This window comes from Prionailurus bengalensis, chromosome E4 (genome assembly GCF_016509475.1).
Source record: "Prionailurus bengalensis isolate Pbe53 chromosome E4, Fcat_Pben_1.1_paternal_pri, whole genome shotgun sequence".
In the NCBI taxonomy this organism is placed as follows: Eukaryota; Metazoa; Chordata; class Mammalia; order Carnivora; family Felidae; genus Prionailurus; species Prionailurus bengalensis.
Genome location: NC_057360.1, coordinates 39,910,692 through 39,980,640, shown reverse-complemented (window position 1 = coordinate 39,980,640; position 69,949 = coordinate 39,910,692). Strand labels below are relative to the sequence as shown.

The following is a 69,949-nucleotide window of genomic DNA, read 5'->3' as shown; positions in this document are numbered from 1 at the left end:
CAAATTTAAATAAACATTTATGATAAACTTCAGACTTCAGAGACCTGGGAGTGGGCTGATGTTGCCACTCTCCTGAGTTCCTCCAGAGGGACACGGCCACCCCTCTGCTCTCAGGGGAGTCCAGGGGGAACTTCGGAGAGCGTGGGGGTAGTCTGCCCTCTCATGTCACGGAGGAAGAAAACAGATCTAGATTATAGCGACAGCCTCTTAACTTAGTTGCTGCTAAGTGGTTACCTCACATGCAAAAGAGGGGGTAAAAATAGTCCTTACGGGGGGGCACCTGGGAGGCTCGGTCGGTTGAGCATCTGACGCTTGAATTCAGCTCAGGTCGTGACCCCAGGGTCTTGGGCTGGAGCCTGCATCAGGCTCCGCACTGAGTGTGGAGCCTGCTTAAGATTCTCCCTCTCCCCCTCTGCTCCTTTTCCCCGCTCTTGTGCACACTCTCTTTCTAAAGTAAAAATGAATGTTAAAAAAACAGTCCTTACATCTTCAGTTACCGTGAAGATTAATGGAGACGATGGTGTAAAGTGTCTGACGTGCAGTCCGTGCTCAATAATTAGGTGTGATTATTATTAACGTTCACCTATTTTTGAGAGAGAGAGACAGAGACAGAGCATGAGCATGAGCAGGGGAGGGGCAGAGAGCGAGGGAGACACAGAATCGGAAGCAGCCTCCAGGCTCCGAGCTGTCAGCACAGAGCCCGACGCAGGGCTCGAACTCACAAACCGAGAGATCATGACCTGAGCTGAAGTCAGACGCTTAACTGACCGAGCCACCCAGGCGCCCCTCAGAACTGCATTCCTATCTCACTTGCGCTAAGAAAACTTTCTCGGGGCACGTGGGTGGCTCAGTTGGCTGAGTGCCCAGCTCCTGATTTTGGCTCAGGTCATGACCTCACGGTCGTAGGATTGAGTCCCACGTTGGGTGCACACTGGGCATGGAGCCTGCTTGGGATTCTCCTTCCCTCTCCCTCTGTCCCTGACCCACTAGTGCCCTCTCTCTCTCAAAAAAAAGGAAGAAAGAAAGAAAGAAAAGAAAAAACTTTCTTGCCCCAGTGCCCTTCTTCACAAAAAGAGAATTAAGCATTCATCCTTTGTCTACACACTGTCCTCTACACCCCTTCCCTTGTGCCTCTGAAAGACAAGGGCCCTGATATTAGTTTACCCACGAGATTACGAACGGTTTGAGGTCAGGATCCAAGTAATACTCTTACCCATATTCCCAGCACCTACAGTACATGACCAGCACAGAGTTGGACTTTAATAAATGTCTGCCGGGTGGATGGATAGCTGGAAGGGCAAACAGATGGCTGGATGGAGGGATGGATGGACAAACGAGAAATCTGTGGCCCAGCCTGGATCTCTAAGCTCTCCGGGGTGATGGGGAGAGCTAAGCCAACCACATTCCTTCACTGTCAGTCTCTGTCCTACACTCATGTCCTCCCCACCTGGGATCAATGAGAAGAAGGAATACTTTGTAGCAAGAAGGGTGTGAGATGTGACCTCAGGACGCAGATGAGAGAGGAAGGAGAAGAAGTCGTCAGAGAAGGCAGCAGAGGAGTTTGGAAGTTGGAGAAGCCTCTTGCCTGCCTGTATAATGCCCTACTTTCTCTCCGGTAGCCAGCTGTCCAGTCCAGAGGCACTGGGGGGTAGAGTGCCTAGCGAGGATACTGAAGAGTTGAGACATTTTTGAGAGTTCAGAGAAGAAACCAAGCCCCACTGTGCGTGCCCAATCTCCTTCTAGAACCCCCAGCAGAGAATCTCTTGGCGATGAACTCTGACTGTATTATCTCTGCAGATTTGGGTGCCATTGGCTGGGCAGAGCCGATCAGGGCACAGTTACATAACTGAGGTCAGCCAGAATGAGTATCTCTGCCCTAACAATTTCAGCACGTGTGATGTCCCAAGTGTCGATGGTGTTTACTGGCCTTTTGTATGATTTCAACGTTGGGCTCATGCCTGTTTGCATGGTTGGTGACCCCCAGCACACCTTTGATTCACCTCGATCCCAAAGTCCTGCCTGATTCCCTGAGTCTTCTTTACCTGCAAATGAGCTACCCAAGCCCAAGCCCAAATGGTTGGCAACAGGGAGGGTGACAACCAAAAGGTGCGAGGTTCTGCAGAAACAGTAGACGAGGCAGGGCCTCCTTGGCTTCCTTTACCTCCAGCTCTGCCTAAACAGCTCTAAGACATGTGCGCTGACACGGTCTTTGGGTGAACATGCAGGGCGACCACATATCCTGGTTTGCCTGGGACAGTCCTGTTGCCTTCGTGTAATTATGAATATCATCACTATACTGGTCACTGTTAAAAGCATTTCACTTTGGATGACACATGACATAGCCACTCTATTTACAAGGTGCTTTAAAATCCTCTGGAAGAATCCCAAGTGTGCCTGCGGTTACCACTGTCTTTCTCTACAGACACTGCACAGCACAGGCTGGCATGTCATTACTGGAGAAATCCACCAACAGGCCCACGACTCCAGAGAGGACAAATCCAGGCCAAAGAAGGACATGCAGGCGTTTGCCCTTTTGCAAAATCTTGGGCAAGACTCCAAAGCTTCTCTCTCCAGGATCTTGGGAGCTAAAGGGAAAGAGGATAATCCCATGAGACCACCACCTTTGGGCAGCAAGCCCATGGTCCCTGACACTGTAGTTCTGCTATTTAATGTGCCTGCTGATCTCTTCCTTGCTCAGTGCAGGGATGGCCAGGAATTCTCCTGGTTTTTCCTCCTACATCTTGGTTGGGTCAGATGGGGATGGCCCAATCTGCAAGAAACACTGGTTGGGTGCTTGTAGATTTCCCAATCCTGGAGGGCCCTGTTTGTTCTTGTTGTTGTTGTTATTGTCGTTTTTAATGTTTATTTATTTTTGAGAGAGAGACAGAGCATGAGTGGGGGAGGGGCAGAGAGAGGGAGACACAGAATCCGAAACAGGCTCCAGGCTCTGAGCTGTCAGCACAAAGCCCGACACGGGGCTCAAACCCATGAACCGTGAGATCATGACCTGAGCCGAAGTCAGATGCTTAACCAACTGAGCCACCCAGGTGCCCCGAGGAGGGCCCTGTTTATATGAAGGGGCTGGCCAGGGGAAAAATGTTTCTTCTGGATTATAAGATGCTTGATTTTATTCCTAGATGAGAGTTGATTCAGCCATCCTGGAACTTTAAATGAAGCCTTTGAGGGTCTGAGCCCCTGCCACCAGTCCAGGCTGGCAGCTGCATCTGTAGGTGACTTGGGGTGAAGGGTGACCAGCTGCCTCCAGGACCTGCCCCCGCCCCCATTAACTGCTATGGGCAGAAGGAGGCTGTAGTACTTCCTTCTCAGAGAACACTCTAGAGCCCAAGAGAGCTGTAGAAAGTTACACAGGGTCACACCCACAGAACATACACAATCACAGTGAAATGTATACCCAAGACCTGAGTGTAGTTCATTCGGTCTGCACTCAGTGCAAATAATGTCACCGAGCCCTGGAGAATGGGAGATAGCAACAGCCCTCGGTTTCCCTCTGACTTAGAAATATAGTGAACAAGCTACAAGAAACTGCAAACTAGAAGATCTTGTCTCCTGGAGACTCTCACTTCTTTGTCACTCTTCCCTTCCTGGGAACATCAGCCTCTTAGATTCTTCCTGTTCCTCCAAACCCAGGTCCACAGGTTCCCAAACAGAGGGCAGTGCTCTGTGCCCCCCCCCCCCCCCCCCGGGAGGGCAGGGCTGTGGGGGATGGAACCAGCTTGAGGGCCTAGGGCCCCTGGGGACTTCCTTCTCTGTTCAGGGCATTGGGTTTCTGGGCTATCCCTGAGTCCAAGAAAGAGGTGAAGGCTCTCCTCTGGTGGAAGAGGCAGCTCTGCAGGGAGTGAGCCTCTCTGCCCTTTGCAATGCCTGTAGCAGGCACTCAGGGAGGGCTGGGAACTGGGTGAAGGTGCCATACCCAGTAGTAACTGCTCCAGGGGCGGCTCTGAGTGGCCTGAGCCTGTACCTGTCATCCTGAAGCCTGGAGGCCCAGAGAAAAGTCCCAGAGGAGGCACCCACTTTTCAGAACTGCTGCTTTTGGGGGTGGGGTGGGGTGTTCTCCTTTGGGGAGCCGGGAAGGTGGGAGAAAGCTGAAGGGACAAGAGCCCTTGGACGAAGGAGTTAACAGTTGAATATCTGTCATATGGTGGCCACTGCTGAGGGCTTACGGGTCCTATAGGATCTCATTTTAACCCCCACAACATCCCTGTGGATTATACCCCTTTAACAGATGCAGAGCCTGAGACCCAGAAGGGCTAGGTGTCTAGACCAGGGGCTCAGCCAGTAAGTGGAAGGGGCAAGATCAGAGCTCAGGCCTGTCTTACTCTGGCGCCCCAATGTGTCCCTTACCCCTTGCCACCGGAACATGCGAATGTAAGACTTCCCCTGCCTCTCCTCCATTTACTCGGGGCACAAGTTTACCGGGAGTCTGATCTCTCGGCTCACATCTGCAACCTCTCATCTGGCCGACAGGAAAACCCCTCCGACAGGTCCGGGCACGTGCTCTCAGTAGCAGCAGCAGCAGCAGCGGAGAGGCGCACAGTGGGTCCGCAGAGGCAGAACTGGCGTCTCCCGCCTGCGCCGTCCGGCCGCCCCGGGTCTGGGGCTCGGGCGGGGTGGGGGCGGTGGGAGGGCAGCTCCGCGGGGCTTCGCGCCGTGACATCAGCCCTGCTGTGGTGCAGTGTGCAAAGCCCACTGGTTGGCGTGGCCCGGGACACGCCTTCCCCCGAGCGGAACAAAACGGGGCGCGGGCCGGGCGCACCCAGCCGCCACTTCCGAGAACGTTCCCACCCGCGCGCCGCGCAGCCAGCTGCCAGGTGAGTGCGCCCCGCCCGGTCCCTCCGCGCGCTCCCGGCCACGCGCTGCACCCCCGCGGCGCCGGCCCGACCTCCCGGCCGCCGCGGCCCCACCACTTTGCTGGAAAGCAAAGTGGTGCGGCCGGCGGGGGGGGCCGTCGCGGGCCGCGGAGTGGGAGAAGCGGCCACACTTAGCCGGAGCGGCGCTTCCCTTTCCAGGAGGCGCTGGGTGCCTCCCGGCTCGGTGCTTCCTGGCACAAACGGCTCCTGCGTGCGCCTGACCCGGGGTGGCCGGGCTCCCCCACCGCCCGCAGGTCTGGCAGCAGAACAATCAGCGATTCTGCGCGCCACTGACGCTCATTGTACGGCAGGGGGATGAGGGCATCCGTGCCACCCCTTCCCTCACCCTCCTGCTCCGGGAGGAGAACGTGCCGGGGGTGGGGTGGAGGAACCATCTGGCTTCAGGGCCCAGCCTGGGGCATCTGTGCCCTGAGCGCAGGTGCGAGTTTTCACTCTTCTTAAGGAGCCAGATGGAAACGGCAACATTTCGCCTGCCCCCACCCCAAGTCTGGGTGCCAGGTGGGGACGATTTATGCCCACCGTCAGTGTTTTGTGGCCTCAGTCCTTGAAGGCTGGGGAGCAAGAAAGGAGCTGGTGTTGGGCATATTTAAAGCAAGTTGCAAGATGTTACCCCACAAGCAACCTCTGAAGCAGGTGTTGTGTCCACACTCACAGGCGGGGTGGGGTGGGGGTAGATATCCTGCATGCTCTTGATCCCTGTGCTGTTGTAAGCTAACCAGGACCTGGGTCTAGGCTGGGAGGAGTAGCTTGGGCTTGGCCCCTCCCTAGAGGCCTGGGGTCCAGCCATCCACCCCGCTGCTCCCGTTGGTGGGGGGCAGGGGGGTGGGGTGAATGAATGGGCAGGCCCTTCCCTCCCTGACAGGGCTCAGCATTGGGATCCAGTGGCAGTGACACTAAGGAGACCCACTGGGCTCTGGGTAGAAAGTGAGTCATGAAGAGGCAGCCTGGAATCTCCGTAAGAGATTGCTTGGAAGGCAGACTGGCTCAGCCTTGACAGATCTGCCACTCAATATACTGGTGACCTTGGACAAGTGACTTAACTTCTCAATGCCTAGTTTCTTTTGGGAAGGGTACTTTGGGAGGTATTGCGCAGACCTGGAATACGGTGAGGCTCCATTACTGTCTTCTGTCTTGTCTTCCCCTTTCCTTCCCAGAAGCTAAGGAGGCTGGAAGTGCTGGCCGTGTCTGTCGTCTCAGAGGGCAGGTTGGGGATTTCTCCTGGGGTTCGGGGACAAGGGTCCCCTAGCTTTCGCTCAACAGGTGCCTCCTGACTCTCCAGCCGGGCTCTGACTCAGGAGCCCAGGGTCTCCTCTTCAAAGAGAGACTGTCCTCAGTCCTCAGCTGCTTTCAGGCAGCTTCTATCCCATCCCAGCCGAATGCAGCCCTGCACTGCTCACAGCTTCCCAGGGAATGACCCTTTGCCTCGGGGAGGATATCCGGGGTGGGGACAGTCAGACCGGGCAGGAAGTTTATCCCGCTGAGGGTGTGGTGTGGGCTACACAAGGGGGAGGGGGACACTGCCCAGGCCAAAGGGTCTGGGGGGACGGGATGCAGGAGAGAAGCTGAAGAGCAGGCCCACCGGTTAATAAGGTGTGGGAAATGGGGGTGCCACAAGTTTTGCCTCTGGTCTGCCCTGGCCCCGGGGGTTTCCTTTCTCAATTGTAAACATCTGCATCTGGACCCTAGCGTCCTCACTGGAGTAGAGTGGTAGCCTGGGAGTGTGGTGTGGATACTCGGTTGGTGGTCAGCAAACATTTGGTGAACCAACGGGGTAGATACAGGCTATTAGTTGCCCTACTGGACAAACAGTTAGCAGCCAGTTTTTCCCTGTGAGCATTACTGAGGATCAGGCGAGGGGAAAAAAAGATAGTTTTTATTTTCCTGTGGCTCTCCTGGTGGTGAAAACAAATTGAGAAGGCTTTTAAAAAAACAAACAAACAATTTTTTTAATGTTTATTTTTGAGAGAGAAAAAGAGAGAGAGAGAGCATGAGCAAGAGAGGGCAGAGAGAGAGGGAGACACAGAATCCAAAGTAGGCTCCAGGCTCTGAGCTGTCAGCACAGAGCCTGACACGGGGCTGGAACTCACAAACCATGAATTTGTGACCTGAGCCGAAGTCGGATGCTTAACCGACAGAGCCTCCCAAGCGCCCCTGGGAAGGCTGTGTTGATAGGCTGCCAAGGTTTTAAATAGCTTTGTAAGCCCAGCTTATTGTGAAAAGTAGGTTTGCTTGAGGACTGAAGAGTCCTGCATTATACATTTTTACATATTTATTTATTTTCGAGAGAGGCAGGGGAGGGACAGAAAGAGGGAGAGAGAATCTCAAGCAGGCTCTGCGCTGTCAGCATAGAGCCCAACATGAGCCTCGAGCTCACAAACTGTGAGATCATCACCTGAGCTGAAATCGAGAGTCAGACCCTTAACCCACTGAGCCACCCAAGTGCCCCCTGCATTTTACATTTTGAGGTGTAGTAAGAACTTCTAAACAAAGAATTGCCAGGGAGAACAAAAGGACCTTTCCTCCAAGTCAACCATCTGCCATTACTTGGGCATCTTGCTAAATATCTAAAATTGAGTCATAAAATTGAACAAGAAGTATTAGCGTTGACCTTCCTTTAAGGTAATAGTAAGCAGATATCTGCACTTACCGTGCACCAGAGACTGGCCTAAATCCTTCCTGTGTATTATCTTGAGCAATCTATGAACAATCCGATGCTCCCCATTTTAGAGATGAAGAAACTGAGGCTCAGGAGTGATAAGTAACTTGCCCAGTACTACAGCTGGTCAGCTATGGAGTTACCATTCAAAGATAGGCCAACTCTTTCCATGCTCAGTCACTTTATTATTCCTCTTTGCTCCCGTTACATTCCCAATTTCTAAATCAGTTTACTAGGGCGATCGATATCTGCCATTTGTGAAACACACGCGCTTTATACAAAGTGCTTTGCTGTGGCTTATAAAGTACTTAAGGAAGATATGGCTTTGCCATTATGAACGCGAATGGAGGCAGGGTTAGAACTCATGACCTCTAGGTTTCTGCTGCACGGCCAGGGAGGAGAGGGCGCCCCTGGATGTTAGGTGTCAGATCTGGTGGATATGCTTTTACCAGGTCTGATGTGTGTTTGAATTTCCAGGCCAGGTTTCCAGGAAAGAAAGGAAGCCTGGAAAAGAGACTGCTTGAGAAAAAGGCACACACACATACACACACACAGAGTAACTAGCTGTGGGTAGGGAGAGCAGGGAGGGGGTTGCTGGGTACCAGAGGCTTTGCCTGTGGTTTCCAGTCGTCAGGAATTTCTATGGAAATGACGTGGCTGTACTACGCAGCTCCCCAGGAATTCGTCTGACGTGGGCATTGAGTAATTCCCATGTATGGTAAAGTGTGTAAATACTGAGGCGGCTAGCATTTCCAGACGCTGGTATTTCCAGTGCTTCCCCAGGGCCAGAAAGGCAGCGTCTGACTCCTCAACAGTAACAAAGGAGGAAGAAATAGAAGGTTTGCAGCTGGAGCACAGGCTCGGCCCCAACCAGGCGACAGGACCCTCCTCCCTCCTCTCCAGTGTGCCTGGTGCTCTTTATGCAGGGCTGGGGGTGGGGGGGTGGGGGATGGAGCCTCCTGCGAAGTCAGCTGCAGACAACCTGTTTTTATAAGGTCCAAGTGCTAATTTGTCTTTGCTTTTTAAAATTCAATCCAAGAAAAATCAGTCAGACCTTTCAGCGTGGGACGACCAGTTGTTACCACTCTGCATTGACATCATTCCAGAAAAGAACCAGAGAAACTTGATCCGTTGACTAGTCTGTGAGACCTTATTATAATATAAGATTTCTTGTAGTAGTTTTGAAATATTAAAAAAAAAAATCATAGACCTCCCCCTCCTTCTTTTATTGACCTTCAGGTTTCTAAACTCCGCAGGGGGAAGACATCTACTCTAAGAGGCATTAAGAGACAAGCAGGAAGAGACATAACACTGTACTTGTCAGCTCAGTCACACAAGGGCCATGGGAAGGGAACACTCCTAGCACAGGGAGAGAGCTGAGCTGGAATGACGGTCAAGTCCCAGGGTTCCACGGGGCCAGGAGTCACCAGAGCTCAAAGATCCTGCCACGTGCAGAGAGGTGGGCCATGTGCAGGTCTGTGAAGACATCGTGTAGCGGGCGGTGTGAAGCTGGGGGCAAGTTTGCGGGTTCTTTAAATTATTTGTTTTTAATTTTTAAGTTTATTTATTTATTTTGAGAGAGGGAGCAAGTAGGGTAGGGGCAGAGAGAGAGAGAGAGAGAGAGAGAGAGAGAGAGAATCCCAAGCAGGCTCCGCACAGAGCCCGATGCAGGGCCTGAACTCACTAACCGCGAGATCCTGACCTGAGCTGAAATCAAGAGCCGGACGCTTCACCGACTGAGCCACCCAGGCGCCCAAGTTTGTGGCTTTTTTTTTTTTGTTTAAATCGGCCATTCCTCCCCCTCCCAGTGACCATTATTGTCGGGGGAAGTCTATTTCCTGGGCTTTCGGGTGCCAGCTCTTAAGACATGGGTTCTGAACCCTGATCAACATGGCCCTGCCTCCTTCCCTCTTTCTCCTTGGCTGCTCTCCTGACGGGGCATGGAAGAAGAGGCTGAGCTACAGGACTGGAAAGGGTGACAGCTCTCCCGTGTACCTGGCCAAGTACCACAAAGCTCAGGTAATACGAGCAGTGCATTTCTAATTAGACAAACACCTGACGGGTCTCTACCAGACCGAGTGGGTGGGGACCTGAGCTCTGTGGCCAAAAGTCGCTCTTTGACCCTAGGGAAAAAGACATTTTTGGAATGGGAGAGATGGGATTTTTCCACTGGGTGAATAAAGACATGGGATGGTTTGTCAAATCACGGTTTGACGAGAGGAGGCTTTCCTTCAGACACTTGTGGCCGGTGGCTGAGGATTATCCATCTCTGAGATGGTTCCTTGGACTTCACACATGACCACGCTGAACCCATCACCTCATCCCAACTTTCATGACGTGTATGAACGTGAGCGTCTATGCCTTACATCTGCTTCTTTCTCTCTTGCTATGCAAGTCGCCATCTTGAATCCCTCCTCTCAAGATTGAGGATCTGGATACAGCTCTTAATGGGACAACTAGATAGAAAGGTGTGGACAGTTAGCTGCTTATCAGAAGAGGCCAACCCTTGGCTTCTAGCTTCCAGCCGGCCCTAAGGATCCTGACATTTCAGGTAAAGAGCTGACCAGATATTTCTAGCCATTCAGCAGAAAATTCAAGGCCTATTCTCTGTTGAGATGATCAACGTAGTGAAAAAGGGCAAACCAGAACACAGGCTGCAATTGCCAGTGGGAATGTAACTCTCTGGAGGGCACCCGCTGCAAACTCGCCAGGTGGATAATGGGATTACAGAAGATAGCAATGATTCTTGAACACCCAGAACAATATACAAAAGAGCTTGATACAAAGACACAAGTCTCTGCTTGCGTCTCAGGCAGCCAGGGGGAACTAGATCCCAAAGAAGGGCAAGTCACTTGTCTCCTTTGCTGGGCTGACAGATCAGCCAGGAATCCGTGGTCCCCATTTGGCATGTTCTTGCTCAAGCCTTGCTCCCTCCAGATGTGGGCTAGCTTGGAAGGACGGTAGACGTCTGGCCCCACAGCTGGTGTCAAGCTTGCCTGGGCCGGTCCTGTCAGTGGTGATCAGAGGACCGAGGACTTAATGGTATGCCTGGCCCCCTGCCATCACTTCCATATATTTTCATCATTCCTCCGAGCAGCGATTTTAGGGAGCCCATGTATGGTTCAAGTTAGAGACTAGCAAGTTGAAGCTCGGAGAGGAAAGTAAGTTGCTCAAGATCCTTCAACTACGAAGGGATGGAGTGCAGACCCACTTTTCTAACTACTGAACTCTCCCACCTGAACTCTGACCTGGTGAACTTGCCTCCTCAGAGTCTCCCATAGTGCCTCTTGACAGCCATAACTAGGAAGGCAATTGAGAAGCAGCTAGGTGTCCTCCTAAGCACCCCAGAAACTCTGAGAAACAGGTTTCCTTTTAAGGCCACTCGGCCTCCTGATAGATAGCTGGAATTTGGCTGTTGGAAAGAAGGGGCCGAGCAGGAGGGCGGGGGTGGAGTGAAGAGTGCTCCCTGGCTGTTGTAGGGAGGGAGGTGGCCAGGGCTCCCTCCAGCTGAGACTTCCCCACGGCAAGTCCCCTGGAGGGGTCCTCATGTGGACAGAGGGGATGGGGAGCCCATCCACAGGGGTGGTCTGGGACCCTTCCAGTTAGTGAACCATCACTGTTTTTCAATCCCGAGGTTCTAGAGCCCTTGTCCCTTCACTGGGCTCCTGAGAGGAGAGCCCCCAGCCAAATGGCCAGGCTCAAAGGAATGGCGCAGGCATCCCGGGCAGATTTTCCTCATTGGCAGGGCCTTGGGTTTCACCCATTCTCCGCCCATGTTCCTGTTTCCCTGGGGCCCTGCTGGAGAACAAGGAGAGGCCTGTATGGAGCTGTGGGTCTCCCCCAGAGGGAGAAGGGCTTTGTGTCTGGAAACAAAACACTGTTTGGAACTGGCTCTCAACCACATGGTTAGGGGAACTTTCCTCCTTCGGGGGTATTCCTAGGGGCATGGAGCATATCCCTTGCTGGTTCAGGAGGTTGGAAAGGGAGGAGAGAGCCACACGTTGGGGTACTGTATGCCTACTGTGAGCAGGCACACTGAAATACGATGGGGCATCAGCATGACAGCTGGGGAGGCAGAGGACTCAGAAGTAGCTAAACCCGCATTAGAATCCCAGTCCTGTCTCTTCCAGATGAGTCACTGCTAGCAAGTGCCTAATTTCTCTGAGCCTTGCTTTCCGTATCTATAAGGTAGGCACGTATTCCCCGTCTCCAGGTGGGGAAGAATGAGATGATTTATGTAACCTGGTGCACAATAAGCATGCAGTCAATGGCAGGCTGTCATTTGGGGTGCCCTAGCTGCAGGAGTTCTCTGGGGGTGACATCTAGTCCCTTAGTCAGAGGCAGAAGAGAATCTGTGTGGCGCCGTAGGAACAGGCACGTTTTCCCCAGAAGCTTCCCAAGCAGAGCCCCCCTCGCATGTCACTGCAGGTGTTTGAAGCAGCCCTCGCAGGAGAACGGAATGGCTGTGGTTGGCCACTCTGTGCACAGGCATTGATGGAACACTTCCCACAGGCCAGGTCCGGCGCTGGGCATTCCGGGGGCGGAACCCAGTGATTGTATCACCAACCCTGATCATTTGGGAGGTATGGTAACAGGAGACAGCTGGAAAAGGAAGTGGAGACCACGCAGGGGAGAACCTCAGTGTGAGGGGAGTGATTATTCTCAGGCAGCGGGGAGTCACTGATGGCTTTTGCGCAGGGGGAGCCTCCACAAAAATGATCTGGCAGCTGCTTGGGAATGGAATAGGAAAGAGATTCCAGAAGCAGCAAGGCCATAATTGCTGTCTCCCTGGGGCTGCATTCAATTGTAAAGTAACTTAAACAACAGAGGGAATTTGTTGGTTTGTTTAACTGGAAAATTCAGAGATAGATTGAACTTTAGGTTTGGCTGAATTTGGTGGCTTAATGATGTCATTACAGACTCGGTTTCTTTTTCTTTCGTCTCTCAGCTCTGTCTTCCCTGCTGTCAGCTTCATTCTGAGACTGTTTGTCCCCCTTGGGACAACCACCTCAGAACCCCTTGCTCCCTGTCCTCAATGGGGGGAAGAGGGACTTGCTTCCAGGAAGTTTTCTCCGAAGATCGGGATGCTTTTTCCTCCAGAGCCCCCAGAACTGCCTTCTCCCATCTTATTGGCTTGAAATGTATAGCTGGCCCACCTTTAAGCCAATAGCCTTGGCTGCTTAGGTTAGATCCAGGCCATGTGCCATGGCTGAAAATTGAGATAGTTGCCAAGAAACAGGTGAATATAGCACGGTGTCTTCTTCAAAGGGGATGGGCTGCGTGAGGGAGAGGTGAGTAGGCTGGGTGTAGGGTGCTGGGAAGAGGGCTTGAGAGGAGTGAGCCTATAGGGTCAGCACAGGTTTTGGGGGTGAGTGGGCAAAGGGGAGCATAGAGTGGGGTGCAGCTAAGGGAGGGGGAAGAACCCACCGATATTCTCAGGGGTGGGATAATTCCTCTGTGGTGGAGAGAATGGTTGTGGCAGCACGTGCAACAAATGGAAAAGTCGAGAAAAAGAACAAGTGTGAGAAAAGGCAATGGGTTCAGGTCACGCACGTTGAAACTAGGGTACTTGTGGACCATCCAGGCGGAGATACTCACCTGAACTCAGATGGACGAGACTGGGCTCAGAGGAGAGGCCGAGGCCAGAGATGTATGGACGTCCTTGGCATGAAAGGACGGCAAGTGCGGTGGGGCCCTAGGAGATTGGGGAGAGACGGGGGCCAGGTTGGGACCAGAGGAAACCCCAGCTTTTAGGATGTGGGAGGACAAAGCAGGGGGGAATGAAAATGTGCCTGTCTCCTCCGCTGGGACAAAACCTTGCTGAAAATCCCCGTGATCATTGTGATATTTGAGCCCCAGTGACAGTGATGAGCCAGCACCACCAACACCCCTTTGCCCACCTTAAGCCCTACTTATCAGCCTGCACACTTTTACTGAGTAGCTCTACTGGGTCCCAGGCTCTGCAGAAATGCCCCAAGAGAACTTGGCCCTAGGGCATCCTTCGTTCATTCCTCTGCTACTTATTGAACACCTATACGAACACCTGTATGCCAGGTGCTGTGTAGGGTGTGGGACTCCTTTGTGAGCACGACCTAGACCTTCTTGTTGAGCTGAGGCCTATGTCCACAGTCAGGCGGGAAGCTCTCCAGCAGTGGAAACCATGTCTTCCTCTGTCCTTGACATTGATTCTTGCTGTCGGCACAAGTCCTGCTACCGGGGCTCTGGATAACACATCCCTGTTTTCAGCATTTCCTGATAGGCTCCTGGTGAGTTTTCTCCTTAGGCGCCTTTGCGTCCTGAGTCAACAGCCCCCTCTGGCCCCGTCCCCCCTTCATTTCTTAGCACCCTGCATCATCCTATCACCCTATCAGCCCATCCTGGGCTACCTTGATACCCATCTTCTACCCACAGTCGCCCGTGCCTTGCACGGGAACCCGCCCTCCATGAACCTCTGTCAAGAAAGGGAAAGGGGTCGGCGTGCCTGGGTGACTCAGTCGGTTAAGCGTCTGGCTTCAGCTCAGGTCATGATCTCGTAGTCCATGAGTTCAAGCCCCATGTAGGGCTCTGTGCGGACGGCTCAGACAGAGCCTGGAGCCTTCTTTGGATTCTGTCTCCCTCTCTCCGCCCCTCCTCCGTTCTTACTGTCTCTCTCTCAAAAATAAATAAACATTTAAAAAATTTTAAAGGAAAGCCAAAGGGTCATCTGCGTCCTTCGGTCATATGTCTGAGTGAGGGAGTGAAATGGAAGGAGAGAAGCTGATCCCATCAGCCGAAGGGGATCCAGGCTCTCCAAACTTCTATGGCATTTACCTTCTGTGCTGCTTTCTGGGGCATCAGGTACCCACTGGCAGCAGGCCTGTCCTGCAGTCTTGGGCTTCTGAGTTAATAATAATTAGTGAATGCCAACTCTAGGCCAGCCCCTGTGACATGCCCTACCTCATTTGATCCCCAGAAATAATCTATGAAATAGCTTTTGTTTTTTTCTCCTCATTTTGCACGCAGAAATCAAAGTTTAGAAAGACCAACTACCCAAAGACAGGGCCCCTGGATGGCTCAGTCGGTTAAGCGTCCAACTCTTGATCGCAGCTCAGGTCTTGATCTCAGGGTCATGAGTTCAGGCCCCCAGCTGGGCTCCGTTCTGGGCATGAAACCTACTTTAAAAAAAAATGGGGGGGGGTGGTGGCGGGGGGAGAAAGGCCAACTATACATAGCCAGTGAGTGGTGGGTTCAGAATTGGACCCACCCCGTCTGGCATCAGGACCTCAAGTCAGAACCAATACGTAGAGCATCTCAGAGCTGGTCTCGAGCTGCCTGCTTTGGACTCATCTGGGGTGCTTATTAAAAACCCAGATTCCTGTGCTTCATTTGGGGTCTGGTGTGGCGCTGGTCAGTCTGATTTCGCAGAAGCCCCCGCCCCCCGCACCCCTGATCCTAATGGGCCTAAAACTTGAGAACTATGCCCTGTGTGCTACCTCCTACTTAAAATTTTCTCTGGGTTTTTTGGTGAGCTATATCATACACATAAAGGAGCACATAAAGCCTTCATGTATAGTTCAAAGAATAATTATAAAGTGCCCATATGGCAACCACCCAGGTTAAGGGGCGCCTTAGCAGCCCCTCTGGAGACCCCCAAGATGGTTGTGGTCCTTTCCCTGTCTTAGAGGCACCAAATCTAAGATAAGAGTTTGTGATATTCATTCCCTTGTTTTTCTTTATAACTTCTCCACCCATGTGCTCATCTCTCGACAATATGAATTGTGTCTGCTTGTAAACCTTACACAAATGATTTGTGTTTTGTGAACTACAGTTTATCCACTTCTTTGGCTCGGGTGCATCTCTGTGAGGTTTATCCCCGTTGATGCATGTAGCAGAGGGTTCAATTTATTGCAACTACAGCCTCCTAGAGCTGGTATTCTTATGCTTGTTTATACTGTTTATTTTTTTTTTTAATTTTTTAACGTTTTTTTTTTATTTATTTTTGAGACAGAGAGAGACAGAGCATGAACGGGGGAGGGGCAGAGAGAGAGGGAGACACAGAATCGGAAGCAGGCTCCAGGCTCTGAGCCATCAGCCCAGAGCCCGACACGGGGCTCGAACTCACGGACCGTGAGATCGTGACCTGAGCCGAAGTCGGATGCTTAACCGGCTGAGCCACCCAGGCACCCCTGTTTATTTTTTTTTAATGTTTATTTACTTATTTTGAGAGAGAGCGGCAGAGAGAGAATCCCAAGCAGGCTCCGCTGTGTCAGCTCAGAGCCAGATGTGGGGCTTGATCCCATGAACCGTGAGATCACGACCTGTGCCGAAATCGGGAGTCGGGCACTTAACCCCCTGAGCCAGCCAGGTGCCCCTGCTGCTTATTTATGCTGTTTAGCGCCTGGCACAGGCTGAAAGTCAATGGTTGCTCAGTGCACATCTGTTGATGGCTCTGGGGCAAGAAGCCAGGAGGAAGGGGGCCAGGGCTGGGGGCCCCCACAGGTGCTCCGCTCCCCCTCCTTCTGTCCTCGGTCTGCCTGTGGCTCTTCTGTCATGGGCGATCTGTGTTTCCATCTCCCCGTAAACCTAATTCCCGTTTCTGTGTCCCGTTTCAGAATGCCGAACTGGGGCGGAGGCAAGAAATGTGGGGTGTGCCAGAAGACGGTTTACTTTGCGGAAGAGGTTCAGTGTGAAGGCAGTAGCTTCCATAAATCTTGCTTCCTGTGCAGTGAGTACATGCCCCGGGCCCTGCTGTCGTTGTCGTGGGGACTGGGTCTGGGCCCGCCCCCGCAGGCTGGGCCTGTCAACACCCCAGGGAACTGGCCCCATGGGATGTAAACAGCTTGACATTTGGCTGGAGCGCAGCTGGGGAGGGAAACACTTAAGGGCCTCTTTGTTCCGCTCAGAAGCTGCTTTCTAAGGGGACGGGCTGGCCAGAGCTGGCGGGGGTGGCAGCCGCTGGGGGGCTGGGAGCCAAGCTTTCAGACTTGGTTAGGGAAACTTTCCACTCTGCTTTCTCCTCTTTCTCTCCCTGCCACAATGTCATCATTGAAGAGGAAAACATCAAAGTTTTACCCAGATTATCACTTGTTAAGAGGCTGCAATTTTATGGGGACACCCGAGTCTGGGAGAAGAACTGGGTTCTCCCTTCTTCCGCCCCCTTCTGAGCCTGCCTGGTCACTTCCCTCACCTCCCATTTTGCTCCAACAGCCTGGGATAAGAGGAAGACAGATCAGGCAGGCAGGCAGGCAGATCTTTTGGTATCCTCTCCCAGTAACCCAGAGCAAGAGTGGCTCGAATCACAAGCCTGGATGAGTCCGGATCCTGACCCCGACAGTGTTTTCAGAGCACCCAGGAAGCAGTGCCTCAGGGAGGCGCCCCCCCCTCCCCCCATTTCTAAATGACTCGGTTCACTGTGATCAGAACAGAGGGTCTGGGTCAGAGGAAGAGGTATTTTCAGCGACACGAGTTTTCCTTGAGGGCAGACAAGAGTGGGAGGCAATGGAATGTCTTAGTTAAGCCCTGGGTTTCTTCAGCCAGTCGGCCAGAGTTCTAATCTGAATTCAGTTTTGGTTATCTGGGTGGTGATGGGCAAGTTACTCAGTTTCTCTTTGGGTTGAGTTGCCTCATGGTGACAGGGGAGCTAATAATACTTATCACACGGGGTTGTTGCGAGAATGAAAAGATAGAAGCTTGGAAAACCAAGTCCTTACCGCAATTGATACATGATAGGCACTGCCCCGGACATGCACGTGGTGCCTATGGGACTGCAGGCAATGTGGTGTGATGGCCTCACAGGGCGCTGAAGTCCCACCCCACCTGAGAGATCCAGAAAAGGGGTCCCGTCCATCCTACATTGCATGGAGCACAGTTGGGGGTGGGTGTCCGTGGCCCCTCTGTTCCCAGGTGATTTGTGGTCCAGAGTAGGAGCCAGATGGGCCAAGGGCCGCCTGGTCACCGGATGTTCACCAGATCTCTACCTGCTGCTGGGTGACTCAGCCGGAAGCCACCCAGCACAGGGCAGCAGGGGCCCACACCCTGCGCAGCCAGCCACAGGGGCAGCCGGAGGGCTGTGTCTGATGAATGGGAGTAAACGAGCCCTGGTGGGGCCTAGTTGGCCTCTAGCCCACAGAGGAGGCCGCAGACAGCCGCATCTCGTTATCAGCAGTTCCCTGCACTTAGGAATTTTCAAGCCGTTTATTTTTTCAGAAGGAATAAGCGGGCTCAGCATTGGCCAGGAAAGAGGGTCTGGGCTGCTGGGGTCCATAGGGCTTCTGTCTTTGCTCTCAAATGTTGCTTAATCACTAGAAGCGGCCAGCTGAGAGGCCTCAGTCCTGCCTGTGGAGGAGTGGCTGTTAGTTGTGGTTGAGGGAAGTCAGGAATTTAGGGGGTGGCATAGGAGGAAGGGAGCAGGCCTGGGGCAGGGTGTGAGGGGGTGTTGAGGACTAGAAACAGTTGTGGAAAGTCAGGCCGGGGAGCAGGGCTGGGAGGGGGTGTTGTGAAAGTAACAGCCATAGGGAAGGATCTTACGTCTGCCTAGGGTCTCAGGGCCTGCACGGTTCTTAGTATCTGAGACAAAAGAAGTTCTGGCAATCAGGTGTCTCCACAACTTGCTTATTCCTGGTGGCAGAACAGCATTTTGCACATTTGTTTATGATTGGAAGGAGAGTCACTTCTCTCTTTCAGAGAAGTGGGTGTGAAGTGTCCAGGTTGAATTCAAGAACTCAGAATAACCCTCAGAGAATCAAAGGACCTTCCTTCCTAAGTTTCTTCTGAAGGCTAGCAGAGTATGGGCCTGGGAGGCATTAAGGGCCACAGTCCCTTTGCTGGCTGGGCCTCTGACCGTTTGGGTCCTTGGCTGTGGCTTCTACTCAGCGTGGCACCTACGTTCCCTTTCCTGAGGGCCTGGGACAAACAGGAGGAAGACAGGATGATGTAATAAGAGTCGGGGAGAATGGCTTCCACCCTGGGCTTGGCCTCTGACCTGAAAGCAGGGACAGAGAGGGTCTAGGATACACCTGTGGTCTCGGCAGGGGTGGCCAGTTCCTGTTAGCAGGCGGGAGAGCTCAGCGCTGCAGCTGGGGTTCGGCCTGAGGCTGTGTGGCCTTCTCTGAGCTGTAACCAACTCCCTCCTGGGCAGGGCAGGGTTGAGCACCCAGCCCTGTGGAACAGTGGACCTGGTCTGACCTCACCCCATGGTGGTGAGTGATAGAACTGGGCTGTTTCCCAGAACCGCAGAGCATAGGGGAAGCTCAGAGGAACCCTGCACGCCCTCTGACACCAGCATCTCCTCGCCTGCAGCTGAAATTTCGGGTCGGTTTTCACCCGCTTGGTCCCACATGCTTGGCCTACCTGAAGGGGGTCTCGGGCAGGCAGAAAATAGCCAGATATGGAAATCAGGCTTGGTTCTGACCCAGCCCTGCTTCTGGCCAATTCTGTGAGCTTAAACTTCTTTGTGGGCCTTGGTTTTCCTTGCAGAGAGAATCCCTCTCTGTTTTGGGGTGGGGTGAGGGGGCTCCGACCTCTCACCTGTGGCTTGCCTCTTGCCCATATTTCAAAACAGCATCACCAAAAAGGCCTCACCAAGCCTGTGGCATCTGGAAGGACATATTCCCAACAGGTGCACCACTCACCACAACTAAGTCTTTTTTTTATCTTAACACTTGGTAGAAATTTAGTTAGGCCTTCATTCAAAATTCCCTTTGAGTCTTTGGTGGAGCCTCCAGGTGACCAGACTATATTGCCCGCATGGAGGTGGAAGGGCAGAAGGTCTTGGGGAGAACAAAGCAGAGCAGAAACCCTCAGGGTGGTCTCGACTCCGGTTCTGGGGTTCTGGAAGTCAGGGCTCAGTTGGCCCTGCAGGGAGCCACCTGGAGGCTAACGACTTTGTAGGCCCCGCTGTCTCTGGGCTGAGCTCCTGTAACTCCTGCTGGCAAATTGAGTCAAAATAGACCTCTGCTCCCCCAACTGACCTCGTCTCTGCTTTCTGCCTTCCCTCTGGTTTTGGAATTCCCGGTTCAACTTGGGTCTTACGGGAAGCAATTCCAGGCCGACTCCTGACTTCCTGCCCTAGAAGGGAATGTTGGAGCGTGCCGTTCTCTCTCCCTCCTTCCTGGGAGCCAAGCCCCAGGGGAGGTGGTGGGAAGTTCCATATATGGGCTGCCCAGAACACTGGAATGAGGTGGGAATGTCAAGGGCAAGACCAGAGGGTCCTTATTTAGTCTGAATTCTCCAACCTGGAGGGCAGGGTGAGAGGAGCTGGCAGAGGGCCCGACCCTTTAAAAGCCAGAGGATGGCAAGTTGCAAATTGCTGAGCTGAGAGCCTTCTCACAGGGAGGTGAGAGGCGTAGCTTCTCCAGTGGTTGCTGGAGGTCCCCCTCTTCAGGACATATTTGAGGATATGGTCCAGCTGGGTACACTGGACCGCCATACTTAAGGAACCTCATCGAACCAAATTAGCATTGTAGGATAAGACCTAAGCAAACAAAGTGAGGACGAGTCTCTTGAGAGAAGTAGGTGGAAGTTGGGAGCACATGATCTTTTGAGGCCTGGGCCTGTCCTCCCTCCTCCCTTGTGTCCCCGCAGTACTAACTTTATATATAATACTAGTAAGAGCACCCAACATTTATCATGTACCTCCTGCGTATGGGGTATTGTGCTAAGCACGCTACATGCAAGATCTTATTTAGTTCTCCCAACCACCTTTTGGGGTAGATATTATTGTCTGCGTTTACAGATGGAAACACCGAGGGCCACCTGGCTGGCTCAGTCAGGAGAGCATACCGCTCTTGATCTCAGGGTTGTGAGTTCGAGCCCCATGTTGGGTGTAGTGATTACTTAAAAAAAAAGAAACAAATAAACAAAAAAACCCAAATGGAGACCCGGAGGCTAGCAAAGCAAAATAACTTGCCCATCACGTACAGGTCACACAGCTGCAAAGAGAGAGAGTTGAGATTTGATTCTGAGCAGTCTGACTGCACAGGGCCCCAGGCTCCACTTCATGGGCACAGGCCTCTTCTGAGATACACAGGAAGATATATGAGACTCACAGGCTTTCTGAAGCTCATCCCTTTCCAATCTCCCATACCCCCGGGGTTAGGAATTCTTCCCCGAGTCTGACCTCAGTTCTCCTGTGGCAAACTGTTTTCTGAGATCAGAAACTCCAGATCTTGTTGTTGTGATTAGCATGACCCACATCTCACCCTAAAGCCCACCATGCTGGGTACTTAATAAATAGAAACCTGCTCTTCTGGGTGCATCACTTCGCCTGTGCTCCCCGCACCCCCAAGCATGCAGATTGTTTTTTTTTTTTCAGGGTCACATTGCTGGGAGCAGGAAAACCCTGCCCTTCTTCTTCCTTCCTTTCTGTTTTCTTCTCTCCTGTTGGGACCCGTGGTCTCTTTGTCAAGAGCAGAGTGAAGGCCCTCAACACCTTTCCTGCGGCTTGGGGTCAGCCTAGGCCGTTGCCTCTCAACCTGGGGTGCACTGCCGCCTGGCAGGTGTGAAGGTGGAGAGGACGGAGGGGGGCACACGTGGGCTCCTGTGAGAGGTGGCTGGGCCAAAATTTCTAGAATTAGGCCACGCAGATCCCCTCCCTCTGTCCTCCCAGCTCATTGGCCATCTGACCTCCATTTCCAGGCTGCTCCTGAAAGATCAGGATATTAGTTATCAGAGGGCCCAGAGAGCTTCAATGGCAGGGGGCTTGCAGTGAGCAAACAGCTCACCCCAGACCCGGCTTACCATAGTCACTTCCCTCCCCAGTGGTCTGCAAGAAGAATCTGGACAGCACCACTGTGGCTGTGCATGGTGAAGAGATCTACTGCAAGTCGTGCTATGGCAAGAAGTATGGGCCAAAAGGCTATGGCTACGGGCAGGGCGCAGGCACGCTGAGCACCGACAAGGGGGAGTCTCTGGGCATCAAGCACGAGGAGTGAGTACAAGAGTCTCACCACTTTTCCTTGGCTTCTGTCCTCCCGCCCCCGGATCCTACACAACGTCAACCACTTTTGGTTAAGCGGCGGAAGGCTCAGAGAGCCCCTGATTTCCTTTTTTTTTTTTTTTTAATTTTTTTAATGTTTGTTTATTTTTGACAGAGAGAGACAGAGCATGAGCGGGGGAGGGGCAGAGAGAGGGAGACACAGGATCCGAAGCAGGCTCCAGGCTCTGAGCTGTCAGCACAGAGCCTGATGTGGGGCTGAAACTCACAAACCGTGAGATCATGACCTGAGCCAAAGTCGGATGCTTAACCGACTGAGCCCCCCAGGTGCCCCAGAGACCCCCTGATTTCCAAGGTAGGACTAGAACACCCCAATGAGCCAATGAGAGGAGCTGAGGGTCCAGCGGGGAAAAAAACAGGACAGGCTCCGCCCTGTATGGAGAGTGCCGCCTATATTTTTATCAGGGTTGGAGCTTAGAGGGGCCCCAAGAATTACTTTGTCTAATTTCCCCTTTTCTCTGAAGAGAAACCCCAGCCCAGGCTCAGTGGCTTGGCTGGGGGTCGCACAGCCAGTGTCTGAGCCAGACCTGGGTTCAGAAGCAGCACCATTGCCAGGCCAGTCTCATTCTCTCCGCCGTCTCTCGCCCACTGTCAGGGGAAGTTATCTCCCTTCCCTGGAAAGACTATAGGGTTTCACTGGCACCCGCCGACCTCTGGCCTGCGGAAACAGTGGCTGTTGGCAGTCGGCCTGGCCAGCATCTTGACCTTGGGGGGAATGGACAGAAATGACAGATGAGTTAGCACATTTTAGCCAAGGTCATTGCCCCAGAGGGAGTGATTTGTCAGCAGATTTCTCCTGGAAAGACTCTGATAATAGGCAGGCTGCAGGCATGGGGACTGGAGGAGGGCAATTCTTAGCAAACGAGGTGCTAAATGATGCCAGTGTTTTAACTCAGTGACTGAGGGGAGTACAATGCCTCTGTGAAAATAGCATGGTGCTGAGCTTTGGTTTGTCCATCTGTAAAATGGGAGATGACCTTGGAGGCCCTGGCCGGGAGAGCTGCCCGCTACCTGGCGCCAGAGGAAGGCAGAGCCATGCCCACACAGGGCCAGCCGCACTCATGTTCCTCAGTGAAAGTCATCTCACCGCATGTCCTTCCCCACACAGGGCCCCTGGCCACAGGCCCACCACCAACCCTAATGCATCCAAGTTTGCCCAGAAGATTGGTGGCTCTGAGCGCTGCCCCCGATGCACCCAGGCAGTCTATGCTGCCGAGAAGGTGATCGGTGCCGGGAAGGTAAGGTGGCTTCTAGGGAGATGGGGTGCGGGGAGACGGGCTGGTGAGACACCTTCTTGAAATGTGCGCCCTAGAACTTTGTCCTAGAATGCTGACCCTGGCTTTGCTCTAGGGAGCCTGAGCACTGGGCTTTAACTCCCTCCCTTCTAGGGAAGGAGGAACCCTTTGTCCCTATGGGTGGCTTGTCTCTGTGCCTCTCCATGTGCAAGGACTGAGGAAGGCACCTGTGGGCTCCTGGGAGGGGTGGCTTGGCCAGCATTCTTACTCCTGAGGAAAACAGGCCCGCCATGGATGGAATTGATTATTAAATGCTTAGGGGCAATTTATAGGGAGTTGTAAAGATCAATTTGCGTCTCTAGAGTTGGGGACCACAGCCCCCTAAGGGTGCAGGGATGGGTTTCAAAGGAGCTACAAGCCCCCTAAAATTATATGCAAAATTTTGTAGGAACATGTCTGTCTCTGGGAAGAAGATCCATAGCTTTCATCAGATTTTCAAAATGATTTGTGATCCCCAAAGTATTAAGAACCACTCAAAAATCTATATACCTTCCATGTCATAAGTTGTAGACTCCAGGAAGCCCATCCATGTACTCCCAGGGGAGAAACTTTCAAGGTTCAGGGCTGATCAGAGCCTCCTGGGAAGCTTTTGCAAACTATTTCTGACCACTACGTATGCCCTTCCTCTGTGGACCCCCAGTCCAGGCCATGGTAAGAATCACTGTAGTGAGCCCGCATCCTAAGTGAGACAATCCCATCTCGCAGAGAGGCTGCAGTGGAGAAGAGGCGGGAGAATTGGCAGTCACAGAGTAGCGGTCAGAGAATCACAGAAGAGGCATCTTCAATATATGGCCAGAGAGGACTTCGGGATCTCCACAGGAAGCCCAGATGGAGGGGTGATGTGGCCAAGGCAAGAGCCTGTCTGCAACTCTTCTGGCTTTGGGTCTTGGCTTTCAAGCCATGAGGAAGGTGCCCGGGACCAACAGATGGGGAACTAACACTTGGGCTCCATCTAGACCTTAGCAGGCTGTCGTTTTAACCCTGACAGTCCTGGTCGGAGATAGGTATCATTATCCCATTTTACAGATGAAGAAGCTGAGTGTCGGAAGCATTAAGTAATTTGCTCAGACCTCCTAGTGAGGCAGTGGCTAGGCTAGGAGTCAAGCCTGGGTCCATCTAACTCCAAAGCCCATGCTCTTACTACTGTCCACTCTGCTTTGGGCCGTCTAACCTCTTTGAACCCACTTCCACAGCTGTACAATGGGAAGGGATCATGAATCCTAGCACGATGACGATGAAGACCTTGGACCCTAGACAACCTGGTTTGAAACCTAGTTTAGCTGCTTACTAGGTGTGCGACTTTGGGCAAATCATTTCTCTCTTCTGAGCCTCAGCTCTGCACCTGTAAGGTGAAGCCAGTGATGATCCCTGACAGACAGAGTTGTTTTACACATTAAATGAGACAATGCACATTCAGGACCCAGTGCAGTGCCTGGGACGTGCTCAGTACACAGCGGCTATTGCTGTTAGGGTTATTACTATTGTTACTGTTATTGTTTACTTTTGGGGATTGTTGTGAGGCCCAAATGAAGATCTTCGCTACTGATTAAATGATATGAAAACAGGAGATATTAATCTTATTGTTAATTTGGCATCTTTCCTGCTCACAGTGTCTCACTAGGAGATTAGAAAATTATGAAAACTAGCGAAGAATCCGTATGTGCATTACCTAGACAGGGTCTCTCAGTTAAGGCTGCAACTTCTAAGGGATAGGATAAGAGGATTTGGGGTTCAAGCAGAAAAGGTTGGGAGAAACTCCCACCTACCTCTCTTTGGCCTTGGCCAAGAAAGAACTGTTGAGGAACAGGAGTGCTTTGGAGCGCTGAATGAGTGAGCAAAAAAGGGTCAAGCTTACTTGGAGGGAGGGCTAGGCAATGAGGGGCGGGTGGTGGTCCGGATGCAATTCAGCCCTGCTCCAGCCTGGAGAGTTGGGGTAGCAGCCCCTGCTTTGCAGAGGAGGAGGCAAAGGCTGGGTGACCGCTGAGGTACACAGGGTGCTGGGAAGGAGACCAAGATCTGCCTCCCCCCTCCCCCGCATCTCAGCTCTCTGGACCCTGCCGTCCCTGGAGCATGGAAGGTCTGGCAGCCAGGAAATCTGAGGGGATCCATTTTCCTTTCTCATTCTCCAGCCCAGGCTGTGCTGAGGGAGGCTCTTTGACCTTAAAAGGCTTTGTTTTGTCCTGCCTGCGTGCTGCCTGCCCCCAGCCTTCCTGGTTTTGCAGAGCTGTCCACACAGCAGTGGCTTAGCCTGCTCAGCTGTGGCTAATGGGAACAGGGTGCTGAGAAGTCTTCCTGTCTGTGCTGGCTCCCGTCACTGTGTACAAACCTGAGCCGGCTTCTCCCCCGGCAGGCTGTTTGTTAGCCCTGTGTGGCCTCCAGGCTCCTCTTAGAACCACAGAGGGCTTTCTGCGGCCCCTGGAGAGACTGCACTTTTCAGGCCTTTCTCTGCTCAGATCAGCATACTTCATAGACCCTCTTCTTCCAGAGTAATACTAGATATGATTGGTTCAGGGCCTCCTCTGGGCCAGGCCTGTGGCAGGCACGGTACCCTGCTAAAGCCGTCTAGTCCCCAGAGCTACCTAGCAAGGGAGATAGCACCAGCCCACTCTCCGCGAGGGGATGGCTTGTGGGTGCACAAGGCACCCAGTTCTAGAACTTCAGAGGCTGGACTGGTTCCGATGGATAGGACTTACAATAGCCTGCACTGTGGCCAGGCACCATATGTGAATATACGCAGATCTCCCATCCATCCTGCAAGGTAGGCAGGGGGGTGTCCCAGAGCAGGAAATGACAGAGACTGTGCAGCAGTAAGTGGCAATGCCAGGATGAGTCAGGAGCCCATGCCCACACTGCTAACCCACAGGCAGGTGCGGAGAAGGCTTGTCTGGCCCTGCCTGTGGAGAAACAGCTGCTACCTTGGTGGTGGTCCCACCCCCTCACCTGCCCTTTGTGGTGCAGCTGGTGCCATTGCAACACTTCCTTGAAGATGGCATGAGGTAGTACGTGGTCCCTGGCCTGCCTCCTCCTCTGCCTGGCCCCCTAGGCCAAGTCCTCCCAGTGGTACCAGCTGAGCAGACTTCCGAAGGGTCTTGAGCCCTTCCTTGCCGTCTTCATGTCAAGGGGGATGGGGCTGGGGGTGGAGGGGTAAGGGACACTCTAGCCCCTGGTGGCAGTGTTAACTCTTTCCTTCCCTACCCAGTCCTGGCATAAGTCCTGCTTCCGGTGTGCCAAGTGCGGCAAAGGCCTCGAGTCCACCACCCTGGCTGACAAGGATGGCGAGATTTACTGCAAAGGTGGGTGGTTGCACTTCTAATGCGAGGCCCAGAGGTCTGAGGGGGTAGAGGGCTAAGTAGTTATGCCCTTGCTAAATGTAAACCAATTCCTGGCCTCGGGGTCGATTGCAGAGCTTCTAGTATGACCCTTCACTTTACATAGGAGGAGACAAGCCAGAGGGCAAAAGTGACTTGGCCAGAGTCATATGGCCAGTCGGGGCAGGATGGGACCAGAACCCAGCCTCCTAACTCCTAGTCCGATGCCCTTATAGCAAACAGTGCTCCAGTGGGAGGGCTGGGAGGTGTGGCCTGAGGGAGGAGGAGCCAGGCCTTACACTCACTGTACTCTCCACAGGATGCTACGCTAAAAACTTCGGACCCAAGGGCTTCGGCTTTGGGCAAGGAGCTGGGGCTTTGGTCCACTCTGAGTGAGGCTGCCGCCACCCACGCACGCTGCCCACTCCCGTGCTTTTCATCGCCTATCCTTCCCAGCAGCCTCGGCGACCTCCAGGATTCTTCCTCCCTCTCCTAGCCCTGCCACACATCACTAATGACCTGAACTTGGGTGTCTGGCCCCCTTTGGTTTGGAGTCTACCTGAGGTCCCACCCCTCTAAAGAGCTCCCTCTGCCTGGGATCTGACCTGTCACCAGAAGGAAACCTCAGTGTTTCAGTGTAGGTAGGACCCGACCCCTCCTCCTACACCCCGCCCCACAGTCCTCTGTTCTTGGCCTGTTAGGCTGAGTGTCTGTCATCAACCTGCCAAGATCCCTGAGCCCACATCTCAGATCCCAGAGGAGCAGTAGGCCCAGTGGGGAGGGAAGCAGGACCATGATGGGGCAAAGGAAGCTTGTGGTTTATTGGATCCTGGAGATTCTCCTCTGTGGGTAAGAGGGTGGGCTTCTTGGTGTCCCTTAGAATAGGCCTGGGATGTCCCAGCTCCGGGAGTTATTAGGTGGATGCAGAAAGGCACAGAGAAAAAGGGTCATGGACTGTAGGAGCCACTTGCTTCTCTGGGCCTCTTGCCTCTGAGGCTCTGGGGACCTGGTGTCCTCCCCTTCCGGATGAGAGAACAGCTTAGGTCTGAGAGCCCCAAAGTCAAGATGTGGTCTGACCTCCCCAGGAGTCTAGTTCCTTGTTTGACAGAAGCCCTAATGAAACACCCCCAGAACATACTTTCATTTATCAATGGCCCCAACCTGAGGGTAACTAGCTCTGCCCCTGGGTCCCGAGGCTATGGTGGCAGCTCCTCTCATCACAGCACAGACCAGGCCAGTGCTCTGTTCTTACCACTCCTGCTTGACCCTCGGATGTGGAGGGAGGCACACACAGCCTCGGTCTTGATCTGGACACCCCTTCCCTGTGTGCCCAGTCCTCAGGACCCCACCTGCCCACTCAGGGCCTCGCCCCTTCCATCCCACCCTTCTCCAGGGACCCTTTCCCGGCCACATCACTCCCATCCCTTCCAGGCCCTCCCACTCAGGAGCAGCAGGAGGAAGGGGAGGGGCTGGGTCTCGCTGCTCCCAGTGACTGAAAGGACAACACTATATGGAGCTGTCACCTGGAAGGGCTGCAGGCATGAGCTGTATTCAAGCTGACTTCTCATCTGGTCAATAAAGCTCTTAGAACAGAATTCTGGCGTCCAGATCCTTCGTCTGTGAGAGGACCACTACCCACAGGGCTGGGAGGGAACTTTGACAGAACGATCAAATTCCTAGGAGGTTAGGTGGCAATAAGTAGGGTTTGTTCCTGTTTTTCCAAGGGCTGCTCACTTTCTAGTATCAGTTCTAACTGAACGACACTGCCTGGAATGACCCGACCAACCAAATCCTGCTGCCTTGCCCGGTCTGGCCGCCAAACCCATATCTGGGTGTGAAAACTCTGTGGGCTTTGGAATTTGAGGGGCTCAGCAAGGACCCAAAACTGTGCTCAGAACTTCTTCCAGCTTGGAAAACCCCTGAGCGGGAGGGAAACTTAGCCAGAGGAACCTTCCTGTCGAATCCAGAAAGTTTACTTCTGCCCAGGAAGGACAGAGTGGTGGGGCCTAGCTCAGTGTGCTGCATGGTCAGGGCCCTATCTTAGTCTATTCTGGCTGCTATAAAAAAATAGCATAGACTGGGTGGCTTATAAACACACAACTGTATTTCTCATAGTTTTGGAGGCTGGGAAGTCCAAGATCAAGGCACTGGCAGATTTGCTGTCGGGTAAGGGCCTGCTTCCTGGTTCATAGCCAACTTTCTGCCATGTCTTCACCTGGCAGAAAGGACAAGGGAGCTCCCTGGAGCCTCTTTTATAAAGGCACCGATTCCATTCATGAGGTCTCCACCCTTATGGCCTAACCACCTCTCAGAAGCCCCACCTCCTAATACCATCACATTGAGGATTAGGTTTCAACATAAAAATTTGAGGTGGGGGCGGGTAACACAGACATTCAGTCTATAGCATTCTGCCCCTGGATCCCCCAATTCACATCCTTTTCACATACAAAACACATGCATTCCATCCCAACAGTCCCCAAAGTCTCACCTTGTTCCAGAATCAACTCTAAGGCTAAGTCCAAAGCCTCACTCAGTGTCATCTACATAAGATATGGGGAAGACTCCAGGTATGATTCATCCGTAGGCAACTCCCCTCCCCAGCTGTGAACCGGTGAAAAACACAGATTATGTGCTTCCGAAATATAATGGTGGGACACGCTCAGGATAGACATGTCCCTTTTTTTTCTTTTTAATTTTTAAAGGCTTTATTTTTTAAAGTAATCTCTGCACCCAATATGGGGCTTGAACTTACAATCCTGAGATCAAGAGTCGCACACTCTTACTGACTGAGCCAGTGAGCCAGTCAGGCGCCCCAGATGGACCTTTTCATTCTGAAAGGGAGAAACAGGAGAGAAGAAAGGAATGATGGGTCCCAAATAAGTCCCAAACGTGATGAGGCAAATTCCATTAGACTTTAAAGCTTGAGAATAATCCTCTTTCTTCTGGACCCACTGGGGTGGCAACATCACCCCCACAGCCCAACAGGGTGATGCCTAATGCCAGACTCTTTGCCAGGACCCTATCCCTATGATGGCTCCGGGTGGCCCCATTGTTTAAAACCTAGCTGGAAGAAGCCATGACCCCCAAGCCCTTGTACTCAGGGCTTCAGTTGGAAATGATAGCCTTAATGATCACTGAATGACCTTCTGGGTCATTCTTCCGTTGTCTTGAAGAGTGGCACTTAGCTTCTGTTGAGGTGGCTGACCTAGACTAATCTTATCATAAAGTCACCTGGCCACACCCTTAATGTTTTCACTTTTTTGCAATATGGGTAAGCTGAGAATTTTCCAAATCTTAAATTATGCTTCCTTTTTGCTTAACAGTTCCATCCTTAAGTCGTTTTTCTCTTCCTAAATTTTACTATAAGCAGTCAGAAGGAGCCAAGCTGCACCTTCAACGCTTTGCTTAGAGATCGCCTCGGCCAAATAACCAATTTCATTGTTCACAAGTTCTACCTTCCACGAGACATTAGTATCTGAACACATTGAGTCAGGTTCTTTGCCACGTTATAATGAGGATCCCTTTTGTACAGTTTCCAAAACCACGTTCCTCATTTCTCTTATCAGAATGGCCTTTACCGTTTATATTTTTACCAACATTCTGTTCAAAATTACTTAGTCATTATTCTCTGGCATGACTGAGGCTTTGTCTGGCTGTCCTTATTTCTTTCTGAGCCCTCATGAGAATCTCCTTTCAAGGTCCATTCATAGCACTGTAGGTGTTTTCCTAGCTGACGTTTCTAAACTCTTCTGGCCTTTATCCATTACCCAGTTTCAAAGCCACTTCTTCACTTTTAGGTATTTGTTACAGAAGCACCCCACTTCTCGGTGCCAATTTCTGTTTTAATCAGTTCAGAAAATACCATAAATTGGGTGGCTTATAAAAAACAGAAATTTCTTTCTCACGGTTCTGGAGGCTGGGAAATCCAAGATCAAGGTGCTGGCAGATTCAGTGTCTGTGAAAGCCTACTTCCTGGTTCTTGGCCATCTTTTTGCTGTGTCTTCACATGGCGGAAAGGAGGAGGGAGCCCCCAGGCTTCTTTCATAAGGGCACTAATCCCACCCAGGAAGGCTCGGCCCTCATGACCTAACCACCTCAGACGCTCCACCTCTGAATACCATCACCTTGGAGGTTAGCATTTCAACATAGGAATTTTGCGGGGGACACAGACATTTAGACTATGGCAGGCCCCCACAGGGCTTAACTTTTTGTAAATGAGCTCGTCTGAGGAGTTGCAGCGTCTCATCTGAAGGATGCCTGTCTGATGTTTTGGGGCTGGGCTTCCCTGCCCACACTGCGAATTTACAAAACACCAAGGAGCAGAGGCTTTAACAACAACAGACCTTGTATGCGTAATGTCCAGATGACCAGATCCAACAGTGGCCTTGACACACCCATCTCCTTGACCCTGGGAATAGTACCTAAACATGTATAAGACCAGTCAATGGTGCAGAACAGTGCAACATGCATGTAAAAGGGCTGGAGGAGAATGCCGCCTGGGGTTGTGAGCTCCCCAGGTGAGGGCAAGGTCTCCTTCATCTTGATAACTTCTCTAGGTCCAAAGCAGGATATAGCCAACGGGAAGTTCTCAGGGAAGGGTTAGTGCATGGAGGGAGGATGAATGGATGGAATGGTTCTACAAACAGTGGGATCATGGTAGGCTCTGGAAAGGGCCTATAGGAATGGCCAGGATGGGAACTTTTAAGGCCCGAATCTGGAGATAGGTTGCCCTCTGCTGGCTGCTAGGGGTGGGTGCTGGCACCCCAGAACAAAGCCATCTGCCTAGCTAGCCTCTCCTACACTAGCTGTCAAACTGGGGACAGTCGGTATTCCAGAGCAGGCCCGTCCGTGGTGGGGAGGAGGCTGGACGCACCTCCTGGGAGTGAAACCTGAGTAAAGGCAGAGGCCTGTAAGCAGAGGTGGCTGGCGTCGAAGCACCTTCTGGACAGCGTAGGATGGGGTGGCGCGGGAGAGCTCCGAGAGAAGGAAAGGGTCACCCAGAGGCGACGGTGCCTTGGGAAAAGGAGAGTCCACCAGCAGGGAGTGGGCCCTCTACCCTCGGGCGCAGCGCTGGCGCTGTGCCCGGAGACAGCAGGTGGCGCTGTGGGGTCGGGGCAATAGGCCTGCATTCCGCTTCCGCTTGTCCCACACCCCTTCCCCTTTGGCCCTGGGGACCTTAATTTCTGCCGCGAGAGGGCGCTCGCCTCCAAACCCCAGATAATAGTCTCCGTCGGAGGATTTGCAAGCTACGGGGGCACTGCGGTATATCCAACTGTGGAATTGACCCAAGGGCAGAGGGGGAGCAAGGATATTTGTGCCTACTCAGGTATTTCTTTTCTCATATCTGTGATCTCTGAGCTATGCGTCCAGGGCGCCTTCAAGAGACCGATTTTGGTGGGAACAATGTCCTGGTTGGGGGTGTGGCCCCGATGTGGGCTCTTAGGGTGTGATGGGAAAGAGCTGCCTGTCTTGATGGGAGGCCAGCCCAGCCCCCTGAGGCCTGCCTCCAGGAAGTGCCCTTGCAATCTGTTTGGGTCACCTGAGGGCCTGAGGATGCAGAAAGACCTGAAGGAGCCATGGGACAAGGGTGCAGGGAAGGGGGGGGGGGGGGTGGTTAGAGCTGCTGGTGGGTTTTGGGAGTAATCCCTGAATCAAGGGCACAGAAATCCTCTAGAAGAGGGCAGAATCCCAGTGAGGCCATGTCTTCCAGAACTAGATCAAGAAAGGGAGGTGGTCAAGATCAAAAGAGAACCCTCAGATCATCTAGCGGATGATTCTCACTCCTCCGGTTGCTCTCCCCTCCCCTAACCCCCTGGCCATGCTTCCCCCCTTCCCCACAAACAAGAGAATCATTGGGGGAGGCTTTTAAAATGGATTCCCAGCCCCACCCTAGAGATTCTGATTCAGCTGGCCTGGGTGGGGCCTGAGAATCTGTATTTGGAATCTGTATTTGGTTAACCTCTCAGGTGAGGCCCCTGCCCCACCTGACAGCTGAAGCTGCCTCTGAATAGTTGTCATGATTGGAGAGGACTTCCCAAAGCTGCCTATTTCTGTCCCCCAGAGTCATCTAGAGCAGATCTAACTCCTCTCCAGTGTGACCGTGCTTCAGAGATTTCAAAACAGTGGCCCCACCTGCCTGAGTCTGTGCATCTCTGGGACAAAAATGCTCTGGCCTTTCTGAGGTTCCTGATCGAGGTACAAGGGAGCCCCAGTGAGGCTATCTCAGCAGTTGAGAAAGGAAAACCTGGAGGCACCTGGGTGGCTCAGTTGGTTAGGCCACCAACTTTGGCTCAGGTCATGATCTCACTGTTTGTGAGTTCAAGCCCCACATCGGGCTCTGTGCTGACAGCTCAGAGCCTGGAGCCTGCTTCAGATTCTGTGTCTCTCCCTCTCTCTGCCCCTCCCCTGCTCCCATTCTGTCTCTCTCTCTCAAAAATAAATAAACATTAAAAAAAATTTAAAAAAGAAAGAAAGAAAGAAAAACCCAGCCAGGGGTTGGGGGCTGTCCAGGGGCCAGAGAAGCAGACTGGGGACTTGCTGTAGGTCTGGCGGCCAAAGCCGAAGCAACTCCCTCTGAGAGAGACCCTTACCCTACCCGGGGCCTGGCTCCCTCCAATCTAGACCGCCTCTTTTGGACACTTTAGAGGTATCATTCATTCATCTCGCTCATTTACTATGTGCCATAGCCTATTTGGAGACCTTAAACGTATTAATTCATTTAATCCTCACAATAAGCCTATGAAGTAGGTGCCATCATTATATCCACTTATGAATGATCTAACTGAGGCCAGGAACCAAAGAACAATTGAGGAACTGGGCTCAAGGTCAAATGGCAGAGCAGGATATAGACACAAGCAGCTGGGTCCCATCCCCTGCTCCTCCTTCTTTTAGAAGAAACTGCATGTGCCAGGAGGTATGAGATGTGGTGTTAGAACAGAGTTAGGACCATAGCAATAGCTCACATGTACCGAGCACGTACTATGTGCTGGCAGTGGTCTTAATGTTGTCTTAGTTGATTCCTACGTCAGCACTATGAAGGAGTTATATAATCCCTTTATCATAGAAGAGGAAACTGAGATTCAGTGAATTTTTAAGCGACTTGCACAAAATCACTGGCAAGCGCTGGAGCCAAGATTGGAACCAGCTGTGTCACTTGGAGCCGCCCTCCTCCCCTCTGGGTGTCAGCCTCTCACTCTGTGAAATGAAGATGTTGGCCTGAATTCTAGTGAAGTGCCTCCAGGCTTTAAGGTGCACGCGAATCTCCTGAGGATCTTGTTCAAATGCAGATTATAATTCAGTAGTTTGGGGTGGGGCCTGAGATTCTGTCACAAGCTCCCAGGGGAAGGTGGTGTTGCTGCTGATCCCGGGACCACACTCGAGCTGCCAGGTTCTAGGGGACCCACCCAGCTCTGATGTTCCAAGTTTATGGGCCTAGGAAGACTCGCCCCAAAGGCCATGGAAATTCAGGAAGTAGATTACGATAAATAAAGCCCTTAGTGGGCATTTTTCATGCCCAGACAAGCCCTTGGTGACTTTTCTGAAGCATCTGCCCTGAACCTTTTACAGTTCCACTCTGTTGACCTCAACCTGATTCCTCCAGAGGGTTCAAGGGCTTGGTGCTGGGCCGGGGCGGGGCGTTGATTCTCTCTAATCAAGGAGTGAAGGGAAGTCCCTGGACACCTTGCCTCATGGCCCTGCCTCCTGAGGACACCAACGGGTCCATGGTGGCCACACTGCTCTTGACAGACACTCCCCATCTTCTGGGCCCATGATAGGGTTACACTTATCCTCTTCTGAAGTTAGATGTAGCCGTGTGGCTTGCTCTGGCCCCTAACTCAAGGCGAGAAGTAATTTGTGTCACCCGTGGGCAGAACTCTTTAGGACTCACTGTGGATGCCATTCTTTCTTTCCCTTTTCCCTGTCCCTTTTCCATCTCTTGTATTTATTATGTGCCCTAGCTTATTTGAAGACCTTACATGTATTAATTCACTTAATCCTTACAGTAACCCTGAGACATAGGTGCTAGCATTACGCCCATTTACAAATGATCAAATGTATCAAGATAGAGCCTCTGTCGATCAGGATCTGTGAGTGCCACAGTGAGCAGAGCCTCCCCTGAATTGGGGGAGGCTTTTATTGATTTAATTTTGTTTTATTATTATTATTATTAATGCTTATTTATTTTTGAGACAGAGAGAGAGAGCGTGAGCACGAGTTGGGGAGGGGCAGAGAGACAGGGAGACACAGACTCAGAAGCAGTCTCCAGGCTCTGAGCTGTCAGCACAGAGTCTGACGTGGGGCTCGAACCCATGAACAGCAAGATCATGATCTGAGCTGAAGTTGGACACTCAACCGACTAAGCCACCCAGGCACCCCTATTTTTTTAATTAAAAAAAGGTTTTTTAATGTTTATTTTAGAGAGAGAGACAGACAGAGCATGAGTGGGGGAGGGGCAGGGAGAAAGGGAGACACAGAATCTAAAGCAGGCTCCAGGCTCCAAGCTGTCAGCACAGAGCCCGATGTGGGGGGACTCGAACTCAGGAACCGTGAGATCATGACATGAGCTGAAGTTGGAAGCTGAACTGACTGAGCCACCCAGGAATCCCTAGGGGGAAGCTTTTAAAATAGATTCCCAGCCCCATCCTAGAGATTCTGATTCAGCCGGACTGGGTGGGGCCTGAGAATGTGTGTTTGGAATCTGTACTGGGGATTTGGGGGGAATTTGTTAGTGACCCATAGCCTAGCCCATCCTGACTGATATGCATACTCCTATCAGCTATGACATGGGGATAACACCTTCGGTAGACTGTATCCAGTACTGGGGGTCCGTATGTCTACAAAGTCAAGGTTGGGGCCTGTCGAAGAACTAATGCTTACCTCTTCAATAGGAGGGAAATCCTCTTCCTGAAGGTGGGAGGGGCTTCCCTAAGGATGTGAGCTCCACCTCCCCCTGTTTTACCAGTCCCCATTAAAAAGAGAAGTGTGATCCACTGATTCACCATTGTGTCCCTAGTGCCTAGCCCAGAGTGTGGCTTGTAAAACACTCAATTCACATCTGATAGGACTTACTGTGATGTTCCTTTCCATGAATCTCCCAGTAGATTATGTTCAAGAACATACCAGGAACTTCCCTCCCTTCCCTCAGCCCCTCTACACCCCTCTGTCCTGAGCCATTGGTTAATTTCTTGACCCCAGTCCCAGGCTGGACACCTCACTGCCTTCTCTGCCTGATCTTGATAATGGCACTACATAGGAACTTCTCAATGATCCAAGTAATACTCATGAAAATTCATAATCACTCACTATGAAACATTTGAAAATCAAGGGCAAGCAGGAAAAAAAAAGCCAGTATCTATAATCCCCTCTCACAGAAGGAACTATTGTTGACCCTGTGATATTACCTTTCCCTCCATCCTTTTCTCTTCTATGAGTTCCCCCAACCCCCCACATCCGTGGCATAATTTTAGTGAGATCCCATGAATGGTTGCTCTTTAGGAGGAGAGAGAAGAGCCACCCACAAATGCAGAAAATGTCAGGGCTGGCAGGGGACTTATGAATTGTCCAACCAACCTCTGCCATTACTGATGACGACACCGTTTTAAAATAACCTGGGTGATGGGGTGCCTGGGTAGTGCAGTCGGTTAAGCGTCCGACTTCAGCCAGGTCACGATCTCGCGGTCCGGGAGTTCGAGCCCCGCGTCAGGCTCTGGGCTGATGGCTCAGAGCCTGGAGCCTGTTTCCGATTCTGTGTCTCCCTCTCTCTCTGCCCCTCCCCCGTTCATGCTCTGTCTCTCTCTGTCCCAAAAATAAATAAACGTTGAAAAAAAAATTTAAAAAAAAATAAAAAAAATAAAATAACCTGGGTGCAAATGTGTGTGAAGTCAAGACAAATGTCTGCACAACCTCTGCCAAGCTCAGTGACCATTGTCTATGGGGTTGGGGGCACAGGAAGGGCAATGAAAAGATACTGTACATATCTTGAATTTTTTTTGCTACAAAAATGCATTCAAATATTAATTGCACTTGAAGCACATTATTCTTGTTAAAAGAACAGGAAACGAAAGCCATGAAATAGAAAGCAATTGATGTGTACAGTTTTGCCCAGCTCTTGCTGGCAGGTCTCGACCACTATATCCCTGGGCATCAGCCAGTCTTCTGCTGTCCTTGCTCTTCAGCCCATTGTTCCCAAGGACAAGGGTCACTCCAGGGCAGCCCCTTCGCTCCGACAACACGGGCACCCAGATGCCGGAACGACGTGGGAAAAGGGAAGATTCTGCAGGCCCCAACCTGAAGCCCAGGCCCACAAGTCCAATCTCTGCCAGACCCAGGATGGGATCAAATGCCTTCAAGTCCAGACTCGGCCCCATCCGAGAGGGGGTTACTGGCCGCTCTCAAGACGAAAGGGATCCCTGGTGAATCAGGAAAGTTATTGGGCTGGAAAGTGGTTAAAGGGCTGAGCGTGGGAGGGGATTTCCACCGAGAGAGCCAGGCCCAGGAGCAAGCCTGGGCGGGTCGGCTGCAGGGTTGCTACCCACTTGATGTCTGTTGCAATGGTGCCCATAAAACCCAAATCGTTAGACTCGAAGCCTTGATCAGTTTTTTCTTCTGTTTCCCTTTAGAGAAACGGAGATCCGAGGAAACCCCAACGCTCTAGAACAAAGGACTCTACATCAAAGGGGTGCAGGCAGGTCAGGATAAGTCTGGGGGAGAGGTCAGCTGGGGGAGGTGGGTCTCCCAGGGAGAGGAGGGCGGGGAGGGACCTGCGGACTGGAGGGTGTGTGCAGAAACCAGAGGGAGGAGGGGAGGGAGGAGCAGGGCTGCGGGCAAACCCATTTTCCTGTGTCATCTAAGTGATCAGGAGCTGCCTGACCAGCTGCATCTGAGAATGTGTAGGTTGAGAGGAAGTAGCAATGCTCTTTTTGTCTTACCTAAAGGGAAGACAACCAGTATAGATGTTTCATAGTTAGTTCTGTGTACACTAACCAGGATTTCTTGCAAATCTGACGCAAGCTAGACAAGATGCGCAAGGAAACTGAGATGGACTTGTCCAAGGTGTCACAGAGCTGGGGCTGTCACACAGGTGCCCTGACTCCTGACTGAGTGCTCCTTCCTCTGCACGTGACATTCCCACACTTTCATATGCATCAGAATCATGCGGAAGGCTCATTAAAACACAGATTGCTGGGCCCCAAACCCAGAATTTCTGGTAGGTCTGGAGTCGAGCCTAGAATCTATATTTCTAGCGAGTTCGCAGGTGATGCTGATGCTGCTACCGCACTTTGAGAACCACTGCTCTAGACCCTGGATGTTCAAAGGAACTAGCAGCGTCAGTGTTACATAGAAGCTTCTAGAAATGCAAAATCGCAGATCCCATCCCGGACCTACTGAATCAGAATCAGCATTTGTAAGAGCCCCAGGTGATCTGTTTGCACATTAGAGTCTGAGAAGTACTTGTCTACACCGCACCACCTCTTCCTTACTAGGGGTCAAACCCAGGTAGCCTAGATGAGCCTTCCATTTCCAGTGACTAGGGGACAATGAGGCAGGTGCCTAGGGGCCTGTGGGGACACCTGCCTGTTTCTGTGTTTTCCAGGGTAGGGAAAGGGCAAGGGAAGCGCAGATATAGGAGAGGCTGAGCCCCACGGCTCAGCCCCCCTGGCTGCTCTGCTGTGGTGTACATGGCCCACTCCAGAAGGCCCCGCTGACCCTGGAGAAAACTTGTGGCCAGTGACTACCATTTACATCTCCAAACTGACCCTTGCTTTCAAGCCAGCCCTGTGTTTTTGTTTTATTTTTAAAATATGTGCAATACATGTGTGCGTGTGACATCCAAACCATATACAAGCACAGCTTTGGAGATATTGTGGGCTGGGCTCCAGACCACTGCAATAAAGCATATGTTGCAATAAAGCGAATCAAATGAATTTTTTGATGTCCCGGTGCACATAAAAGTTGTGTTTAGGGGCGCCTGGGTGGCTCAGATGGTTGGGTGTCCGACTTCGGCTCAGGTCGTGACCTTGCGGTTCGTGGGTTCGAGCCCCGCGTCGGGCTCTGTACTGACAGCTCAGGGCCTGGAGGCTGCTTCGGATTCTGTGTCTCCCTCTCTCTCTCTCCCCCTCCCCCTTATGTCTGTCTGTCTGTCTGTCTGTCTCTCTCTCTCAAAAGTAAATAAACATTAAAACAATTTTTTAAATGTTGTGTTTACACTGTACTATATGTAGTCCATTAAGTGTGCAACAGCATTATGTCCAAAAAGATGCTGTACAGACACCTCAATTCAAAAACATTTTAATGCTAAAACATACTATCATCTGAGCTTTCATTGAGCTGTAATCACTGATCACAGATCAGCATAACAAATACAATAATAACGGAAAAGTTTGAACTATTGCGAGAATTACCAAAAGGTGACACAGAGACACAAAGTGAGGAAATGCTGTCAGGAAAATGGTGCAAATAAATTTGCTCGATGCAGGTTGCTACCAACCTTCAACTGGTAAAAAGCACAATATCTGTGAAGTGCAATAAAACAGAGAATGCCTGTAGGAACATGCTTATAAAGTAACAAGCGTATTCATGCTGTTGATCCACATCCTGGAGATTCCATAGGCAACATATTGGTGCGAATCCTTCCAGATAAAACCTGTACCACAGAGAGACACAAACTTTTTGTTCATTTGGGATCGTATTCTACACCTTCTGACGCTCACTGTACTGAAATGTTTTCCCTGCAAAACAACATATTTTAGATATCTCTCTCTGTTAAGAGCTATAGATCTGTTTCATTATTGTTAACTGCTCCACTGTGTATGAACATCTGTGTATTGTGCATTTAACTGGATTTTTAAGAGAAGCAAAACATTGGGGTGCCTGGGTGGCTCAGTCGGTTAAGCATCTGACTCCTGATCTCAGTTCAGGTCTTGGTCGGAGGGTCATGAGTTCAAGCCCTGCTGGGCATGAAGCCTGCTTTTAAAAGAGAGAGAGTGGGGCACCTGGGTGGCTCAGTCGGTTGAACGTCTGACTTTGGCTCAGGTCATGATCTCGCGGTCTGTGAGTTCGAGCCCCAGCTCGGAGCCTGGGGCCTGCTTCGGATTCTGTGTCTCCTTCTCTCTCTGCCCCTCCCCCGCTCACACTCTGTCTCTCTGTCAAAAATAAATAAACATTAAAAAAAAGGGAGAGAGAGAAGCAAAACATGTATATAGTAAGAAAATAATAAATAAATAAAATCGAGCTGTACAGAATGATGACCAATGAAAAAGTAAAAGTCTTTATCTTCGCTCCTTGTCTTTTCCCAGAGGAACTACGGTTAACCATTTATTTTTGTTTGTTTAAATAACAGACTTGGGTTTTAGACCAGGTTTACATTTACAGAAAAATTGATCAGATAGTACTGAATTCCTACGTATCTCTCCTTGCCCCCATAGTTTTCCCTGTTATTGACATCTTGCATTAGTGTGGTACATTTATTATAGCGAAGGAACTCATGTTAGTATATTTGCTACAACTAAAGTTCATAGTTTACATTAAGTTTACTCTTGGTGTTACACAGTTTTATGGGCTTAGACAAATGCATAATGTCGTGTAGCCACCATTACAATGTCATCCAGAACAGTCTCTCCCTGAACATTCCCTACGACCATCCAGTGGTTATCATAATTCTTTTTTGAATGTTTATTTATTCATTTTGAGAGAGAGGAGAGGGGCAGAGAGAGAGGAGAGAGAGAATTCCAGGCTGGCTCCTCCCTGTGAGCACAGAGCCCGACAAAGGGCGTGATCTCATGAACCCGTGGAGACCATGTCTTGAGCAGAAATCAAGAGTTGGACGCTCAGCCGACTGAGCCATCCAGGCACCCCTTACCATAATTCTTTTAAATAATGTACTTAGACCTCTCTCTGTTAGTTCATTAACACTAGATAGCAGTTATTGACTCCTTGTAATGAAAGAAAAGGAAACTACTACAGTCTCCTTTCTCCAGCTCCCAATTTTTGTCAGTTCCATTACCATTTCGTTCACTCACTCAACAATGATTTACTGAGGCCCTACTGTGTACTGGGCAACATTCTAGGTGCTAGAGCCACAAGGAATGAAGAAAACAGGATAAAATTCCCTGCTGGCACAGAACTTACATTCTAGCAGAGGGGATAGATAACAAATAAGAAAAACATTAAGAATGTTAGATGGTGGTATGTGCTATAGAGAGAAAACCAGCAGGAGAGGGGCCTTACTCAGAGATGAAAGGCTCTGGTAGATTGCAGGAAAAGGAGTGACATGATCTTACTTCCGTTTTACAAGTTTTACGGTGTTTTTTTTAACTTTGTTTTTTAAGTCCCTTTTTTAAAAGTTTATTTATTTATTTTGAGAGACAGAGAGAGAGAGAGAGAGAGAGAGAGAGGGAGAGAGAGGGAGTGAGCAGGGGAGGGGCAGGGGAGAGAGAGAGAGAGGAGAGAGAATGCCAAGCAGGCTCTGCACTGTCAGTGCAGAACCGGATGCTGGGCTCGAAATTCCAAACCGTGAGATCATGACCTGAGCTGAAACCGAGAGTCGGACACTTAACTGACTGAGCCACCCAGGCGCCCCAATTTTTATAGTGTTAATAGAAATTCTGTTTTGTAAGTAGAATGATCTTTGATGCTTTTTCTATAGATTGAGTGGAACAATTGATGACCACTAAACAGAATTTATAAGATTAAGTAAATATTGTAGAAAACAAGAATTTATGTTACTTTTTATGTCCCTCTGGGTCCCATTCTGGCCTCTGTCCCACCTTATTCCCATCTGTCATTCCATCCTGTCCTGGGTCGCCACCAAGTGGATCCAGGGCTCCTTCCTCCCCACCAGGGATGGCTCAGACCTAGCTGGAGCATTTCTAGCACACTATTCCCTGGGGCCATTTTGTAGTCTAGCCCGTTCCAGCTGGACTCAGACTGCCTGACAGTGCAGATCAGCTTTCCTTTGGGCTGGGCAGAGGGCGGAGCCAGCTTTGGGCTGCAACCAGGGACATTCTGTCCAGCAGTCCCGTGTAGGGTAAACAAGCCCATAAGAATTGAGTGAGCATCTCCGGGGCCTAGCACTGCCCCCAACTGAGTGCCCCAGGAAGGCTAAGTTAGAGGTCCAATTCCCAGGGGCAGCATAGGGATACTCTGGCAGGAGGGGAGCACCAACACGAGCCTCCCCAGCCCAGCCCTGCTCCCCTGGCTCTAGAATGCTTATTGATCCTCCTGACGCACCAAGTTGGGTTACTTGGGCCCAAGCATCTCTCAAATGGGGCTACCAGGCAGAATGCCAATTCTGGGGAAGGATTTAGAATGAGTCACCTCCTCTCTTCCCAAGAGGTCATGAGATCGGAGGATAGGACTCCCAGTAAGACCTACACAGGACACCGAGGAGAGGTGGCGTCGGGAACTGGTTGTTTACTTGGTAAAGACCTTTCCAGCAATAGAGTATGCCATACTGAATTTCCGCCTCTGGCTTCCTCTTTACCCACTCACTCTTGCTATCCAATGTTCCTGTCTTTTTTTGCCCTTTCTCCTATGTCCAAACACTTGGTACCACTCCACCTAGCACACCAAAGAGGAAAGTGTGGGTGGCTGGGTCATGTGTAAAAAAGGACTCCGGGTACTCAGATGATTATACAGAGGCAGGGTGGTGTCATCACAAGACCCTGGGTCCTCTTAGCTACCATGTGTTATCTTCCCAGCTTTGTCATCTACAGAGCTGGGTGACCTACTGTAGGTTGCCTGACCTCTCTGAGCTCACTTTTCTCATCAGGAAAACGAGCACAATAATAATAACAATACCAATTTATCAAGAGAATAAAAAACACGAGGAGCCCCTATAACGTTTAGAAGTGCGTACCTTTATGAATTAACCTGAAACTGGAGAATGAATCAGTGAGTTCCAGGCTCAGGGTAGGGAGAGGAGGAAGCGATAGAGACAAAACGGAGCGAGGAGCAGGTTAGCAGCCTGGTCTAGAGCCTTGTTTCCTCCAAGATAGAGCTTTGGATCATGGTGGGACTATGCCAGATTGGTGGACTCGGGAGATTCTTATGGAGCAGGTGTGTGTGTGGGGGGGGTGTGGGCTGGCGAGAGAAGCCATGTGAGGGCATGGCTGGCAGACAGACTGAGACTTTGGGGGTCCCTAAGACAGGACTGTGGGTAGTTTCGAGCTTTCTCTGTTGCTGCCCTCTGTGTCTCAAGAGACACCTATCTTGGCTGCTTCTCTTTCCTCGTGATGCTGGCCACTTCCTCTCCCCGGGGTGGGGGCGGGGTGGGGGTACCCTGCAGGTTAGGGAGTTAGCTGTCCTGGGGCGTGGGTGCTCCTGCAGCACATGGGGCTGTAGAGCTGTGGTGGGACGCTGACAGCTGCCTTCCTCCACCTCCTGACTTGGGGCACCCCTCCCCTCTACACTGGACCCTCTTTGTGCCCATCAAGCTCCACATCAATGGGCAGGAGGATGGAAACAGGGTGTGGGTACAAAGAGGTCTTATTACTGTCATTACTACATATTATTCCCATAATACTCTATTATTAACATGTCAATGAATAGGCCCTTATGAAACTGTGGGCCTGGAGGAGCTGACCAAGACCAGGCAGAATTAGGACCTAGAGGCCCCATCTTCCTGTGCCTGGCCTACTCTCCCCGTCCTCATCTTCCTCTGAAGGCAAGAGAAGTGGGGGGAGGGGGGGAATAACATTTTACTGGGACTCAGAGTTGCCAGGCCCGGATTTGGGGCTTTCACAAATGTTATCTAACTTATTCATCAGAGCTTCATGAACTAAGAATGAATAAATCTTTCCATTTGACAAATGAGGAAATTTTAGGAGGCTAATGGAGCTGCCCAAGGTGGGCGGGGACACAGCAGTCAAGGAGGAAGGGTTGAGGTCTGAACCCAACACTGCAGGGCTTTCAACTCAGCGCAAAGCCCTTAAGGCCAAAAAGGGAGGGAAGCCTTCTCCCTCCCCATCCCCCTTCAGCGAGGAATCCTGGGGAAGCTCGCTCTCTTAGGGTGGCAGAGAGAGGCTGCTGGAATCCGCGGAGGGTCTGCAACAAACAGGCTAGCAGCTAACTCCAGGCATGGTCGGTCCACGTGGGCTGAGCGACGGGTGTCTCCAAGTGTGTGCCACGAAGAACACTGCAGGAAGTGACCTCTCCAGATCACGATGGGGTCCCCTCTCCGCTACCACAGAGAGGCTGAGAGACCTCAGGTTTTCTCTCTGCTCAGTTCGCCCTGGCTTTTCTCTACCCTCCTCCCCGAGCTGGAGATGTGCCTAAGAGTAGGAGGGGTGGGTCGCCCACGCAGAGACAGCGGGGCAGCAGAAGGGGAGGGAACCCAACAGAGGCTTGATCCCTAGCCCCCACCCCCCACCCCAAGATCGTCCTCGTGCCAAAGGGGAGCTGGCCAAACTAGGAGAAGGGGCTCAGGCTGGGGGGGGGGGGGCAGGGCTCCCGCGGCCTGGGAAACGTCCAGCAGATGTCTGACGCCCACTATGCAAGTCCCAACGGGTGCACTGCGCGACCACAGAGCTACCCCCTCTCACCAGCAGCGACCCTCTCAAGTAGGAGCCGCTCCCTACCCCCGCCCCTCCACGATCCCCCGCGTCCGAGGCCTGGAGGAGTTGTGGTTCCAAGAAGCGGCACACGGCAGGCCACGAGGTTACGGCTGCTGGGTAAGCAGCCCCCCTGTCGGTACCAGCCGTCCCCGCCCGGCGCCCAGCGCCTCCAGTGAGTGCCCGAGCCCCCGCCGCGGCCCCGCCCCCCGGAGCCCTGCCCCGCCGGGTGCGCGGCGCGGAGGGGGAGGGCCCGCCGGGGCAGGAATGCGCGGCGGGCGGCGCAGGAGGCGAGTGGAGGAACATGTAAGGGCACATCCCTCGAGCTGCCGCCCAGCGCGCAGGCAGAGCCCAGCGGAGCGAGCGGGCGAGCGTGGTGCCAGTGCGCAGCCGGGCTCTCGGACCGGGAAGCCGCCGGGGCACCGGGCAGTGGCCGGGCGGGGCAGCTCGCGCGGGGCGGCGGAGGGGCCGGAGCGGGGCTGCGGGCGCCGAGCGGACGGCGGTGGCCCGAGGACTGCGCGGCGGGCGCACCGGACGGCCGGGGCGCAGGTGGCAGGGCGCGCGGCCAGCCGGCCCCGGGCGCCAGAATCCGGCGCTGCCGAGCCGGGGAGGGCGCAGCGCCCACCGCAGCCTGCAGTTTTCCCGGGACGTCTGGGCGCCCATGACGGCGGCGGCGACTGTGCTCAAGGAGGGCGTGCTGGAGAAGCGCAGCGGCGGGCTGCTGCAGCTGTGGAAGCGGAAGCGCTGTGTGCTCACCGAGCGCGGGCTGCAGCTCTTCGAGGCCAAGGGCACCGGCGGCCGGCCCAAGGAGCTCAGCTTCGCCCGCATCAAGGCCGTGGAATGCGTGGAGAGCACCGGGCGCCACATCTATTTCACGCTGGTGACCGAGGGAGGCGGCGAGATCGACTTCCGCTGCCCCCTCGAGGATCCTGGCTGGAACGCCCAGATCACCCTGGGCCTGGTCAAGTTCAAGAACCAGCAGGCAATCCAGACTGTGCGGGCCAGGCAGAGCCTCGGGGCCGGGACCCTCGTGTCCTAAACCGCACAACTTGCCATCTTACCTTCATGCTCCGCACCCTCCCCACCACGTGGTGTACGGAGGTCAAGTCAGGTAGGCCCCTGGAGACTGAACCCTCCTTTCTCTCCTTCTCTTTCCCCTATGGAGAAAATGGGGGACTCCCACCAGCATTCCACGTCAAAGCTGAACGACCCTAGGGCCGACAGGGAGTAGGAGCTTAGGAGTCTGAGCAAGGGAGGCCAAGAGCTGGACTTTCCCCTGGGGCCTCCGGCAGGAGGGTCGTATGTGCCCCAGGTGACAGAGAGGAAGATGGTGGGATGGGTCTCCCTACAGGTTGGTTCTGCCCTGGCTCTGGTGGAGGGAGGCTGGCCTGCGCATTCCCTGAAGGCTTTCCAGCAGAAAGACAGTCTCCTTCATTTAGCAGAGTCATTGGGAACAGAACCCAGCTCCCAAGGTGGGCCCTTAGGGGGAGGGTTTGACTAGGCTGGGCCAGGGCTCCACTACCCATTCTTGACAGTGGATATCGGGTCCTAGGGCTGAGCTGCTGGCAGACTAGAGGTGTTGGAGGGTGGGCAGGCCAGGCCAGAGGCCAGGCCACCGATACCAAGGGGGAATGGGCCTGTCCGCCTGCCTCTGAGTGCCAGCCAATGCCCAGCTGGGCCAGAAGAGGAGAAGCTGGAGAAGGGGGTGGGGCATTGGGGCAGGGTGGGTGGAGGGGTGCAGGATGGGGTCATGATTTGTTATTTGTGATGTCTTAATCCTCCTTGAGCAGTAGGGCAGGGGGTGAGGGGCGGATTTGTGGTCAGGAAGGCCCAGGGGAGGGACCAGGAATAGAACCTAGAAGCCCTGGCTCCCAGCCCTGTGCCCTCTTCCCCAGATGCCACTCCCTCCCCGTGGGAACCACGAGTAGGGCCGAGGACGGAATTATACCACTCAGGTTTTCATTTCTCCGGTGGAAACCTATATCCCCTCTCATACCATCTCACCCTCCAGCCCCGCAGTTCTCCACCTTGCCAAGGAGAGTCCCCGTGAGCCTGGAGCCCCACCCGGTGTCATATACCCCTTTGACCCTCCTGTTGACTGTAGTGAGGATTAGCCGAGAGGGAGGGAGACCTGCTGTACTGAGAACTGGTCCGTATTGATCCCTCAGGCCTCAGGGGGACTCGGAGGAAGCAGTTTCCTCCCCTGATCACAGCGTGTTGTACAAATACTATTTTCTACCTTTCTCCTGATGTGGAGAAGGTCGGAAAGCTCTGATGGAAAGCAGCTCATTGTGGATACTTATCTCAGTGTCTGCCCCTGCCCTAACTGCTGCTCTTTCTTGCCAGCTCTCCTGCCCCTTTTGGCTCATGGGAGCGTGACTGTGCTCCATATGTCGAGGCGGAAGCCATGGTCACGTGGAGGAGACGCTGGAGCTGAAGGAATGGATGGGGCCCGGGGAGGAGGGCAGAAGGCCATGTGGGGCTGAGGATGAAGATTCAGCCCCTGGACACTCTCAGAGTCTCCGGACATTCCCAGCTCAGGGCTTTGCAGCCACAGCCTGACGTACAGATGGTGATGGAGAGCTGGCATCCAAGCACCCTCCCCTCGGCGGCCCCGTCATCTGGTTGCAGACTGCTGTTAGTCCCCAGTTTGTGCCGTGCCGCGAGGAGGACATTTCCCCATGGGGTGCCAAGCCAGTGCCTCAGGACTCAGGAGGCCAGGCTGGTACCCCGGGGAGGAACCAGCCTGGCATCACTTCTGGACTCACCTTGGTGGGGGGAGCTGATGGGCCCTGAGGCCCACACTTGAGGGTCTCCTGCTGCTTAGGTCCTTCTGGGACCCCCACCCATCCAGGCCGTCTCTTTGCACACTTCGCCCCCCACCTCTTGCCCATCTTCCCCCCCACTGTGGTGCTAGGCCTGGAGGTGGTGGGGGTGGGGTGGGGGTTTGGCCGTTACCATTTCATGCCTATCCCAAAATGAAGAGTCCCCGCAAAGGGCAGTGACCACACCGTTTGCTGAATGGAGTTCTTTGCCCACAAAGACCCAGTGCTTGGAGCATCCCTCTCCTACCCTCGCTTCTCCACTCCATAACCCATTCTGAGATCTCCGGCCTGGGTGGGGAGAGACACCGCAGCCCTAGGAGGCACGACCTCAGCGGTCCTAGGAAGGAGGGACCGTAAGGCCTGGACTGAGGGATGTTCTACTGGCCAACTCAGTCTATGTAGCTGCTTTTCCAGAAGGCCATGCCGCCCCTGCCATCCTGGGAGGTGGCTCAGCTTTCTGAGCAGAGTTGGTCTCCCTGTCATTTACATACTCAGGCTTCACACATTTATGCAGTAAGTATTCCTTGCTGGATGGTTTAAAAGGAATGATTACAGCACGGGAAAAGCTGAAGTACAGAGAAATAGCTGCCTGAGTTACACAGAAATTCATCGGGTAACGCTCGAGATCTTTCCATGTTGTGGTCAGCAGTTTACTCTGCCCTCCTTTCCTCCATTGCCCACCACGTCTGGCCTTCCCTGTGGCAAAGCAGTGGCCTACTTCAGAGTCTCCAGAAGGAACGAGGGGGCTGTGCAGCCCCCTTCAACAATTTGAAGTCTCTTTAATAACCTCTTTGTGCTTCTGACCTGTTTTGTTCCCCATATGATTTCTCCTGCTGTCCAGCCAAGACCTCCCCATCCTATGTCCCAGTACCTTAGAGTCCTCGGGAGTGCCTTGTTCATCTGTTACGAGCACCGCATCTCACAAGTGACAAAGAACTTACAAATTACAAGAGAGTTTTGACAAATATCTCATTTATTACCTCATTAGGCTGTATCCCTGTTTCATGGATAGCTTAGTCCCAGCATCGCAAACAAGCATCATCTTCCACGTCACCCCTGGTATGTGCTGAGCAAGATCTGGGCTCCCCTAGCATGCTGTGGTCAATTGGTGATGTCTGTCATGGGCTTGGGGAGAAAGATGGTGAGGATGGCCACACTTGGGTGGCCGGGGCGGTGGGGGGGTTGGCGAGAAGATGATGGGGTCTCCACCCCTTCTTTGTTGGAGCCATGTGAATGGGAAAGCGTTAGCATCTCTGTCCTATAAGACGGCCTCTAAAATAGAATCCTTGCTCTTCAAATCGAACTGAAAGGCTGCTGATGGTGGGGATTCGGGCATAAAGAAAGAAAAGAGGTATCCAGACCCTCAGAAGTGGGAGAGTGGGAGCAGGTGGGAGTGGATGCAGGCAAATACGTACTCCTAGATGCCTCTTCTCTGCCAGCGCTGTGCTTGGCACTGGTGATGCAGAGATTGGGAACACAATCTGACCCTGCCCCGAGAAGCCCTGAGTCTGGTAGAGAGATAAAATGCCAACTGGTGCCTGTAGAGCTGGTGTGAGCATCCAGGGGAATGCTGGGCTCTGCCTCCTCTGCCCAGCACTGTGTTAGCCTCACTGGTGTTTGCCAGATCATTCTGAGAGCCTGGCTGCAAAGGGCAGTGGGGGCACAGCCAGCATGGGGTGTCCAGGGGCAGGGGGCACACGGAGCAGAGGAAGAAGCAGGCTCTGGTTTCTGACACTCCCTGCCTTTCTGGAACACAGCCCTGTTGGTTCCACCTGTGCTTTCGTTCCTGCCCAAACCCAGCTTCAGTTTCTCCCCGTGCTGGGAGAGCCCTGGCCCCTCTGATGGGTGTGTTGCAGTTAGAACCCCTAGCACAGGCCCTAGAATGTAGTAGGCCCTCAGTATACATTAATAGAGGTGGGGGTTGTTGCGATGGGGAAGATCACTTCCTACCACTTGTAAGAGAGTCCCATGGCTTCCCGAAGGCTCCAAGAAGTCATAGCGCAGGGATTGGGACCTTACACCCTGAATTTATGTTTTTGTTTTTGTTGTTTTTAAAGATACGTGACCTTTGGGGAGTCTTTGTCTTCCTGCTGGGGAGGGAGACACCCTGCTTTGTGACTTCAGGGGTGTTTTCGCTGCTCTGGCAACTCTAGATTCTAAAAATGGATCATAGGCCCTCACCCTAGGAATGCTTGGCTGGACCACAGAGTAGGGTCAAGGCCTCTTTGGGGGCACAAACAGGCCCCGACAGTGCCGGCAGACATGCATGAGATGGAAAAACTGCTCGGTTGGGCCTGAGGATGCCGTGAGGCCAGGGAGGGGCTGCTGCTTTCTCTCCCCCTGCCCCGGCAGCCCCGGCCTCACCCCTGCCTGATGCGTGAGTCATCGATGGGAAAATGAGAAAGGGCAAGTCCCAGCCAGCAACTGGGAGTCCTATGAGGCTAGGGGTGGGGAGACAGAGGGGAGAAGGGATGGGCTTGCTCGGGTCAGGGTGAGCTGAGGCGGGGGCTGAGGCTTTGGCGAGAGTGAGCCTGTTGCCAGGGTGAGAAGGAAGACAAGCACAAGGAGCCAGAATTGGAGCCCACAGGCAGGCACTGTAGCAGGAGGGAGTGAGGCTAGATCTGTAGGGCATCCTGGTTACAGGTCTGTAATCTGGCCTTTCCCGGAAGTTAGGGCTGGAGAGGTGCCGTGGGCAGTTGTCCTACCAGGCCCGGGGACCCGGGTAAGACTGTGTGTCCCACTGTGCGCCAGGCTGCTGGTTGGGAGGCTGCATAACCCTGGCTTGGCCTCCAGTCTCTGTTCCAGGCCGCATGCCACGGTCCCCTAGTGTGTTCTGTCCAGAATGCAATTCATTCTCCTGTTTCAAACCTCCAGGGGCTTGCCCACTGCGATGGAGGCAGTCCAGGCTCCTTGGAGGTGCTCTCTCCACAGTCAGGGCCCTTTGTAATGCACCTGTCTGCACGGTCCCCACAGCCAGGGCCCCTGCACGCAGCCGCCCCCATTCCAGGCTGGCAAAGGCTGTCTCACGCTCCCAGGCCTTCGCACCCACCTCCTGCACATTGTTGCAGTGTTGGCTCACCACCTCGGAGGGGCCTCCTCTACTCTGCCTCCGGTCCAGGCTGGGTAGCTGCTCTCTCCTCTGTATGCTCATAGTTTTTCCATTACTCACCCTCCATTGCTGGCTCACTCGTCTGCCTGCTGTACTAGGTGGTCAGTGCCTGCCATTTGTGTACTCCTGCTATCTCACAGTATCTGGCACACAGCAGGTTCTTAATGATAATAACGGCAAGCGGTATTAGTGCTTACTTTGTGCCCAGCGTTGATCCAAGAACCGTACAATTATTGAATCGTGTCGTGCTTCAGCAACTCTGTGAGGTGGGTGTTCCTCATAACTCCCATGTTTTGCGTTAAGAAACTGAGGCCCAGGGGCGCCTGGGTGGCTCCGTCGGTTAAGTGTCCGGCTCTTGATTTCGGCTCAGGTCATGATCTCACGGTTGGGGGATTAAGCCCTGGGCTCCACACCCAGCGTGGAGATTCTCTCTGCCTCTCCCTCTGCCCCTCCCCTGCTCACACCTACATGCTCATGCTCTCTCTCACTCTTTCTCTCTCAAAGAAAAAAGAAAAAGAAAGAAAGAAAGAAAGAAAGAAAGAAAGAAAGAAAGAAAGAAAGAAAGAAACTGAGGCCCAGAGAGGTTAAGTGCTTTGTTCAGAATCACACAGCAGCTATGAAGTGGGGGAACCAGGACTCAACCAGGTCAGTAGGACTCTAGCATGTGCTCTTAACCCAACACCAGATGATTAGTCCTCACCGGATGAGTGAATGAATGAAGGAGTGAATGAGGCCACAGTGTCACTGGGAGAAAGTTGCTCGGGAGCTGGGGGAAAGGAGAAGTAAGCCCCGGGGAGTGGGGAGCACGTCCATGTGCCAGGGCACGGAGGAGGCTTCGTGGAGAAGCTGGCCGCAGCCAGGCCTTGAAACGGTGGTGGGTCTCCCTACAAGAAAGGACACGGGGGTTGGGAAGGGGTGTCCTGGGGCAGGACTGGTCTGGAAGAGCGGAGAGACCCAGAGTGGGAAAGTACAGTGGGACTCTAGGGGAACAAATCATTTTCAGGTTGAGGGCCAGGCCTGTATTGGCTCCAAATGCCGTTTGTCTCATGACCTGGGCACAGGGCTGCCCCATCTGCAGGGACAAGGGCTGTGAGCTCAGTAGATGTGACCCTGTGTGGCAGCAGGCCTGGTCCCAGAGGCCCCCATGTAGGGTTCACACCAGCTAGGGTGACCAACCGTGCTGGTGTGCGTGGGGCTCTCCTAGTGTAAAAGCACTGAAAGCCCTATGTCCCCAGGAACTCCTCAGTCCTGGGCAATCTGGGACAGGGGGTCACCCTACGCCCTGCCCCAGGGACAGGAAGTGCTGCCTCTCCCACCCTTTTATTTCACCGGTCAGCTCTGCCCACAGCTCTTGGCCCCAGCAAAGGGTCCAGAGCAACAGTGCTAGGGCCCAGAGGCATCACCCGCCCAGACTCTGGCAGCATCGGAGTTTTCTGCCATCCTTGGAGGGCACACCAGGCCCCCAGCTCTAAGGAGAAAGGAGAGCCAGGTGTCCTCAGGGGCTCTTCAGTCAGCTCTGCTTCTACTGGTCCCCAACCGCAATGCAATTCAGTTCAACCCAACCTCAGCGCCTTGTGAAGCACCTAGTTTCTGCGGCACAGGCGTAGAAGCCTGGCCCATCTCGCGTGGTAATCGAGACACAGAGAGTAGCCAGGGAACAGAGGGGACTGTTAGGCGGGGACAGTGCTGTGAGGGGTGGGCGGGGGATGCAGGTGGTCCTTGGAATGGAGGATAGGATTCTATCAGAGAGAAGAGGGTAGGCAAGGCCTTCCAGGGGTAGGAATTATCGGTGCAAACGTGCCAGGCTGGAAACGGTGAGGTGGCTCAGGAAACGTGAGCAGGTTTGCACAGAACCTGGGCGTGCAAGAGCTGAGCACAGAGGAGTTGGGCCAACTTGGAGTCCCCTGACTGGCCAGGGGTCCGGGCTTCTTTCATAGGCAGCAGGAGCCCATCACAAGGCTTCCATTCTTAACACACACACACACACACACACACACACACACACACCCCTTTACTTTTATTACAAAAATGTATTTGTTGGAGAGAAATGTGAAAGGACAGTACATTATAAAGAAGAAAACAAACATCGTCTTTCATGTCCCCATCTCTCAGAGATCATCTTTGCTAACATTCTGGTGCATTTCTCTCTGCATTTATTTCTCTGAAAATAGATATGTGACATATAATTATTATCTATGATATAATATGTAATTATTTTTTCACACATGGGGTCATACTGTGTGTGCTCCATTATAGCCTGATTTTTTTATGTGTAGTATATTGTGTTATGAGGCCATGATGTTAAGTAAGCATTTTAATGTCTGTATGTTACTCTATTGTATTTAGTATTAGTTGACAAACGAATCCCTTATTGTTGAACACCCAGTTCTTTTCGTGTTTTTCTATCATATACAAGGTGGTAGTAAACATTTGCATACCTAAATCTCTGTGTCTCTGCTGGTTTCTTTTCTTTTTCCTCCCTATTCTTTTTTCTTATTCTTCCTCCTCCTTCTCCTCCTCCCCCTGTCTTTTTCTTCTTATTAATAGAAGTCTAATTAGTTTTCTTTTTTAAAATGTTTTTTAAATGTTTATCTATTTTTGAGAGAGAGAGAGAGAGAGAGAGAGAGAGAGAGTTGACATGAGCAGGAGAAGAGCAGAGAGAAAGGACAGAGGATCCAAACCCGATGTTGGGTTCGAACTCACCTGAGATCATGATCTGAGCCGAAGTCTATGCTTAACTGCCTAACCAACTGGGCCACCCAGGCGCCCCTAATCGGCTTTCTTGAAGCGGAATGGCTGGGTCTGCACTGGAGAGCAGGGGAGCTGTGGTGAGCACTGGGTTTTAGAATGGGTGTTGTGGTGGTCCTGGGGGAAGGGAGGGCCTGGGAGCAGGGAAATCCAGAGGTAATGAGGCCTGAAGAGCCATGGTGGGGATGGAAAGGGAAGGTGGAAGCCAATGAGGAGACAGTGACTAGTTAATAAATGCCCACTGTGGGGCAGAGACTTACTCCCGTGTCATCCACATGGAGGCATTCAAGCAGCAGCGAAACACTTAGGCTCTAATCTCAGACCTGAGTGTGAATTCCTGCCATGTCTCTCATTAGCCGTGTTATTTGGCACCCCATTAACAAATGGGAATGATAATACCCTACTTCCTAGGATCATCATGAGAGTTAATTGCGGGAATGCCTGTAAAGTAGATAAGGCACATAGAAACTTCACAGTAAACTTTGCTACTGCAGTAGTGTGATTACAGTAGCGTGATAATCCTTCCAGCAACTTTGCTTGGCCTAATCCCCATTTGAGAAAGCTGCCTGCAATTAACAACTTAAATTGGCAATGCTTGCCAGTGCTTTTACCTGATACCAATACTAACCTTGATAGAGTGCAGCCTAATTGGGCTAGACTTACATCCCTTCAGGATAAGTGTCCATCTTACAGACGACGAAATGGAAGTTCAGAGAAGTGAACATAGTGGCACAGTGTAAACTCCAGGCCTCCCAACTCTGGGTCCCACAAAGTTCTCGTGACGTCCTGGTGCCTCCCGGTGTTGGGACTTCCAGTTGGAAGGGAGGATGGAGAGGGGCACCTCTCATCGGTTGAGGGGCTGGCTCAGTCGGTTAAGCCTCCGACTCGTGATTTCAGTTCAGGTCATGATCTCCCGGTTTGTGAGTTCGAGCCCCACGTCGGGCTCTCACTGATGGTGCAGAGATTCTGCACCTGGGATTCTCTCTCCCCCTCCCCCTCTCCCTGCTCTCCCCTAGCTCTGGCATGCTCTCTTTCTCTCTCTCTCTCTCTCTCAAAATAAAGAAGTAATAATAATAAAAAACCAAAACGTTAAAAGAAAACAAAAAGAAGTGAGGAAGGAGAGAGCAGGCGATGTTCCATCAAGATTCCTTTGTCATCGGAGGGTGCTGCACTTTCATTAACCGGGCTCCACTCCAGTGGCTCAGAGCCCTTCACACACATAAATGCCCCTTCCCCTGCCAGGGAAGAGAGGGCAAGTGGCACAACTTGTCTGAGTTAACAGAGCGTGTCGCTGACCAGGCCAGAAGGAGAGTGCGTGCGCGTCTGGCCCAGGCCAGCCCTGGGGAGCCCTTGGCTGGCTCCCCGTTGCGAGGGAGTTGAGCCTCCATGTTTACCAAGACAGTGGAGAGAAACCTCGCTGGGAGAGCATCTCTAAAGAGCTGACAGCATCTAATAATTAATTATACTTGACTGGGGTGGTCAGGGCTGCAGTTTGGAGTGTTTGGCTATTTATGCAAAAGGAGGCGTTAGACTCTGCTTACCCCACTTCCAAAACACATACACCCAATGGCCCTTTCTCACAGTCCGGGTGGCCCACCCCACGGATCCAGCCCAGAATGGTCTATTTCTCTAGCAGGACAAAACAGAACTCTCCCCTGGCAAGGTCTTTGGAAGCAACCCCCCCCCCCCGCCCCCATCTTTACCTTCTGGAATGTTCACCACTCCCCTCTGTGTTTCTCTTCAGGGCTCTGGCTCTCAAGGAACCTTCAGGTGTGATCTTGTATTATCACTACAGGAAGAGCTTGGAATATTTCCTGATAGATAAGATGGTAAATGTAAGGCCCGGGGAAATAAAGCTTCCTCTGCATGGTTGAGCCACGGTTCCTGAGCAAACACCCAGTCTGGAATTGGACTGATGTTCCTACCCAGTTCTGCTGCAGCCCGTGGCATGCATGCATCTGGGCCACTTATGAGTTTAGGGAGGGGACAGTCTCTCAGCTCTTTCTCCTGGGTCTCTACTGGGTACTGGGGAGGGGGGGGGTCCTCTCAGCTAGCCTACAAATCCTTTTCTCTGTCAGCACCATACTGCCAGCACCTACTGCTGGGCTGAGATACCTTCAATGTAAAAGGCAGCGATAAGACCAGGGATGCCTGGGAGCAGGCAGGGGGACCTGGGTCTACCTTGCTTTGCCCAGTGTCTCCTGAGTTCCCAGATCCAGCCATGAGGTGCACCTGCACAGTCTGGTGAGAGGTATACCTCACCTCAGCACCCAATCACTTGCTCCTCTGCTCAGCCTGGGCACAACCTAGCTGCTAGAACTGACTTGACACAGTCCCCTGATTCACTGTCCTGGGCTGGAAGGCACACGACAGCAGGGCCCTGTGTTTCCTTACTGTGCTTACCATTGGTGCTTCCGATGTTGCCTCTTCAGGCTAGTGGCTGGCATATAGTAGGTGCTCAGTAAAGGCTGCGGAAAGAGCAAATGTGAAGTTGTGTGTAAGTGGTTCTGTATGTGTGCATGTGTGTGTCTGTTTGTACTGCATTGGGGGCTTACTGGCTCTCAGGGCAAGCTCCTAGAATACTTCAAATAAATAGAGCCTGGAAGACATTGGGCAGAATCCACTGAGGGGACCCCTAAGTGGTTCTCAGTAAGAATGTTGGTAGCCTGGGCGCAGAAGACAGCCCTTCTGGATCCTTGTTCAGACTGGGCCATTACCCAGCCCTGTGACCTTGGGCAAGCCTTGTTTTCCTCACTTGTAAAACAAAGGAGTAGAAGTAAATCAGTAGGTTCTAAATCCAGCAGATGGTCAGAACCCTGGCCCTACCTGCAACCCACCGAATCCAAATCTCTAGAGCTGGAGCCCAGGAATCAGTATTTTCATGAAGCTCCCTGACCCCACCCATAGTGATTCTGAAGTTGCCGGGTCGAGGGAATGATGCTCAATGACCTCTGACAGTTATCAAGAGCTCAGGATGCAGCAAACTCAGGGCTCTGTCCCTGCCCCTGGAGTTTGGGGCCCGGGAGCCTGGGGGAGGTTTACTGAGCAGAACCTGCTGAATGGTGTTACACACACACACACACACACACACACACACCCTGCAAGCTCATATACATCCACGTAGTCTCAGATGCCACAGTCCTGGGGAGTGCCATCTGGCAGCAAGGGTAATCTCATTTCTCCATTTCCTGTGTCTTCCTCAGACTCTAGCTTGGCTTGTGATTTTACTTTTCCCGATCCCACCCTTATCAGAAGAGTCCCTGGAACAGGGAGCCCACGGGGGCAATTGGCCTCTGGCCACGCTCTTACTGGCTGGGTCTCAGTTTTCATAAATGTAGCGTGGAAACAATAATCCTCCCTCCGCTGGGGAATAATCTGCCGATGAATAAGGTCAAGAAGGCAACGTAAGTGAGCATGTAGTGAGACGTAAGCACTCAGGCTATTCGCAGGGAGTGGATTGTTGATTCCCTTAGGTCTGCTCTTCACGTGGTAGCCTTGCTCCCGTCTCTCCAAGAGAGCGCTGTGTTCTTGAGCCTTCGTTCTGGACTTGGCCGAGCTGGTCCCTGATGTACCTTTGGGACCCAGTTTGGGAGTCCTGGTGGCAGGCAGACCCTGAAAAGGCCCCCAGTGGTCTCTGCCTCCGGATAAATGTCTATACATCCCTCCCCTTGAGAGCAGACTGGCTTAGTGACTTGCTCCTGATGAATAGAATAAGATAGGGTGTCCCTTCTGTGATTAGGCTACGTAGGATTGTGCCTTCCATCTTGTTCGTTCTGACCCTCTCCCTTGCTCATTTGCTGGAGCAAACTGCCATGTTGGAAAGGCCCGCGTGCTAGGAACTGGGGGTGGCCTCTGGCCAGCTGCTGAAAAGACTGAGATCAAAAGATCTCACCAACACCCACTGAGTTTGGAAGCAGGTCCTTCTCCAGCCAAGCCTTCCAATGGGACTCTGCTCCTGGCTGACATCCTGCTTTCTGCCTTGTGAGGGACAATGAAGCAGGGGACCCAGCCAGGCATTTCCGGATTCCTGAACTGTAGAAACTATGAGATGATAAATGGGTGTTGTTATATGCCACTTTATGCTGATTTGTTGCATAGCAATAGATAAATAATACAGAGGTCTTCTTCGGGAAGATTTCCCATGATTCTCTTCGTACCCCCATCAGGGCCAGGTGCCCCTCCTCTGCTCACATTCATGAGAACCCTGCATACACTTTTACTGGTGTACCATTGGTTTACTGGTCTCCCTCTCTAGGTAGGGACCACATTCTCTTTACCTTTTATCTCTGGGGCCTGGCCCTGTGCCTGGCCCACAGTAAGAGTTCAGTAAATGCTTCCTGAGTGATTGAGATTCTAGAATCTCTATGCCTCCTTACCTCCCCACCCCTCTGCAGATTTGAGTTTGCTTTTTCAGAAAGGGGGTCAGGTCACCCCAAGATTCCTGACCAGTAGAAGACACCAGAGTGCTGTGGGCTGTAGGAGGGGGCCGGGTGAACACAGAGAAGATGCTTACGGTTCAGTCCGGTGGTTTTGGAGACCACACGAGTCACCAGAGCGCTGAGAGCAGGGAGTGAGAAGCGATCTACTTGGGCAATGCACCATCTCTAGCTGGCCTGCTTAGCACAGGACATCCTACCTTCCTACCTCAGAACATTCTGGGATATTTCCCGGAAGGATGTCCTTGGTCAATTAAAAGTGCTATCCCAACAACAGGCAAAATGAACTCCTAGAGAAAGAAATTCCCCAACACAACATACAAAAGGGCTACTTTTGTAGCCGGGAGAGAACAACCAGTACTTTCCTGCTCTAATAATTTGCCACAAACTTGGTGGCTTACAATCACAGAAATGTATTCTTCCATAGTCGTGGAGGCAGAAAGTCCAAAGTCAGTATTGGGCTGATACCGGGCTGAAACCAAGGTATTAGCAGGGGCGCGCTCCCTCTGGAGACTCTGGGTCAGAACTGCTTCCCGGTCTCTTGCAGTTTCTGGTGGCTCCCCGTGTTCCTTGGCTTGCGGTGGCCTCCCTCCAATCCCCGCCTCTGTGGTCACATTGCCTCCTCCTCTTCGGTCTGTAATCTCTATGTGCCTCCCTCTTACAAAGACCCGAGTGATAACATTTGCAGCCTGCCCGCATGGTCCTGGATAATCTCCCCATATTAAGATCCTTCACGTATTCCCATTTACAATGTCTTTGCCATACAAGACAACATTCACAGGTTCCGGGGATTAGAATGTGCACATTTGGGGGTGGGGGGCATTATTGAGCCTACCCTGGAGGGTGTGCCTGGGAGAGACACTGAGGCATAGAGTAGCACAGCATCATATTCTTGTCTAGAAATTGAAGGCTGGGGTCTGAACTCCCAGATGAACTTCTCTGCCACTAACTCCTATCCCCGAATGAGGGAAGGCCCAGGACAGACTGGGCCAACTCTATGTTTGCCCGTCCTGGTATCTAGAGTCCAGTCCTGCCTTCTCCTGGATCCCCTGGTTCCTCTTTCCTGGCCGCCCCCCACCCCCCCTGCTGGCGCCTGCGTGGGAGGCCCTGGCTGCATGACAGGGGAGTCTGGCTACGGAGCAGGGACTCTTCCTTTTCTCTCCTGAGAGCACATCTTTCCCCAGCAGGGGCTTGGTAGCCCCATAGCGGGGGAGGCTGTAAATCCCTCCGCCCACCCACGGGAAACAGCTGGGTCCCAGGCGCATCCTGTGGACTTAACCCTTTCCAGGCCCGCTGACCACTCCCTGAGCCTGAGCTGCTCATGTGTGTAATGCTGGCAAATGGCCCCAGTATTGTTTATTTCGGGACTTACAACCACCCATCTTGCCAGAAGCCAGGAAGGGGCAGGGTCTGGTTACCCCCTGGGGTGGCTGGTGCTGACCACAGCAGGAGGGGGGTTGCCTGGGGGCACATGAGCCTCCTCTTTGGTCATCACTAGCATCCAAAAGCCCTTTGTTCAGAACCAAACTATACCAGGCTCTGGGATGAACCCCGGACCAGCTGGAAATACCCATACTGGCCCCAGGGTGATTGCTGGAATCTGTTTACTTAGCTTTCTCCTCACCAGACTGTATGTGTCTAGGGAGTAGGGACTTTGTTTATCTTTGGCTGATAATAAATTCTTATAAATGGCCTGAATAATGCTGAACGTTTCCAGCTGTCCAAAATTATTCTCCTTCCCTACCTTTCCTGACATGGGATTCATTTGGGAAAGTCATTATGGTACGAAGGGTGTGAAAATGCTTCATAAAGTTAGGAAATTACACACCTCAGGGATTATTATTAGAGTCTTCGAGAAGTTGGAAGCGGACACACTTATCTGCAGGAGGGTGGGGAGGCCATCCATTAGCAACTTGATGATGGTAATAATCTCTGCTGTGTGTCCTGGTAAGAAAGTTTCATGGGGCTTTCATAACTACTGCCTTATTTGATCTTTCCTACTGCCCAGAGCAGAGATGATCCTTCTCACTTGTGGATAAAGACATTGAGAATTCAGAGACAAATTTAGTAATTCGTTCCAAATCGCACAGTGATTGTGTGATGTTGGGGCCGGGATCAGAACCGAGGTCTGCGGGGCTGAGAATTGGCCAGGGCAGAGCAAGGAGATGCTGTAGGTGTCAGAGAAAAAGCAGGACCGACAGGAGAGACAGCAGATAAAAATTGGAATCCAAGGCCCGGGATAAATGTCCGATAGTTTTAAATGCCTTCCCTGGGTGACCTAGGGGGGTAGCTGGGCAAATAGTAGTATTTTATTGAATGCTAAATGTGGGCCAGTACTCTGCTGGGTGCATCGTGTGAATTATGAATAATTCATCTAATAAAGATAGCAAAGGAACGGGGATGGAATGGAGGCTGTGAAGATAAAGGGTGGGAATTGAGGTTTTTCAGGAGGAGAAAGTGGCCTGGGGCAGAGTCATCATGATTAACAATACACTTGCCCACCCAGAAGGCTGAAGAACAAATCCTGGCAGATGTGTAGGCCACTGTGGGCTGGGGTGGGGGTGGCGGGTGTGTGTGTGTGTGTGTGTGTGTGTGTGTGTGTGAAGAGGTATTAAAACCTAGAGTCATGGGGCCCCTGGGTGGCGCAGTCAGTTGAGCGACTCTTGATTTGGGCTCGCTTGGGTCATGATCCTAGGGTTGTGGGATTGAGCCCTGCATAGGGCTCTGAGCTGAGCATAGAGCCTGCTTAAGATTCTATCTCTCCCTCTGCCCCTCTCCCCCACTCGTGTGTGCGCGTGCTCTCTCTCTCTCTCCCCCTAAAAAATAAAATAAAATAAAACCTAGAGTCACAGCAGTCCAGAAGTGGGCTGGGGTGTGAGCCTGGGCACTCTGGCCTGGCCCTGATGGGCTCCAATTGGCCCCTCCCCCAAGTCTCAACAGAAAGACAATAGTCCCAGAGAGCCACCTCCTCGGGACAGGACAGGCGGGTGCCAGCCTGCCCAGCCGGACAAGGAGCCCTTGTGCAGGCCTCCGTTCCAGATCCTGCTCCACCCTCCTTGGCCCTGGGCGGTGGTCGGAAGTTTAGATCCTGGGTAGGAGGAGGCTGGGAGCTCACAGTAAGGGCCAGCACCGGGGCTGGGGTCACCTGGAGGTCTCCAGGGAGCCAGGATGGGGTAGAAAGTTCCGGGTTTCCTTATTGGCAGCCCAGGGCAGCCTCTGGTGGAGCTTGAGGGGGTGGAACAGAGATGCCAGGTTTCCAGACCTTTCTCATTTGATCCACACAACAACCCTTTGGTGTGTAAATGGAAGGGATGATTTCTCCCATTTTACAGATGAGAAAACAGAAGTTCAAAGAGGTGGAAGCTTTATCTGGGGCCACCCAGGGAGTAAGAGGAAGCTCCTGGATTCCGGCCAGCACAGGGGAGTAGGGCTAGGAAGTGAGGTTTGAAGAGTTTACTCGAGGCTAAATGGATTCACGCTCCTGTTAGCCAGTTCTCCACCTTTTCCATCCATTTTTCCATTGCATCGTCCCCCCCTCCCCCCCTCCCCCCGCCCTTCCCCCGCCCCGGGAGCCTGGGCCAAGTCTGCAGCATTCCAGGAAGGGAGGCACAAGGTCCCAAATCTACTCAGCTTCGCCTTGAAATTCCACGCACCCTGGGCATTTGGCTGGAGCCCGGAATGCGCCTCATCCGAACAATTTGTCTTTCATGGTGCATTTGCATCAATCAGCCCATTGTTCCTTTCCCTTTTTCCTGGACCATTCGCGCCGCAGAGGCGCTCCTCGAGCACTCCGCCGGCCGGGAAATGCGCGGTGCGGGGATGGGCGCGCCCTAGTGGTCCAATCTGCACGGACACATCCTGATGCCTCAGCTCTGCTGGTAACGCCGCAGCCTCCTCAAACCTTCCAGGTGGCCACCCCAGGTCCCCACCCAGTTCCCAGGGCCCCTGGGTGGAGTAGGAGAGAGAGTTTATGGGAGGTGAGAAGGCACAACTCAGATGGGTCAGGCAGTTCATAAAAGGAGGGGTGCTGTTGTGAGAAAAAGGGACAGTCCATGAATCCAGGGCCAGGCTTCAGCCCCCAGCTTCCCCCACACCTAGGTGGCCAAAGGTGATTCAGCTTTGGGCCTCAGGGCTCATCTATAAAATGAGAATCCTGGCCTGGAGAACAGTGTACAATGGTGCTAAAATCCTGGGTGTGGAAGCCTGACATATGGGGTTTCAATCCTGGCTCAGCCCCTTGCTGGCCGGGTGCCAGGTGTTTCACCCTGATGAGCGTCAGTTTCTTGCTTTGTAAAATGGTGATAATAATAGAATCAATCCTCGTTAGAGGTGGATTCTGCGTTTGCAAATCAGCCTGCTTGCCAACATTTATTTGTAAGCCCCAAATCAATACTTGTGGTGCTTTAGTGGTCATTAGCAGACATGGGCAGAGTGGTAAAAAATGTGAATTGTCCAAAGCCCACGTTCCCAGCTGGGGCTGAGCAAGGTGACACTCTGACTTCTCCTCTTGGCTCTCAGACTGCAGGCACACACTGTTCTTGCAGTCAATTCAGTGCCATGTTTCTTGCATTTTTGTGTACTTTTTGTTGGTGATTTCACCGGTTTTCTTTAATTTCCTTAATGTTTATTTCTGAGAGACAGAGAGAGAGAGTGAAAGTGAGGGAGGGGCAGAGAGAGAGGGAGACATAGAACCTGAAGCAGGCTCCGGGCTCTGAGCTGCCAGCACAGAGCCTGACATGGGGCTTGAACTCATGAACCTCGAGATCACGACCTGAGCCGAAGTTGGACGCTTCACTGACGGAGGCACTCAGGTGCCCATGATTTCACTGTTTAAATTGGCCTCCAAGCATAGTGCTGGAGTGCTCTCTTCTGTCCCTAAGCACAAGGAGGCTGTGATGTGTCTTACAGAGAAAATACATGTGTTAGAAAGGCTTTGTTTGGGCACGAGTTCAAGTGCTGTTGGCCATGAGTTCAATGTTAATGAATATTTTTTTATTTTTTTATAATTTAACTTTATTTTTTATTTTTAAAAATTTACACCCAAATTAGTTAGTATATAGTGAAGCAATGATTTCAGGAGTAGATTCCTTAGGGCCCCTTACCCATTTAGCCCATCCCCCCTCCCACAACCCCTCCAGCGACCCTCAGTTTGTTCTCCATATTTATGAGTCTCTTCTGTTTTGTCCCCCTCCCTGTTTTTAGATCATTTTTGTTTCCTTTCCCTTATGTTCATCTGTTTTGTCTCTTAAAGTCCCCCTATGAGTGAAGTCATATGATTTTTGTCTTTCTCTGACTAATTTCACTTAGCATAATACCCTCCAGTTCCATCCACGTAGTTGCAAATGGCAAGATTTCGTTCTTTTTGATTGCCGAGTAATACTCCACTGTATATATATACCACATTTTCACTATCCATTCATCCATTGACGGACATTTGGGCTCTTTCCATACTTTGGCTATTGTTTATAGTGCTGCTATAAACATGGGGGTACATGTGCCCCTTCGGAACAACATACCTGTGTTCCTTGGATAAATGCCTAGTAGTGCAATTGCTGGGTTGTAGGGTAGTTCTATTTTTAGTTTTTTGAGGAACCTTCATACTATTTTCCAGAGTGGCGGCACCAGCTTGCACTGCCACCAACAATGCAAAAGAGATCCTCTTTCTCTGTGTCCTCGCCAACATCTGTTGTTGCCTGAGTTGTTAATGTTGGCCATTCTGACAGGTGTGAGGTGGTATCTCGTGGTTTTGATTTGTATTTCCCTGATGATGAGTGATGTTGAGCATTTTTTCATGTGTCGGTTGGCCATCTGGATGTCTTCTTTGGTGAAGTGTCTATTCACGTCTTTTGCCCATTTCTTCACTGGATTATGTGTTTTTTGGGTGTTGAGTTTGATAAGTTCTTTGTAGATTTTGGATACAAACCCTTTATCTGATATGTCATTTGCAAATATCTTCTCCCATTCTGTCGGTTGCCTTTTAGTTTTGCTGATTGTTTCCTTCGCTGTGCAGAAGCTTTTTATTTTGATGAGGTCCCAGTAGTTCGTTTTTGCTTTTGTTTCCCTTGCTTCCAGAGACGTGTTGAGTAAGAAATTGCTGCCGGCAAGATCAAAGAGGTTTTTGCCTGCTTTCTCCTCGAGGATTTTGAAGGCTTCCTGTCTTACATTGAGGTCTTTCATCCACTTGGAGTTTATTTTTCTGTATGGTGTAAGAAAGTGGTCCAGGTTCATTCTTCTTCATGTTGCTGTCCAGTTTTCCCAGCACCACGTGCTGAAGAGACTGTCTTTATTCCATTGGATATTCTTTCCTGCTTTGTTAAAGATTAGTTGCCCATACGTTTGTGGGTCCATTTCTGGGTTCTCTATTCTATTCCATTGATCTGAGGGTCTGTTCTTGTGCCATAATGAACATATATGTGTGTGTGTGTGTATATATGTGTGTGTATGTATAGTACGTATACACACATACATACATATACATATGTATTAATAAGGTGTCTCTAAACAGATGTACATATAAAACTAGATTCTGTATTGATCAGTTGATGAATATGCTGTGACCAGAGGCTCACAGGAACCGAACCCTGTATTTCCCCCGGAGCAGTGGTTCAGTATTTGCTAATTCAGTGTTTGGGTGACTTTATACAACATAACAATCCTGAGTAATAAGAGTCAACCATTCTTACCTCATGGCCTTGCTCTGAGGTTTGAACATGTCATGTGTGCCCTTGCTGTTCTTGTGGTTCTTCTGGTTCTGTGATGTGTGAGTCCGTGTGTGGATCTCCCGAAGCCCCTGAACCTAGTGGGGTCAGCCAACCAGGGGTGGGATCCCTCCATGTGCACACGCAGCAAGGTGGGAGGTTAGGCTCTGCTGCTCACGTCCAGAACGTCCAACAGGGACGCCTAATTCATTTGGTTTCACTGAAAGGTCCACATCGCTCTTGATGATTCCAGAAGACTTTCTGCAGACATTACCTCATTTGAAGCTCACGACAATACTGTGATGGCATTGTCATTCTTCCCATTTTGCAGAGCCTGACGTTCAGAGGCTAGGTACCTGGCCCAAGGTCACTGGAGTTATTTCGCTGTAGTCAGAAAACTTCCCATTCCACTGTCTTTCCACCACCAGGCTCTCTCCTATGAAAGCATGATGCTCTGGGGACGGTAAGAGCCAGAACTTGCCACTGACATTTTAGTGTAATTAAGTGCACTGAGGTCCCCAAAGAAGCTGGCCGAGAGTAAGTGGGAGATAAATATCTGAGCAACGCCTCTGACTCTGCAGCTGACCAAATCATCCCGACTTCTCCTACCTCTCTTTGCCCGCAGCCCTGTGGGCTCTGAGTCACCTGCCCTGCTGTCACCATGGTTACCTTCCTACACATTATGTACAACACTGTTACACAGAAGCTTCCCTCGCCCATCTTGCCCACCCAACCTATCCCTCCCACATCCTCTCAATAAATTTAGTTTTAGTTCAAGTTTCAGTTATTATTTTTATTTTATTGTATTTTATTTTATTTTATTTTATTTTATTTTATTTTATTTTATTTTATAGAGAGAGAAAGCGTGAGCGGAGGAGGGGCAGAGGGAGAGAGAGACTGCCAAGCAGGCTTCATGCCCAGGGAGGAGCCCAATGGGGGGGCTTGATCTCATGACCATGACAGCATGAGCTAAGCCAAAATCAAGAGTCAATTGCTTAAGCGACTGAGCCACCCAGGAGGCCCTCAAGAGTTTCAGTTAAATTAAAAATAATCTACATAGTTTTTGACCATGTAAATATTTTGCACCTCCACGCCATGTAGTATATTATGATTAACATTTCCTTTTTACACGACTTGGTTCTCTGAAGTTTTGCCCTGTTTTAATTGCTTAGTGGGATGTGTGTGTCTGTGACTGTATCAGCCTCCGGTTTTCTGATGGCAGAGTAAAGCTCAGTACATCCAGACCCACAAGGGAATCTGGGAATGGTCCTTCCCTCTCCTCCCCCTCCTTTTGTTCTTTTTCCTTTCATAACTTCCGAGCCTCCCCCACCCCAACTTCCTGCTCTGATCTGTGGTGGTTGCTAACTGGGTCTCATCCACAGCTGACAGTGATCTTGGTACTTGGCCTGGAAATTCCCTTGGCCTCTTCCCTATCCATTCTGTTTCCTGAGCCCCATGCCACCCTCTTTCGTGGTCTGCTCCTTCATTTTGGTGACATGAACCATCTCCAGCAGCTTCCTGGGAAAAGAGGCAAGAGGATTTTGAGGCTTTGCGTATTTGAAAAGATCTTTCCTCTACCTTCACAGTTACCTGATAGTTTGGCTGGGTATCTACAGCATTCTAGTTAGAAATTGTTTCCCCATAGAATTTTGAAGGCATTTTTTTTCTGTTGGATTCTAGTTTCCAGTATCGCCATCAAGAGACCTACGCCATTCAACTTTTCAGTCTTCGGTGTGTGACCCACTTTGTGTCTCTGGAAGCTTGACATGCCCTTTGTCTCCTCTGCCTTAGGTCTTTGTTGCAATAGAGGTGGGTGCTTGGCAAGCCTTACTCCTTCTGTTCTGGGAGGTGTACATAGGTGTGATTTCTTTGATAATCATCCCCTTCTAAATTCTCTCATCTGTCTTTCTGGAACTCCAAATAGTAAAATATTTGACCTCCTCGACAATCCTTTAATTCTCTTATCCTTCTTGATCTATTTCCCATCCTTTCTTTGTACTTTTGGGAAGATTTCTTCAACTTTCTCATCCAGCCCTCTATTGAGTGTTATATTGTTGCTAACATAGTTTATAATTTCCAACAGCTTTAGAAATGTTTTCTGAATGTTTCTTTTCCTTCTTACACAGCACTGTGTTCCTAGTTCATGGACAAAATAACTTCTTTCTATTAATCACAGTTTTTAAAATTGTGTTCTGTTCCTTGCATTGCGTGGTTTTTCCAGATTGCTTTGAATCTGCTTGTTGTAGTTCTCTTTCCACTTAGATGTTGTCCTTAAATATCTGGTGATCCTTAAATGTCCGTGGATATATATGAATTTAAGACACTCAGAAGCTGGGGCACCTGGGTGGCTCAGTTGGTTGAACATCTGCCTCTTGATTTCGGCTCAGGTCATGATCTCAGGGTTGTGGGATCAAGCCTCTTGTTGGGCTCTGTGCTCAGCGTGGAGCCTGCTTGGGATTCTCTCTTTTTCTCTGTCTCTCTCCCCAGCTCCCGCACGCATGCTCTCTTTCTCTCTCTAAAAATTAAAAAAAAAAAAAAAGACACTCAAAAGCTGACTGGAAGCTCTATGTATCGGTGGGGCTGGTTTCTCATGGCTCCGACGCCAGGGTGATCAAGCTGCAACTTCATGACTTTATGCAGGACTCTCAAAAGTCAATGCCTTTTCTTGGGATGGTCTGTTTCCCTGGATCAGAATCTTCTAGTCTCCTGCTGGGGAGTACGAGGCTGGCTACCCGTGCTTCGGCTTCTGGAGCAGAAGTAGGAGGGAGCGGGTGCGACTTATGCTTCCATTTGTCAGCTTCCCTCAATCCCTTTGTTTTCAGTCAGATGTCCCTGTTCTCAGCTGTGCCTCTGTTCCTACATCCCAAAGCTCTCTGGTCCAGTATCCCTAGAGAGAACACCTTTCTTCTTCCACCAAGGCCTGAATCCTAGCATTTAGGTATTTGCACCGAAACCACTCCCACCAAGATAACCAAAGACTTCCCACTTGCCTGACACAGTTGGTGGTGGTCTTCTAGGAAGTCGACCCCAGTGATCACCCCCGTGTCCTGGGACTCTGTCTTCCCTTAACTTCTATGCTAGCTAAATTTGTTCTGTCCACATTTCTTTTTCGCTCCTCAGAATTCCTTCCTCTGCCTCTCTGTCACATGTCCACTCCCCTCGGGGCTTCGTCCTCAGCTTTCTGCTCCTGCCTTTCCCTTCTCTCCTCTTCCCTTCCGCCTCCACATCTGCCCGTCTCATCCATGCCCATGGCTGTAACTACTGTGATAAATTGGTGATTCCCAGGCTGCCTTTCCAGCCACCATCTCCCCAGATGAGCTCTGGGGAGCTCTGTCCCAGATCAGCCAACCGACCAGCTGCTGGATGTTGCCACATGTCTGTCCACTGAGTCTCGAGTCCTACCTGTCCAGAATGGAACTTACTATCATCATGATCCCAAACCAGTTCTTTCTCTGTGATATATTTCCATTTTTAGTTTAAGGCACTGCGCCCATCCCATTGACTAAGCCAGAAAAATCAATCTAGATTCTTCTCCTTTCCCACCCCCGGCTGCCATTGCCCCCACCCCAACACACATCCACTCGGCTGGTGCTAAAGATTGTCCTTCTAATTGACCATTGCACCTATCTCCTCTGCTCCATGCTATCGTGGCTGTCTTAATTCAGGTCCTCCTCAGGAATCGCCCCTTATTATTATTATTATTTTGTATTTGTATGTTATTTATATTATATTTGTTTATTATTATTATTACCTCTGAATTGGGTCCCTGGGCCTCCAATTCCTCCACTCTGTAATCGAGTTTTTATGCTGTAGTCTTCCGTGAACTTTCCACAATTCACATCTGACTGCGTTACCCTAGTTTATAGCCCTTTAATGGACCTCAATTAAGTGCATGAAGTCCAGGCTCCCTGGCACCTAACATGCAGATCGTGTTTTGTGACTTGTCATCATCCCACATCTACTGCCAGCTTCATCTCCTCCTGCTGTCCCCAGCCTAGTCCTTCACACCCTAGCAAGAGCAAGCTGCCCGTCGTTCCCCACACTCCATGCCTTCTCATGTCATTATGGCATTCCTTGGGGCATAATGCCCTTTCTCCTTGGTTTCTGTGAACTATTATACTTCCTAAAAAACCTAGCTCAGGGGTTACCTGTTCGGTGAAGCTTCTTTCGAGGCCCTTCTGAGAGAGTTCATCATACCTTGTCAGTCCTATGATGAAACACATACATTGTTGTGTGTATAACAAATATTTGGGGAGTTTTAAAAATCTATTCATGTGGGGGCGCCTGGGTGGCTCAGTTGGTTAAGCGTCCGACTTCAGCTCAGGTCACGATCTCGCGGTCCGTGAGTTCGAGCCCCACGTCGGGCTCTGGGCTGATGGCTCAGAGCCTGGAGCCTTCTTCCGATTCTGTGTCTCCCTCCCTCTCTGCCCCTCCGCCGTTCATGCTCTGTCTCTCTCTGTCTCAAAAATAAATAAAAGTTAAAAAAAAAATCTATTCAAGTGGACAACAAAGCAGGAGATGAAGGCTATCTTCTCTCTGCATTTTAGTCTGAATCATGAAGAATTTGCAGTGATCAAGGCAGGGGAGGATAACAGGGAAGTTACAGCAAGTGTGCATTTTCACCCCAGGCTTAAACTCCCAAATTATTCTGAGCGGATTGCACATGAATGTGGAGGTATTGGGGAGAATAAATACTGTTTTGCCACAGGCTGTGAACTGTCTTGGCTCCCTGGCCTCCACAAGGCATTCTGAGAACCTCAATATCCTTAAATAGCAGAAATAGTAGTATGAATATTCTTCATCCTTCCATACCTTTATTCTCTGCCTCCTGAGGAGTCAGGAAACGGTCCGATCACTCCCTGCTCCACACTGCCTTCTAGTGTTGGCTGCCTTGTCCTGCAGCTCCGTTTCCTCACCTCACCCCCCTGCCATGCCCAGAGAGGAGCCAGGCCGGAGGTGCCCCTCCCTGGAAAGAGGATCTCTCTGTAAGTCCTTGGAGTCAGTTATGCACACACAACTGGCTCAGGCATTCCCCCCACCCCTGGCAATGTGGGTCCTTGAATGGGCTTTTGGAGGGTCTCTGAGCCCCTTGAAATTGGTGTATGTGAAAGCTTATGACTTTCAAAATGTTGTATATGAATGTTATGGATTTCACAAGTTTTAAAAAAATGCTCTAAATGCCCCCCCCTCCCCAAAGTAAAGAACCACATAACCCCTTAGATCCTCCAGGGAGTTTCTAGACTGCAGGGAGACCTCGCTTTAAGAAAGAGAAACATTTTCAAAGCAGCTATGTTGGGGTTACAGTAACTGTCCTGAAGAAACAAGTCTATCAGAGAAGCTGTATTTGGTGCTCTCTGAGCTGTAGTATGCAATGGACCCAGGTTACCTTGTGTGAACAAGGAGCCGGGAAGCCTCTGCCAGTGGTGGATACGGGCCTGGGGCTAGACACACTTTCGATTATCATCTGGGTGGAGGGGTGTGGGAAGAGATAAAGAAAGAAGGAATTCACAAATGATCTCGTATACATAGTAGGTCACAAATAAATCACACACAGACACACAGACACACAGACACACAGATACACACACACACACACACACACACACACACACACACACACCTCCCTCTGGTGGCAAGGAGGAGAACTGCATCTCCAGCTCCATGAAATAGAACTTGAGCTCCGGGGAATATGTCTGTCAGTGCCCCTTTCCTCATACGAAGAGACAGAACTGAAATAAATATCACAGTTGCACAAACCGTTTCATGCACTTTCTTATGACAAGTTCCCTAACTTGTCATTTCAGGGACGTTTTATCGAGCCACAAACCCACAAAATCCCCAGAGCTTACTAGCAATGGTCAATCCCACATTTAATAACTTGGATGTTATGAACTTCTTGATTGATTGATTCCTGTCACTGGCTGTCATTTGACAAAGTTAAAACCATACTTCATTTTTTTCTTGATCCTTTTTGTTTTGTTTTTTTTTTTAAACTTATTTCATAGATAAAATAAGTGAATCAGGATAATAACAATAATAATGTAAAAACATAGAAGAGTGGTTCCCAAATTTGGCGGGTTCAGGAACCCTTTACACTCTTTATTGAGAACCCTAAACAATTTCTGTTTAAGTAGGTCATAGCTATCAATATTTACCTTTCTAGAAATTAAAACTGAGACATTTAAAAAATATTGATTAATCCATTTAATAATTATAATAAGTCCACCTTACATGTTAACATAAATGAAGTATTTTAATAAATATAATGCTATAATCATATAAATAAGAATAAATATAAATAAAATAAATTATCATTTGTTTTAAATAAAATGTTTTGTAATAAAATTCTAAAATGAAAGTACCTAATAAAAAGAGTGACATTATTATTTTACATTTTTACAAATCCTTTCAATGTTTGGCTTGACAGGAGACAGCTGCATTCTCATAGCTGCTTCTGTAGTCCA

At 51.4% G+C, this 69,949-nt stretch overlaps 2 protein-coding genes and 1 long non-coding RNA gene across 3 annotated transcripts; 2 read left to right on the top strand and 1 right to left on the bottom strand.

Annotated features, from left to right (window-relative positions):
* The first annotated feature begins 4,525 nt into the window (after window positions 1–4,525).
* On the top strand, window positions 4,526–27,715 carry CSRP1 (cysteine and glycine rich protein 1). Its single transcript, XM_043568643.1, has 6 exons — window positions 4,526–4,829; window positions 16,137–16,249; window positions 21,283–21,451; window positions 22,626–22,755; window positions 26,012–26,105; window positions 26,440–27,715. Exons 2-6 carry the CDS (start codon window positions 16,138–16,140, stop codon window positions 26,514–26,516), a joined length of 582 nt encoding a protein of 193 aa, XP_043424578.1. The 5' UTR covers window positions 4,526–4,829; window position 16,137; the 3' UTR covers window positions 26,517–27,715.
* A 10,677-nt stretch (window positions 27,716–38,392) lies between these two features.
* On the bottom strand, window positions 38,393–39,159 carry LOC122476076. The gene is made up of 2 exons (XR_006295384.1): window positions 39,113–39,159; window positions 38,393–38,763 (listed from the first exon to the last, which is right to left on the bottom strand). It is a non-coding gene; the product is annotated as an uncharacterized LOC122476076 (long non-coding RNA).
* Window positions 39,160–43,967: 4,808 nt separating this feature from the next.
* On the top strand, window positions 43,968–52,046 carry PHLDA3 (pleckstrin homology like domain family A member 3). Its single transcript, XM_043569087.1, has 2 exons — window positions 43,968–44,780; window positions 46,016–52,046. The coding sequence occupies exon 1, from the start codon at window positions 44,331–44,333 to the stop codon at window positions 44,706–44,708; it is 378 nt and encodes a 125-aa protein (XP_043425022.1). The 5' UTR covers window positions 43,968–44,330; the 3' UTR covers window positions 44,709–44,780; window positions 46,016–52,046.
* The last annotated feature ends 17,903 nt before the right edge of the window (window positions 52,047–69,949 follow it).

Excerpts from the sequence above, each read along its gene's own strand:
- PHLDA3 (XM_043569087.1), top strand. The coding sequence starts at position 44,331 with ATGACGGCGGCGGCGACTGTGCTCAAGGAGGGCGTGCTGGAGAAGCGC.
- CSRP1 (XM_043568643.1), top strand. The coding sequence starts at position 16,138 with ATGCCGAACTGGGGCGGAGGCAAGAAATGTGGGGTGTGCCAGAAGACG. Across the intron at positions 16,250-21,282 it reads TAAATCTTGCTTCCTGTGCA|TGGTCTGCAAGAAGAATCTG; the intron begins GTGAGTACATGC and ends TTCCCTCCCCAG. Across the intron at positions 26,106-26,439 it reads TGGCGAGATTTACTGCAAAG|GATGCTACGCTAAAAACTTC; the intron begins GTGGGTGGTTGC and ends TACTCTCCACAG.